Raw genomic sequence first — 72,089 nt, forward strand, 5'->3', positions numbered from 1 at the left:
AACAGCGAAAGGTAAGTATTTAATGATAGAGCTTTCTTCAGTGCCCAGAAATGTTGTTGGATAAAGATGATACTGAAACAGAAGAAGTATTTTGGAACATGTGAGAGTTGGCTCATGTTCCATCAGGAGGTATTTTTGGGATTGTTGAAAAAGTCCTCATGGAGATGAGTGGTGGACCTAAAGAGAGAGCACAGTCACTGGGTATGTCACCACAGTGAAGAACAGAATGCCATTTGAGTGTAGTAGACTTGATCTGTGTACCTGATTTACCTTTACAACATTTTACTTCCTGTTGGCAGAGTCAGAGTGCCAAAGTCAGAGCTGGAGGGATGTCCAGTCCATGTTTTACATGTAGAAAATGTAGAAAATGTGAACTACAGAAATGCAATAACAAAAAGTTATTGTGATTAGTGAAGGACTTTCTACATAAACAGCATACATGTATAGTACATACTGTAACTTACTTACTTACTTACTCTAAATGGCTGCAGACTCTGGCCACTGCTCTGTACTGGTGGTGCATAACTACAGTGCAGCAGTTGGGGAGGAGACTTATTTTGGCCATTTGTATCCACTACCTCGTTCTTTGGGTCATTACCCAGAGCTTATGACTATAGGTGAGGAGTGGAACGTAGATCGACTGGTAAATCGAGGGCTTTGCCTTGCCGTCCAGGTCCCTTTTCTCTGCAACAATCCAGTACAGCATCCACATAACTGGCACCACACCAATCCGTCTGTCCATCTCGTGCTCTATTTTAGCCTCACTCATGAACCTTGAATGCCCTGAGATCCTTGAATGGCCTTGCTTGGCGCAGCAACTTGCTCCCAACCTGGAAGGGCAATCCAGGCATGCCCCAGTGCATGCTGGGACTCACAGTCAGAGAAAGCCAACAAGACCACATTGTTGTTGGACAGAATAACTGCACATACCAGGGAGCCTAGGGCAAGTTTTTGTCACCATGGCACCATGGCTTGGTGTCGGTGTCACCACCGAGTTAATGTCCCCACTTTAGGGACAGCATTTCATCTTAGGAGCCTTACAGCTCCTTCGAGTCCCTCCAGGGGCCTGTAGAGATAGACCGTGAGAGAGAAGACACAGAAAAAAGTAAGTAATATTGGTGGGATGGAGCGTAACAGAAGGAAGAGTTGAACCCATGTAAATAAGGTGGAAATGTGACTGAAAGATGGATAATGAGAGGCACTTGGTCCCATGTTGATACTAACAACTACAACCCCAATTCCAAAAACGTTGTGACGCTGTGTAAAATGTATATAAAACGTGATTTGCAAATCTCATGAACATAGAAAACATCTCAAATGTTAAAACTAGGAAAATGTACCATTTAAGAAAGAAAATATTATTTTGAATTTCATGGCAGCAACACTTCTCAAAAAATGTGGGTTTGTCTGTTAACGTCTGGGAAGTGAGGAATGTTGCCCCTTTCTTGTCTGACGCAGGATTCTAGCTGCTCTTCTTCTTTTTTCATTTTATGATGTGCCAAATGTTTTCTGTTGGTGAAAGGTGTGGACTGCATGCAGGCCAGTTCAGCACCTGGACTCTTCTACTGCGGAGCCATGCTGCTGTGATGGATGCAGTATGTGGTTTAGCATTGTCTTGCTGAAATATGCGAGGCCTTCCCTGAAAGAGACGCTGTCTGGATGGGAGCATATGTTGTTCTAAAACCTCAATATACTTTTCAGCATTGATGGTGCCTTTCCAGATGTGTAAGCTGCCCACGCCATAGGCACTAATGCAACCCCATACCAGGCTTTTGAACTGTGTGCTGCTAACAAGCTAGATGGTCCATCTCCTCTTTAGTCCACAGGACACGGCGTCCGTGGTTTCCAAAAACAATTTCAAATTTTGATTCACCTGACCACAGAAAAGTTTTCCATTTTACCCCAGTCCATTTTAAATGAGCTTTGGCCCAGACGAGATGGATCACATATGGCTTCTTCCTCACATGATACAGCTTTAACTTGCATCTGTGGATTGCTAGATAAACTGTGTTCACAGATAACGATTTCTGGAAGTGTTCCTGAGCCCATGCAGTGATTTCCAATCCAGAATCAAGCCTGTTTTCAATGCAGGGTCGCCTGAGGGCCTGAAGATCACGAGCGTACAATATTAACCTTCTGCCTTGTCCCTTGAACACAGAGATTTCTCCAGATTCTCTGACTCTTTTGATGGTATTATGATTTAATTATATTATTATGATGAATTTTTCTTGTGTGACGCGTTTTTTCACCTCTGTCCATTGTCATGTCTCGTCGTGTCTGTTAAGTTGTTTTTGTTCACTTGTGTTTTTGTTTCGTCTCTCACTTCCTGTTTTATTTTGACAACTAAACTCTACTCTCGTTTCAGGTTGACTTCCTGCCCTTGTGTGTTTCCCGCCTTGGTGATTGTCTGCCCGGCCCTGATCGTTTCCACCTGTTCCCCATTACCTTGCGTATAAATAGTCTGCGTCTTCGATTGTCTTGTATGAGTGTCAGTGGTCCCTAGTACTCTAAACCAAGCCATAGTTTTTCCATCCCTTGTTAGTTGTAAGTATATTGTCTCTCTAAGTATCTTGTTCAATTAAAAGTTTGTTAATCTATCTCTGAGTGTCTCGCCTCGTGCATTTGGGTCCTCCCTTTTCATGAAATGGTAAAATGTCTCACTTTCAACATCTGATACGTCGTCTATGTTTGTGATTGTAAATTGGTCTGTATTGGTTTAGCGCCTTTCTAATTATTTCAACTACTCAAAGCGCTTTTACATCACATCCTCATTCACCCATTCACACAGGAGGAGACTATTCTTTCATACTCATTCACACACTGAAGTTTAGGGGGTTCAGCATCTTGCCCAAGGACACTTCGACCTGTTGACCCATAGGAGCTGGGGATCGAACCCCCGACCCACTCTACCACTGAGCCGCAGCCCGAATCATTGCATTCTGCTTTTATTTACATTTTACAAAGTGTCCCAACTTTCTTGGAATTGGGGTTGTATTTAGAAATAGTGTTATTTCTCATGTTTTCATGAAGTCAACATGTGCTGCTCCAGAGCTAGTTCCACAGACCTGTGATGTGGGCCATCAGTATTGACTGAAAGTATTCTCACAGGTCAGGGAGACCAGCCGGGAGTGTTACCAGACAAGGAGGGTGAAAAGAGAGATGAAGCAAACAGTAGCAACAGAGAGCACATATTACAGCGGGTGAGAGACAGGAGATGCAGGAACAAGTGTTTGATGACCACGGACAGCAGAGAGTTTGACAGCAGTGGATACTGGGAGGTAATGTCAGGGGCCTCAAAATCTTCTGATGGGTCAGACGTAGGGAAAAAAGGGTGCAAAAGGGAAAACATTTATTTTCCTAACAGTGACCATCAACAATGAACAATAGCACTAATTACAGAAATATACATAGTTACATTATTTGATGTGCATTACAAATAACTACCTGGCACATTTGGTTGTCAACATTCTTATCTGAGTCTTTGAAAATGTCATTCAGTTCACAGACACAATATGGACACAAACAAAATCCCACACACATTTGTTATTTGTAACAAGGTGTTATCTGAAATGTATGATTAGGGTAAAACACAGTGTAACTCTAGCACAACAATAATAATACAATTAGAACTAAAGTTGTGCCTTCCTGGGTGCTACCTTGGTTGGGGTGGGGCTCATTGACTTGTTGCTGAAAATCTTAGCAGGGCTGACAGCCTTAATAATTGCTGCGTTGCATATCCAATACCATAAAACTCTACTCTGCTGGGGTATAAACTGCTCCACCACATCCTAAAGCAAGAAAGTAGGTGCAGTGGTGATGAAAAATTCAAGGGAACTACAGCTTTGATAATAATTTCCTTTGGGTTCTTCACCATGATCAATATTTATCATACACACATAGTCATCCATTGTTAATATAAAAATAAGTAATAAGAACAAGACAATTTGTTGTGTCACAGAAACCTACATTCAAAAATGAATGCACCTTCTCATGTTATTTCACACACAATGTTCCAATGGTCTGTTTGTAGCCTGGCTTTAAACATTACCGATGCACAGCAATGTATTCTTTGGATCTTAATGCTTTATGGCTACTCCTGCATTGGTTGCTGGAGGAAGTGCAATGCAAGTGTGAGGCTCCGACTCTCCCCTGTCTCTCTCTGTTTTTATCATGTTCTATTAGCACTATATGATAAAGTGCTACCCACAGAAGTCCACACATTACTCTATGAAAATGTTTCAGTGCATCTTTATTATTTATACCACTGAAAAGCTACTTTGAAAGTAATCAAAGACAAGACGCACAAGGAGTGAGTTTAACATTTAAATTGAATTTAACAGTATGTGATTTAACCCACTCTAATGTGGCTTGTGCGTTATTTTAGTCATTTTAATGAGTTGTTGCCCATGTCTGACTTGAAAATGTGAACTTTTATCTTTTTAAATACACATATTCCTTAGCAGCCGTTCCTTAAGGTTTTAGTCTGGTTTGATTTGGTAACACCATGGCGATTCGGTGTCTTATTAAACCAAACAGCTCTAGAGCAGCTATTGTCGGACATATAATTATGTGTTTACAGTGCAGCCAAACAAACTCGCATGTTTACGCAGAAACCACTCAATATTTGGTTTGACTTGGCAGTAAGCATGGTTCCACACAACAGCAGCACATAGTAAAGTTGGTTACTTTGTTGAGGGCAAGGACTTGTGGCCTACAGCTCTTCATCTAACAGCTCGCTCTGGTTGCTCCTGACTCTTCCATTGATCCGCTGCAAAGATTAAAAATGATCTGCTGAACTATTTAAAATGCTAACACCTGGAAATGCATGGTGTTTCCTCTGACTGCTTCACAATAAAAGCCACCCCATTTATTTACCTCCCATATTTATGTAGATAAAAAGAAATAGATGAACCTTAATGTCTGTACAAATGCACGTCTTCAATAACATGTAAACAGATATTTTTATTGACAAATTGGTGTGCAGAAAATGCTGGCAGATCCAGGCCAGGAATGTCTGTATTTTATTTTCCTACCTTAACATAGGCTAGTTCATAATGTGCCTGGTTCAGAGTCAAGGATTTTATCTGATGTTGGAGTCAGTCCAGCTGCTTCAACAGGCTGGGCTTGACCTACTGTGGTGTTTGATATCTGAGCTTTCATCCAGAATAAAGATTAACCCAGGAGGGGAAAAGTGATCACAGGAATGACATATCACTCACCTGGTGCATTGCCTTACACATCCAGTCTGTGACATTAACTTTGTCTAATTGAAATGCTGCTTAATGCTGTTGTTGGATGCTCTTGCAGCAGAGCTGCACCGTGGTTTAGACTTTTTCATTATGCTAATTCCTTTTAAAGATGGTTGGAAACAGTAATGACAACTAAGCTACATTATCCAAGCAAATTAAACCCCAACATCTTTGCCAGGCTTGAATTCTCCATCAATAATGATGTGTTTCTGTCATTTCCACATGCTGTAATGATGTGTGACATCTAGCAAGTTTGCATTTATTCATTCTTTGCTGTAAACAGTGTTGTTGGTCCGGGGGACATAAAACATATATGAGAAGAACAGTTAAAAGAACTAAAGATTAATTTGAGTTGAGATGAAGGAAAAGTGTGATGTGCAAACTAAAGAGAGGACCACAAAACATGTCATTGGAATAACAGTAATGTCATAGCAGTGTCTCTGGATGGCTGATATGTGAAACATACCATTTCATATTATTACAGTGTGTTACACTGTTGTTATTATAACATTGCCCTCAATGTGAAGCCCACATCTAGCCTGACATCATCTGGAGTGCTTTCAGACACTTGTGAATCATCTTTGGTTTCATCGGGTGTTGTGTCACATGACTTCACATGAAGTGTCAAAATGCTTTGCATGCGATTGTTAGCAAAAAGTAATGTGTGTGTGTGTGTGTGTGTCTCAAGTCACAATGATCCAGAACTCAATGACTCCAGCAACGATCCTGTTAACGATTTACAACATCTCTCCAACAATGAACTACAAAATTGAATGAAACAGAATAATGACCACATCATAGCCACGCTGAGTGTCCTCCTGATGGTTTGCACAACAAAATAATGATCGTCAACCAACCAGTCTGATGTGCAAAAGAGCTCAGCTGTTATTGAGTGAAGACTTGCATGTATGCAAGTACTTGTGGGTGGACATTAAATGGATGGATACCAAAACTGATACAGTTGTTAGTGTACGCACATACTGAGAGAAAGCAATTGCATGTGTGTGTTGAAGGATATTGATGTGGGTGCATATGATATAGTTAACAAAGTGCTCGTGGCCATGGATTTTAGTTGTGCAATTCCCCTCAGAGATTTATAACACTCTCACCAGTTTTCAGCAGAAGAGATGGGATGGGAGTAAAGTCTCTTTGCTGCAGTATACTCTGCATCATCTGTCAGCAGCTCAGCTGCTCCAATAACAGCCTTCAATCTCCCATGTTCACTCTCTCTTTCTCTCTGATGTCTTTTGCGAGTTTCACTGGTAGCTTTGTTCTGTGGCAGGTTTGAAGTTTCCTTATGGAAATAGAATTGTTTCCAAAGTTCACATCTGATGCCGGCTTGTTGCTCTTTGTCTGCCCTGTTAAATAAAGCAGCAAGCTCCTTTTTAAATCCCTGATTCGCTTCGCACAGGAGCCAAAAATGAAGGTGCAGAAAGGGAAATCAGTGACAAGAATGAAAGAGTTTTATTTTCCCTCCAGGAAAATTTATGTGGAATAATAAAAAAAAAATGGATATTAGAGAGAACATGAAAAACAAAAGTCAAATGGATAATGCTGCCTGTAATATAAATGTGTTGCATTGTTGTTAAAGTGTAAATCCCTGCTCAGAATTTCTGACAATGTATTGCATCTTGTTTCAACCAGTAAAAGCTATAACAAAAAGTCACTATGGTAAGAAAACAGTCATGTTTGGAAGCTCTCTGTGTATTTTGACCTATTGTAGTTCTTTTAAAAGCTATATGGTTTGGATTCAAAGTAAAGAACAAATGGGCACCAGTGCAGCCAGCTGTTCAGTCTGAATGAACACGTGTAGCTTCAACGGAAAAGTGGGTTCAGTTCCCAATGCATGTAGGAAAGACATTTTCATCTTCTGGTGGGATTTGGAAAGCTTTATCTACCTTTTCAAACAGATATCCGTCCATATGATTGTATTCCAGTTTATTTTCACTGATGTATTCAACGTTTTTCATGTTAACAAAGACAGTGATAGGATAGTGATAGAGATCCAAAAATGGTCTATTTACACGTTGAATTGACATGTGATCTGTATCTGCATATCCCATAGTATAGAAACACAGTGTGCTTAGAATGCAGTCAGATAAGATGTGGTCTGGCTCCCATTGTGTCTTCTGGGTGTAAATGCAGTCCATACAGCTGCTGCTAGTCCTGGCTGTATTGATGCCAAATTTTCAGAGCCCCTACAAAAACTAGGAAACCTGAATACTTTTAATACTCCTCAAATGTTTTCCTTTTTTATTTCTTGCTACTAAGTCATCATTTTTCCAGCAATCTCATCATGATTGATGGTAACTGCAAGATCACTAGTGTGCATGGTTGACCTAGGTAATACACTGTCCGCCATGTCAATGAGAAGTCACATCCAAGACTAAACCAACTCAGTGCAGACAGTCAGCAGATTATATTGCTATCACCATTATCAGGAATAGGTATTGTTAGGCCTTTATCGATACTAGTACTCTTACCAACACTAGATACTAGTCGTCTTATCAGTACTGCATTCATACTCTTATCAGTTCTTTTTTATTACAAAAAATAATTCTTACATTATCAGTCAGTCACTATTTTAACTCAATAATAACTCGCTTGAAACCAATCTTAAGTCTAAATAAAATAATATTCCTCAAATCAAGTGAAGAGTGAAGTTTTTTTTAAAAAGCCACTGTGACTCATTGATCCTGTCCAATGTCATCGTGCCTCATACTGCTGCCACTGTAAGAGGTCGTTCTCTCTTTGAGGTCAATGCAGCGCCACTCTCAGTCTGACATACGCGAACATGCCGTTGGCAGATTTCTACAATACACTTCCCTAGAGAAGAAAACTCGAGCTGCAGCCGTCAGGCCACGTGAGCCAATTACAACCGTGCAGTAGATTCCCAGTGTCACATGCCTTTGCACCTGACCTGTACAGCACTGTGCCATCAGTGACCTCTCTAGTACCCCCAACCATTGCCAGTGTCAGCAGTGACTGCATGAGAAGCTTGGTGAGCCTGTTAGACAGACTGGTAAGACAGAGTACACAGGTAGCTCATTTCAGCAACCAAGCCACAGTGCCGCACTCTTCCCAGAAGGCATGCAGGGTTTGTAGGACCATTCCACATTCCACCATGCACACTCAGTGCAGATGGGAGAACAGATGTCTAAAGTGCTTATCTCCTGGTCACTGGAAGACCACTGGAAGCAGTTAAACTAGAAAACACACAACCAGTTGGGGGTGGTGTGGGTAATGTGGATGAACCCCCTCTCAAAAACCTGTGACCCAGCTCAACTCTATGAGGATGGCTGCACAAAAGTGCCTAAGGGGTCCCGAATAGTCGCTCAAGCCACTCAAAGGGGACAGGACTCTCCCCCTTCCTCTTCACCCTGTACACCTCGGACTTCAGTTACAACTCTGGGAGCTGTCACCTCCAGAAGTTCTCCGACGACACAGCCATCGTAGGGGGTGTGTCAGAGGGGGACGAACAGGAGTACCGGGAGGTCGTCTCCAACTTCGTTGACTGGTGTGAGCTAAACCATCTTCAGCTCAACACCAGCAAGACAAAGGAGATGGTGATTGACTTCCGCAGGAAGACATCCCAGACTGCACCGGTGAACATCCAGGGACTGGACATTGAGAGGGTGGAGACCCTCAAATACCTCACAACACAGATGTCCTGTACAAGAAGGGCCAAAGTCATCTCCACCTGCTGAGGAGACTGAGGTCCTTTGGAGTGTGCAGGACTCTGCTCAGGACTTTTTATGACACTGTGGTGGTGTCTGCAGTCCTCTATGCAGTGTAAATATTTATTTATCATTACAACATATATTTATTTGCTATTGCTATTTTCTACTGTTGTTTTCTTTACTCTTTTTTTTTTTTTTTTTCTATTGTTGCTGCTGTAACATGTGAATTTCCCCCTATGGGGGATCAATAAAGAAAAGTGTAAGTCTAAAATCCATGCTTGACATTGCATTTGGACATGAACGTCAGTCTGACCCAGAAATCAAGCCATTCTTGTTGATGTTCACCAATGTCAAACGCTGGAGAGGAAGTGCAGTTCCTGACAAAATAGGCAGTGTCAAACTCACCCAGGCACAAAAAGGGGAGACTAAGGCGTAGTGAGAGTTGTCCCGCCACGTGTGACGGGAGAGTAGTTTGGGGCAGGCTCTCTGCTAATGTGCCTATGCTACTTGGCAGCACTGTTGTCGTAGAGCCAACCACCTCCAAAGCCATGCCACGAGGTGCTCTTATGGGTCGCCTTGTCACACCTCTTTAGTTTCGTAGTTGAGTTGTGAACCCTTCTGACAAAGCTATCACACTGAAAAGGAATTGTAAATTGGCCGCAATGTCTCCACGTGTGGCAACTGAGGATCTAGATGCTTTCCACTGCCTACACAGAGTTGCAGGGACACACTAATCTGGCACGGTGAAACAGCAACCTGACGCCTCACCCAGCACTGGCTTGCTGCTCAGTTAGCCAAGAGCCTATCAGAGTTGGGCCTAGGTGACATCAATGTGGACTCTTGTCAGGTTAGCGAAGCCTGTAAGTCTTGGCTTACTCAGCTGCTAACTGAATATCAAGAGATCTTCTGCAAGCCTCCACCGGGCTGTGGTCAGGTTTACCATACAGGAGTTCCCCCAACCCATTATCAGAAGCTGAGGCAGGTTCTCACATTATGGAGGAGAGAGGGATTATCAGGAAGTCCTCCAGCGTGTTACCTCAGGTGATATTGTGTAAAAAAGATGGTGGGTTGCGGATTTGCACTGATTTCAGGTAGTTAAATGCCCGAACCTTAAAGGACGCCCAACCCATGCCAGACCAGTCTGACTGGCTGCTCTTGGTGGCCTCTTCAGCACAATGAACCTCACCTCTGGTTTTTTCAACATCCCGAAGCACAAAGACGACAAGAAATACACACCTTTCACAACCCCCCTTAGACTGCTTGAATACATGCACATACAATACATGCCACAGGGTCTATGCAAAAGTCCACCATCCTTTATGAGGATGATGACTGGGGTCTTTGGGGATATGAACTTCACAAAACTGCTGTGTTACCTTGATCTTCTTGTCTTTGCACCATCAGAGGATGAGGCCTTATCCAGACTCCACACGATGATTTCTGAGGTTGCTGGAAAACAACTTGAAACTGGCTCCTAAGAAATGCCATTTTCTGCTAGAGCAAGATGATTGGACAATGGGATGTGGGAATCCATTACAAATACATTTTTGAGCAGCAGGAGGACTGTTGATGTTGTTTCCCATCACTGGAGGAATGATTTCAGTATTTATTTGGACACTTGACTATTGTTTTAAGACACACAAAGTAAGATACAATAAGTGATACCTTAAAATTGTCAACCACAAAGGGCAGTGAAACACATTTTTTTATCCTGGTGGGAGAAACAGCATGTCAGCAGCTCAGCTGCAGCCTCAGCTATCATTGCTTTATCTGGATGCAATAAGATAAAGCAGATAAAAATCTGCTTCGGATCACCCTTATGTGCATGAACTCCAACCGTTATGCTCTGTCAACATGTGATTACAGAGTCGATTATTTTCCAGGTGGTGATTACTCGCCTTCAGATCAAAAGAGCTGCTTGTATTCCATTACCTCAATCAGACCTGCAGCGCTGGCACTGAAGAAACAATTTTGTCATCTCTATTCTCCAGCATAGCTGTATATCTAATTTTTCTCTTTATGATTCTACCTCCCCTCTTTATCCTCCCTCTTTCTTAATCTCTCGCCTTTTCTCTTTGATGCCATTAAAGGCAGCTCCACTGAGACATGTCTCTCTGTCAATAGAAATGCTGCCAAATCAGATGTACCCAGGGACCCTGGGCACATCTCCCTGTGATCTGGTGCATCAGATCAGGCCTATGCTGGGAAATGGCACAACAAACAGAAAATGTGATCCACCCCCCGCATACTGTAACTGTAGTTTGATCACAGAATAAAGAGATAGCAAGAATTTGAATTTTTCTTTGCCGGCTCTGACATAGATATTGGTTTGATTTTGCCTTTTAAAAGTAAAATGATTCATTTCAGGAGGAAATGTGGGCCGCAGATGACATGAGTTCACCTCAATCTAACATGCTCTTTGTTCTTCCCCTCTCGCCTTGAGCTGCAGAAACTGAAGACTGATCTTTGCCGCTTCATCAGAGACACAAACTGGGTGACACGATTCCGCCTTTTCCTGTCGACAAAAGCGACATTTTTCCCACAAATGGCATTTGATAACTGAAAGCATGGCCATCACTGTGTTAAAACATTAATGACCTTTTCCAGTTGTCACTCAACTGTTACAGACTGTGACTCATGAATTTCTGTAGCACCGTCTGAGGCAGGCGCAGCACCATGAATAACATCAAGACATTTACACAACAGAGTCAGAGATCTGAGACAAACCTGTGATTACAGCAACACACAGCACTTTGGACTGCTCCATTGACACTGACAGAGACCTTGGACATGTCGAAGCTATGCATACAATTACTGAGGAACACACAAAGGGAATAAAATCATTATGCTGAGTTTTTTCCCCTAATTATATGGTTACTAACTCATTAACAAACCTTAAATAAGGGTTAACTCTGCTATTTTTAGACCTGGTACCTATTTAAACATATCCTGGTGTCTAAATGACTGGTAGGTACTAAAAGTGTTGGAACTGGTCCAGTAGATCACCTCAGCTAGCAATGGCTGCAACGTGATCCTTTTGGGACAATGCACCTGATCAAAGTAGGTCCACTAAATGTGCTTGTTTTAGGCAGCTTCATATAGAGATAACTGCTATAAAATACCTTTATTCAGTGTCAAATGATTAATGCCGACATTCAGTCCAGCTATGATGCATACATGTGAACACAATGTAAGTAAATGATTTATACATAAGTATTGTAAATATATTGGGAAACTTTATCAGATACAGATACTACAGCTAACACGAAACTTTTCTTTTCCATCTATATATAATATATCAACAACATCTAACTTACATCTAATCAGCTGTACACCTGTAGTGGGTTCCAGCTCAGTCATGGAGAATCACTGCCACATATCTGAATATACTGCATGAGAAGCATCCGACATTCAAATCCAAGGCTCAATTTTCATGCCTCATTACAGTGTATGAAAAGTAAGAATTGAAGTAAACGTGATTATTGTGATTATTATAGTGATTCTTTTTATTTTATTTTAAATTGGGCATTTAGGAAAACTGATGACCAGAATGTGAAAGAAAAACCCTGGTTGCATAACATGCATTGATAGGCGGGGGGGTTAAAAAGGGAAAGGGAATCTATTTCCCAGTGGGCAGCAGAGATGTTTTAAATTTCAGATTTGGCTTTCAGTGTGTCAGACGTGGCGTCACAGACCATTATCGGTCATTGGATAGTAAATCTTTTCTGTGCATTAACCCCAGAACACTAATGTCGGGTGATTTTCACCCACGCGACTATGGTTCAATCAATCAATCAATCTTTATTTATATAGCGCCAATTCACAACAGCACTATCTCAAGACTCTGCAGGACCAGGACCAGGATCCACAGGAACCTGAGAGATGAGAAAGCCCAGAAAGGCTCCGGGGAAGATAGCAAGTTAGAGGCAGACATTTGGCTGACATGAGACATAATGATGGAAAGGAAGAGGAGGAGAGAGAATAGAGGAGCTCAGTGCATCATGGGAGTCCCCCGGCAGTCTGAGCCTATAGCAGCATAACTAGGGGCTGGTCTAAGGCCTGATCCAGCCCTGAACTATAAGCTTTGTCAAAAAGGAAGGTTTTTAGTCTACTCTTAAATGTAGAGAGGGTGTCTGCCCCCCGAACCCAAAATGGAAGGAGGTTCCACAGGAGAGGAGCCTGATAGCTGAAGGCTCTGCCTCCTGAACTACTGTCCCAGCTCCATTCTTTTTTTATCATTCACACAGTTGTCAGTGATGGAGGGAGACTGTGCCTTCACTGGACCAGGCTCACGTGTCCCAGGAACGGTCCCATGAACAGTGATTAAATGGGTGGAATGCTTAGGCCATTTTGGATCCTAACCAACACAGGTTTTGGTTTTGAAACAGATGATGACACCCAGACCATGGACACATTGTCACATTTATGATGCCCTGGAGTTATATGCTTTGAAAGGCTCATGTCACTCAGGTTACTCTCTTAATACTGACTGTAACAAATCTCATAGCTAACCAACGAGGTCGCACATCTTTCTCTGTGTCTCTGTGTGTCTCTGGGGGTTTGGGAGGGAGGGATGTGAGTACAGATTCAGAGGGGGAAGAAGTGGAGCTTAAATACTTTGGTGCAGAAATGAGGTGGGAATGAGGCGTGGTCGTTGCTCCTGAACCTAGTTGTTAAACTTCATTTTGCATGTTTCATTAGGTTTTTTTTTTATTTTTGTTTTCAGTTTAGTTTCAGTTAGTCCCTAGTTTAGTTTTTAATATTTAAAGAAAAGTGATGGTCCATGGTAGTTTCAGTATTCAGTTTTAGTTTTGTATTATGATCTGGGGGGTATTTGTCATCCCTTCACTACACCAACGCCTCCTTAGGCTGGTTGTGTCCACACATGTGACCAAACTGACGAAGACCTAAACAAAAGACATTTCCTGTATATTTAAGTTCAGTTAGTTTTGTGCTCACACAATAGCATTTCAGTTAGTTTTCTTTTTTGTGTCCAATGTCTAGTTTTTAATTTCAGTTGACCACAATGTTTTTTCACAGCTAGATTAAGTTTTTAGTTTTAGTTTAATTTTAGCAGTTTTAGTCAGCTATCATAGCCTTGGTCTGCACATCATTTAGAGTATATTACATCCCTCAGGAGTGTGTGTATCCAGCCCTTCAGCTGTCCGTGATCCTGTTGCCATCATTGAATTTCATGACAACTAGTTGGTCATTCACTAAATTTGTCTCACGTCTCCTCTAAAAACATTTAGTTTGCATCCTCGTTTGTTTGTCTGTTAACATTATTATATATATATATATATATATATATATATATATTATATAAAATAATTAAGGCCAAGAAACAGATAATCTTAATAATTTTGGTGCAGTTGGTCCAGATTTCAAAACATTCCACATTTTGCCTCATAACTCAGATTATCTGAAAGCACAATTTTAATTGCTGATGTTTGTTACAATCCATCCATGTACAAAGACCTAATACAGCCAGAGGGATTATGGTATAAAATCAGAGCTCCATGTCTATCACTAAGTGTATTCTGTAGGGCCGTACCAGAGTTTCAGCACTAATATCTTTTCTGATACCCTGCTTTGAGAAGTAAAAATTCATTTCTTTTATAATCCTTTTGTAGTTCACTAAAGTAGCCAATAATGTTAAAAAAAAAAAGAAAGAAAAGAAAACCAGCAGCCAGCATGTCTGTGTGGACAGTGGTAACATTATTAGCCTGGTACTCAAAGTGAATTTCCACTTTGTTACTCCTCAGTTGTCAGTGTGACATTGAGTTCATCACAGCTGATGAGTTGTTGGGAGGGAGTGTTACTTTTCTAGTTTTGCCCATAAACATCAGTTGTGAGTGGTGTTTCTGGTGGCCGTCAGGAGCAGAAGTATGTCTATTAAAGACTCAATATTTTTGTAAGCTAATTCACAACGACCTGTACAACTGCAATGTCACCCACACTTGCTCCAATATATTCATGGTTTCTAGGTAGCAAGCCAGCTTTATTGAAAGGTGATGTCCCCATTTTAATCTCACTTCAAAGCCCAGATTGGTCAAGGTTTTTTCCAACTGGCGTAAATTTAGTATAACAATGTAAAAAGTTAAGAGGATCTCACAGCCTTGGCAGAGGTATGCACTTTCAAGTGTGTTCCAAAATGTGTTGGTGTGTCCTGCTCTCTCTGCGGCTGGTCATTGTGCTTTATCACTATTGAGTTAGGGTGACTCCATTTCTTCTTTCTGCTTGAAGCCTTGATATTTCTGACCTCAAACGAACATTGAAAACATTAAAATCCCTCCAGGAGACAAAGGGACATCAGTTGAACTTAGCACAGATGGATGTGGCGGATGCTTTCTGCTTCCTATGAACCAGATAAAGAAGTTGTATTTATGTCATCGGCATTGGACTTTGACAATAGAGACATTCATAGCTGGTAATGGCACAGATTGGAAATACTGTGCACATCAGAGTAATGTTATTCTTACCTTCTTCTCTGGATGAGTGAGTTTTATGGAATGCCACCGCTGACACTGATTTCTTTCATTGTATTCTCCCTCGTGGCTGCTGTGTTTGTAATCTTCCCAGTGTTTTTATCTGAGATAGTTTAGAGCAACACTGGTTGAGGTTTGTAGTGTGGTCTAAGTGCAGCTTTTGAACATTTTGTATTGATGGTCTCTTTAAGCTTGTTCATGGGTGTTTGCGTTGGCTGAGCAGACTGTCCTTTAAGTGTGGAGGTCTTCTGCTCCAAACAGAATCATATTCAATAATATTTTGTCTCCTAACATTGTATAACTATGCTTAAAATGGGTGACAGTTGCCGCACTGTTCACTTTATATGGTTGTTAACACTTTAAAATTGAAGCTAAAAGCTCTTGACTCCAACTGTGGTTTATTTCAACCCAGTGCATTTGGCAGCAGTGCTGTTTGGACCGAGGCTACCAACAACCAATGTTGACTCCACTGATAGAGTCTAATTCTAACTGGCTGCTGTGCACGTTCATCCTTACATTGTGAATCGCTTTATCCAGTCTGTGGTGTAGCGGAGCTTATTGGAACACTGAGGAACAAGGGGGAGCTTTGAGAAACGTTCTCAGTCAATGCCTTATGAAGACATTTTATTTACACATTACTGAATCTGCACATACCAACAATTTCAGTGTCTCCAAGCATATGTTCAATTTGAAACCGCTGTCTTTGGTAACATGTCTGAGGAGCTATTTGGGATGGGATTGGGATCATATTTGTAGTGCTGATCGGTCACTGTTGTATAGTGTGGTGCTGTGAATTAGTGTCTTCACACCTGGACGATAAGAACAGCTCCTCCTTGGAGAACCTGACCTGCGGTGTCCTCTCAGCCCATCAAACTGTCTGCTGCCCAAGAGATTGGTCTTTATTGAAGCTCATCCTGACTCCACCCGCAGATACTCCTAATTCCTGCTAATGGTGTATGCTTTCTGCACTAACCTCTCTTGCAGTTTGTGTTATGCTGTACCATATGCTGTCAACATAATGTCAACATGTAGTCCTTCACACAATGTCACTTGGACTAACATTTGTGTCTGTATATGTAGGAAGTTAAGCTGGCCACTGTATTTGTGTTGTGAGACAGAGTCTAATTATACATTAGACCACTGTTAGAAGAATATAATCCAAGATTTTAAGTCATATTTGGAGTAAAGTCATAATATATTGAGAATGGCTGGTGTGCACATTTATCCTTATACTGTGAATCTCACTGGGAAAAAAAATATAAAACTGGGTAAAACATGGATATAAAAAAGAGTCCCACAACTAGTTAACTTAATGTTTTGCTCTTTCAGCTTCTGTATTGTAACTAAGTTTGTCTTCATGCCTGCTTCTTGTACTTACTTCCAATAGGTAACCATTGTAGTATAGTACAATCTGTTCAGTATCAGTAGAATCATCAGTAGTATTTACACTACAATCACACTCTATTAATTGTGCATAATTCAAATCTAATTTCTATATAATTTTTTAAATATAATGTTTATGTAATAATAATGTGAGCTTTAAAATCTTTGGACAAGCTTGAATAATACTCATCGTCCTGATGCAACCTTGCATCACATCACTTGCAACTTTGGGTTTGATACTTTTCAAATGTATATATGGTTATTTGGATTGGATGAATATATTCATGCAATCCAATGCATGGTCATGTTTTAGCATGTCCTCATAATCTATGTATACGACACAGTTGCTATTTTTACTTGCTAATGTCTCATGTTGCTGTGTTGTCCCTTTGCTATGAGCAGCATACTTGTACAGCTCCGTAGCCTGTGTGAGAGCACTGTGTGGGGTTAATACTGAAAGTACACACAAAAAGAATAATCAGATTTATGAAACCTGCCTGCGGCTGTTGCTCAGAGGTAGAGCGGGTTGTCCATCGATCGGAAGGTCGCTGGTTTGATTCCCGATCCTCTGAGTCAGCATGTCGAAGTGTCCTTGGGCAAGACATTGAACCCCAACTCGCTCCTGAAGCAGCTTCAGTGTGTGAAAGAACAGTCTCCTCCAGCTTCGATTCCTCCTGTATGAATGATGGATGAATGAGGATGTGATGTAAAAGCGATTTGAGTAGTTGAAATGACTAGAAAGCTGCTGTACAGATACAGACCATTCACCATATAAATCACAGTCCACCTGGGAATGTGTGCATGTGACTCTGCTCAGGACGACCACATTCAACCATAAATGGTCAATCCAAAGCCCCACATGAAATGAGCTGCTGATGAGGTTCTTCACAGTGAATCAGGGCAACAACCAAGAGAAGGGATTTTTCAGACACAGAAATGGAGGTGCTTGAGGTGAGTTGGAGATTAGAAAGTACATATTGTTTGGTGGGTGAGAGGACGTGATAGTTTGGTGACTGCAGAAGACAGTGTGTGTGTGTGTGTGTGTGTGTGTGTGTGTGTGTGTGTGTGTGTGTATGTGTGTGTGTGTGTGTGTATGTGTGTGTGTGTGTGTGTGCGTGTGCACACAATATTCAAAAATATTATACTATATTATATTTATTAAATACATCTAACGCTAACGGATATATGCATTTTTGCTTGTGTCTTTGTTAAAGAGTACATTATATTGTACTATATGACACTGTAAAATGTTCTCTGTTCAATAAATAAATACATAAAAAATATATATATATATCTAATGCTTTGTCCTCTTCTCTGCTCTGTGCAGGTCTTTAATGGTTTGTGACGTTATCTTGAATTCCTACAACAGACGATGATCATTTCATCATGTAGCCTAATTCATGTGGTTCAGGTAAAAAGGACTGTACAGTCAAGCTTAATATCGGAGAAAGACGAGCCAGACGTTCACCAGACATTTCATCCCAGCTTCACTGCCCTCCGCAACTGATGGTGAGCGTCGGTAGCAGACGGTCCAGCCCTCTCTACGCTCTCTGAGTGGGGCTATGATGATGAGACAGCACTGATGACAAGACTGAGCAGCATTTGATTTTGGTTTGAGTTGGCTGATACCTTTTACAATTGTAAGGTGCTTATGGATTTTCCCTGTGGCCAATATGTTTGCTCGCATGGATTACAGTTTCTGCACAGGTGTACACATTCTCCTGTCCAAATTTAGTTTAGTTACTTTAGTTCTAGTTTTTATAAATCCCAACTTTTGTGTGGGAATTGGCGTAGACCTCTTTCAGGCTTCGTTCTGTGCATGTGCTACGTCATATGCAAAGCGAAGTCCCTGGGCTGTGTCTGAAGGCTCCTCCAGCTTCCGCCTCATACGGCCATGTGACTGCAGCAATCTGTCAGCATCATTTGGGACCGCAAGTCCACTGTACTCTAGTGTAAAATATAACTATATGCTGTACAATTAGAATTCATCTCTACAGGAACCGAGGGGCATAGCCCAAACCAAGCAAAAGTGCAGACAGACAAAAAGCACATAAGTTATACGGACAGAGGTGTCCACGTTTTTTTGTTTGCCTCAAGGAAGACACATTTAAAAAAAACCACAGGATCGGCATTAAGCTGCAGTGCTCTGCATTTTATAATGAGAAAGAAAAAGTAGGCATGTGGAATTGGTTAAGTCCTCTGACATGGCAACACAGGCAGGAAAACATTCACATAACAAGGCGCTTCAAAATTGAATCCCACCTGGAGAGACTTTAATCTGCAGAATGGCTGATCTTCCTGCCGCTCCACTTGTTTTCTCTGTGCTGGTATGTCATTTAAGGGTTTAAAGCTTTTCTCTTCATATTAATCTGTTTATCCACTTGTTTCATTTTTTTGTCTTTTTGTGTCATTCTAATACCCAGGGGAGCTAGTGTGGCTTTTTTTCATAATAACATTGAAGCTTTATGTAGATGATTTCTCTCTCTCTCTCTCTCTCTCCATCCCAAACACACACACACACACACACACACACACACATGCACACTTTCATGCTTTTTCTTCTCTCCTGCTTTTTTTCCTCACTCATTCATAGTGTCTTAATCCAGCCTTCTAATTTACAATAGAGCTGTTTAAAGCTTCTAAAATGCTGAGCAGGGCTTGAAACTGTCAATTGTGGGCAACAGATGGACAGTGAGAGAGGAAGAGAGAGCAAGACCTTAAGAGAGAAGAGAGAGGGAGTCAGAGGTTGGTCTGAAAGCTTCAAAGTGCCTTTAGCGGTGTTGGATTAAGGTCACTTCGGAGCTTCATAATGACAACACATAGCACGATGTCAGTTAAAATCACGATCACTCACTGTTACACACACTTCCCTCAACAATTACTGTCATTTGGTTGGACTGGGCAGCTACTGCCAATCACACTGGATCCCAGTGGGGTGGATGGTCTGGTTTGAGGTGGGTGAAAGGGTGTAAACAGTCCAATTGTTTCCACAAGCAGCTTTCCCAAAAGACTGAAAAGAAATCCCTACTAATCCCTGAATCCCCACCAGTTTCTACTGAATGATTCAATGTCCCTCTCATTGTGTCACACTCAGGCTGTGTGTGTGTGTGTGTGTTGCTGTGTGTGTGTGTGTGTGTGTGTGTGTGTTGCTGTGTAGAGAGTGTATAAGGACATGCACATGCATGTGGCAAATGTGTGGCTCTGTGTGTGTGTAACTGTGTGCGATGCTCTGTGTGTGGCTGTGTGTGTGTGGCTGTGTGTAACTCTGTGTGTGTGATGCTCTGTGTGTGTGATGCTGTGTGTGTGTGTGTGTGTGTGTGTGGCTGTGTGTGTGTGTGTGGCTGTGTGTAGCCCTGTCTGTGTGTTTGTACTCAGTCTCAGGTCACCAGTCTTGAGCGTGTTGTTATGAAGCTTTCTGCCACGCGTGTCAAAGCATGTACAATAACAGTTAAAGAGCATGCTCAGTGGCCTTTTGACTGACAGCCTGGAGCGGTGGGCTGTGTGTTTGCGAATGTGGGGGGGGGTGGGAAGTGAAATATTGACTGTTATGACTCCCTTTTTCACCACTCTCTTGGGTGAAGGTTTGATTTTGACATTAGGACACATTAAAACATGTTTTTATTGCAGACAGGTACCACATAACTGTAGTTCAACCTACAGCTTGTACAGTTGTTGTTTTATGAGAGGTCTCTGTTTCTCTCTGCTGTACATGAAGTCACATTTCATATGAAGTAAAAAAGCTGAGGTCATCAGCCAAGAAACAAGCGATCAATCCAGGAATCAGTCCCAGCCACCATCGTAGCAAGTCTTCAGGTGCTTTCAGACAGCAAGCAGTTGGCGCCTTCATTGTTTTCAATATAAAGCAACAGGTATCAGCAAGGAGACCGACAGCAGCTGCCATTCTTGGAATGTGCACAGCTCTTTGCTGCTGCCTTCAGAGTTCAGGATGGCTCAATTTCTTCAAATCAACGCTATGGCTCACTGTGTAACCATGGTCAGCTGAGTTCTCCTGCTTGTAGAATAGGCTGATTAGTGATGGAGAATCTAGCATAGACAGCAAAGGCAAACCTAAGCCAGACACAGCTAGCATATAGAGGTAAACACTAGTAAAGACTGTGTAATAAGCTGTTGGATAGGGATTAGCTGAAAACTAACTGTAACAGTAACTAGTCAGCAAGCTTTCGCTGTACAAAAGTACAGACAACAGAAAATAGTGACTAAAATGCACAGACACTGTAGCTAGCAGTATAAAGTAACACAACAATCACAGACTATAATAGGCCGATAGCTAACGTTAAGTTTGAAACAAATAACGTAAGAGAAAACGATAACTAAGTCTGACAAATAACAATATGTAACATAAACTTTAGAATATTTGACTCACATTTTAATGGAAGAACACGCTGAAAGAAATGTTCCCTGGCCGTCACCATGGACTGAGGCAGTGCCATAGAAAGAGAGGTCATTATGTAATTTGCAAATGTCAGTCACTGCTGTGTTTAGAAGCACGCTCAGTGTTCACAAGAATAAATCCATTTCTGCTGGCATCAATTTGAGCAAAGGCACCATCAGTCGCTGTTTGCTCTTGGCAGCACAGGTTTTGGATGGTCCCCATTGGCCAGATCCTCTCGCATGGCCAATGCAGACAGCCTTGGCCTCTCCACTGCATTTCTCCGGTTCTACACTCTCGCTCAAATAAAAATGGCTGAATATTAGAGTCAGCCAGACGCTGTTGGAAACAGCTAGTCTGTAATACAAGCAGGGAACAAGTTTTGTTTTGTAGCTTAACTGCCCTTTAAATAGCCTGTATTTCTACCTTGTTGGCTCAGGTGAACCAGAACAACAGTGAATGTATTCTCAGTCCACATAGCAACACTGAGGAATTTAGTACTGAGATTTAGAGGTAATTAAACCTCTCATGAAAAAGCCTACTCTTGATTCAGGTGTATTAGCTAACTATAGACCTTTATCCAACCTTCCCTTTCTCTCAAAGATCCTGGAGAAAGTTGTAGCCAACCAGCTGTGTAATTTTCTAAAATCCAATAGTCAATTTGATGATTTTCAGTCAGGTTTTAGATGAACCACAGCACAGAGACAGCACTGGTGAAGGTTACAGACGACCTCCTTATGGCATCAGACAGAGGACTTCTCTCTGTCCTGGTCTTGTTAGAACTGAGTGCTGCTTTTGACACCATTGACCATCACATCCTGTTACAGAGACTGGAACAGTTCATTGACATAAAAGGAACCACATTAAACTGGTTTAAGTCCTATTTATTAGATCAATTTCAGTTTGTTCATGTTAACACCTTATACATGCTTCCTCTGGGTAATATTATCAGGAAACACTCCATTAATTTCAGATGATACCCAATTATACTTATCAATAAAACCAGATGAATCCAGTCAGTTGAGTAAACTCCGACTCTGCCTTAAGGACATAAAGTCCTGGATGAGCAGCAATTTTCTGCTGCAGAACTCAGACAAAATTAAAGTTATTGTGCTTGGCCCTAAACACCTTGGAGACACATTTTCTAAAAATATAGCTACTCTGGATGCCATTACTCTGGCCTCCAGCTCCACTGTGAGGAATCTGGGAGTTATCTTTGATCAGGATTTTAGCTCCCACATCAAACATCAGGCCCATCCTGTCCATGAATGATGTAGAAAAATGTGTACTGGCTTCTCTTCATTGGCTTCCAGTAAAATCTAGAATAGAGTTTAAAATCCTTCTCCTCACCTACAAGGTTCTTAATGTTCAGGCTCCATCATCTCTTAAAGAACTCATAGTACCGTACTACCCCCATCCTGATGCTTCATATCTCTTTAATGTCTGTTACTAACTTGGTATCTTCCCCCGGAGCCTTTCTGTGCTTTTCTTGTCTCTCAGGTTCCTGTGGATCCTGGTCCTGGTTCTCCTGCTGTGGATCGTCAGCCACTGACACCTTTTACTGATCTTAGTCCTGTTATTATTATTCATATATTAACTATCGTCATGTTTTCAATGTTACCATATTGCTCATCATTAGTCATATTCCTATTGTCAGCACTATAGTTGCTGTTATTATTTTGATTTTGGTTTAGTTTTTTGCTTTGTCTCTCTTACGGTTATTTGTGCCTGCCAACCTATGTACTTCTGTAATTCAAATGGGTAATCAGAATCTGAATCATCTTTTATTGGCCAAGTATGTGAACAAATACAAGGAAGTTTTTCAATTGCTCTCATGTACTAGCACATAAACAGATAAAATGGGAGACAAGACCAACAAAGCTTAACATTTAAGGTCTATGTACAATGTAAATATATAAATATATCTATAAGTATAGATGTAAAAACATCTGACAAAGAGTGTGAAGAAGACACTACTGCAATGATGCAGAGTGCAAAGATGCTGGAATAAATATGGAATGACTATATCCATATATGTATGTGTATATACATGAGGTAGTTAGGATATGGGTGCATACAGTACAGTGGTGGTGTGCTAATCAAAAAACTATTATCTTGACTGAAAAGAATGTAGTTTAGAGAGAGATACAGTGTAACAGGGAGTGTACAGTGTGCACCCAATGAAAATGTGTATGTTCTTTGCATTGAGCCAAGACTGGACCCGCCCAGCTAGTTCACCTGGTAGAGAATGTACCATTTGGGCTTAGTCCTGGCCTGAGTCCGGCCTGTGGCCCTTGCTGTCATCCCCTCTCTCTACTTCCGCTTTCCTCTATTCTGTCCTATCAAATAAAGCATGAAAAATTCCAAGGAAAAAAAAAAATTACGTTTAAATCCCTAAACCTAAATTTAAAATCGTTGCCTGCTGAGGCCGGATGGAGCTTCTTCCCTTTCATTTCCTCTTCTCATGATTCAGCCACCTGCTGCTCTGAAAGGCCTTTCCGTCTATTTGAACCAGTCTGAAAGTTGTATTGAAATGTTCTGAATGTGGTGTCACATTTGGACTTATGAGGGATCCATTAAACAACTAATTAATAAATCTCAGTTAGGCTGTCTTTGTACATGAAGTGTACAATAAAATGGGAACGTCTTTGTGTCTGTTAGGCCCTGAGATGATGCTCACAGTCATAATCGGACCTTAACTTCTTAACAATCCAGCAAACCCTCACTCTAACCCTTTTAACATGCATCTATGAGGCTTCTGCTTGATTTCATAGCCAAAGTGTGATCAAGCATGTGGCTGCCACGTCTTGATATTCAATGTCTCCTCATCAATTATTACTGGCAACTGAAGCTATCTATATATTATCGCGAGTAATTGATCCCACTTAAGGACAGATTGGGGTAATTTGGCAGCTGACACTGGAAGCCCCTTCTGCACAACCAAAGTGCCTGAACTGCCTGAGAGACTGCAAGGAATCAATAGCAGACATATGGCTGTAGTGGGAGATGGCAGCAGTGTAACCAGAGAAAGCAAGACAGATGTACACTTTGGGGAGTGACTGTCCACAGGTGAAACAAATACTGCTTAAAGCTTTTTAAGAGAAAAATATATTAAACGAATTTTCAAGAGTCTTATAACCTTGTACAGCCCTGAATATGATCATGGCCATTCATCTGACATGATTTTAATATATGGTCTTGTCTGAACTCTGTTTTGAAGACAGCCATGCCCCTGATCATAGAAGAGATTCTACAGATGACAGTAAACAAACTACACGATCTCTTCCTTGAACTCAATCTGCTCCACTTGGCAAAATGTACTGATTTGGTAAATGATAAACATCCTCTGTGAATCCTGATGAACTCTGCCTACATTTATCTTCTAAATGCCAAAAAGAAACGTAAAGGTTCTTTATGAGAGATTCTGAGCATTAACATGACGCAGGCGACCTGAGCAGAGAATGAGGTCACGCTCCTATGTGCACTGTAATCTGAGTTTCTCCATCCTTTGTTTCAGTTGTTGTCAGTGCATGTGAGTCTAAGAATCACTCAGTGAGTGAACCAGTAGTCAGAGCTGCTGAACGAGAGGGGAGGGGTGAGGTGCACATTTGGTTTGGTCTGAGATGCTGAGATATTGTGGAGACAAATATTATGTGAAAAATAAAAGTAACATTTCTTTAATCCCACTCACAAACTTCACATTGAAAGCTATTGATCACATTTCTTGCAACATAGAAATAAGTTACATTTAAGAGAGCTCCAGAGGAGGGTGAAGTAGACTGCAGGAGAAACCTTCTGAGACATTCGGAATATCTGAAAAATATCCGGCCATAATTAATGATACCAAATCTCAAGCACATACATAATGTACATGTAGACTATAATTCAAAATAAAGATAGACACCGCATTTTTGTTTCTTTTCCATTTTTCAGCAGCACAAATGATTGCTTGTAATATTTCCATACATCTTCATTGTCTGCTGTTGTCATCATGATGCTATATGTGAACAGAAAAAAAGGTCAGTGTTCAAGTTGCATCATGGGTGTGGGCGCCAGGTTTTGACAAGGAAGAAGAATGTGTGGAATAAAAAGTCTGTTTCTGCTGCATCAATTTGAACATTTTTTTTTAAACTGACAGTCGTGTTAGTGAGACAGTGTTACATGAGAGCAATGCTACAGCTGTTTTCATTTGGCCCGGCTGATTGGACCTCTCGTCCGTGTGGTCGTACCGTGGATGTGCAAGGCTTTTCACACCTTGTTAGAGGTGAAAAACGTTGACACAGAAAGTAATAAGTAGGTTTGCAGAAAAACCTCCCACATTAAGTGAGCACGTTCCTCTCGCCCTGTATCATAGCTTCCAGAGTGTTTTTCTCTCTACTTTTCTTTCACTGTGAATAATTGCTTTGGTTATTAATGTACCAGCTTCCTCTGTTTGTAGACTTCTTAAGAAATAATTAGCATTTCAACTAATTTCCAAATAATTAGAATGAATTAGTCACTCATAAAGCTATCACTCTTTACATTGCCAGTTTATTGCAACTTTTGTGGGATTCATGATTTTTTCCAAATGTTGTGCACAAGTATTAATAAGGCTAAAACCATGATAGAAGGGATGTTGAATCTGATGTTCAAGTTTCTCTGAAGCAGCTTATGTGCAGATATCTGAATATACAGTTAGGCCCAGAAATATTTGGACAGTGACACAATCTTCATGATTTGGGCTCTGCATGCCACCACATTGGATTTGAAATGAAACAACTACAACGGAATTGAAGTGCAGACTTTAAGGTTTAATTCAAGGGGTTGAACAAAAATATATGATTAAACATGTAGGAATTGTAGCTATTTTTATACAAACGTTCCTCATTCCAGGGGCTCAAAAGTAATTGGACAAATAAACATAACCGTTACTTTTCAATATTTTGTTGAGAATCCTTTGCAGGCAATGACTGCCTGAAGTCTGGAACCCATGGACATCACCAAACGCTGGGTTTCCTCCTTTGTGATGCTTTGCCAGGCCTTTACTGCAGCGGTTTTCAGTTGTTGCTTGTTTGTGGGTCTTTCTGCCTTAAGTTTTGTCTTGAGCAAGTAAAATGCATGCTCGATTGGGTTGAGATCTGGTGACTGACTCGGCCATTGCAGAATATTCCACTTCTGAGTCAATTGTGCAATTACTTTTGGTCCCTTGAAAAAGAGGCGGCTACGTATTAAAGAGCTGTAATTCCTAAACCCTTGCTCCAATTTGGATGTGAATACTCTCAAATTACAGCTGAGAGTCTGCACTTTAAGCCCATATTGATTGTATAATTGTATCCTGAATATGTTTTCGTAAACAGCTAAAATAACAAAACTATTATATTGATATATAAATATTTCTGGGCCTAACTGTAGATGTCAAACTATTTCCAGATTACAGCTTTAACAGTGTTTTCTGCCAATCTCTTTTAACTTAGCCTGGCATAACCAGACCAATTCATAATGTAAATTTGTCTGCGTTTATTTACAATTTCCAAGGGGCGTTATCAATGGGTGAAGACCAAAAGGCCTCAGCATGCAAATGGATAGACCTACAACCAGCCAGAGCAACAAAACTTAAAATGAAACTTACCAAGTCCTGTTAAGACAGGATGGATATAAAAGCTTCAGTTCCCCAGTGGAAGGGACTGTCAGACAGCAACATAAAACTGTTGTTTTACGTTGTACGTGTTTTACGTGTTGAATTGTTGTATAGTACACTTATACATTATAACTATTGCTGTGGTTATTTTTTTGTATGTTCTTATTTGTAAAACTCAATAAAATATTGTTTAAAAAAAAATAAAAAACTAGTATTTAAACAAATTTGAAAAGTTGGCATGCAATCTGACATGAAATGACAATCTGTTATTGGTGGAAAAGCACCACTAACATGTCACAATAATTAAACTATTCTGTTGAATTTGTCAGTTGATGGTTGGTCTTTGTAGTCTTCATTTGCAAAGAACAATCATAATTGTGGTGCGTGATTCACACATCTTCTTGGCACTACTTGGGGAAATTGTTGTTGCAGAACATTAATGAAGTTGCGAAGCTAAAAACGATGCTTGAAAGCGTAAATGAGTGGTGAAAACTGATGGATTTACAGAACAAAAACATCTCTTCACTTCATATTCAAGTGGCAGCGGGGCTGGGGTCTAATAATAGGCTTCTATTCACATCCGTCTACAGATGCTGGCTCCCTGTGTGTGCTGCTTCTAACCCTGAACAACCTTTGTTCAAGATGAGCTGTGTCAGCTGTTGTTACCAGATTATAATGTTTCCCTCTGCACAAACACTTCACATCTTTATTTGCATCATAATGCCAAATATCTGTGAAGTATGCTACTAATAACATTATTTCAAAATCTAGAGCATCATTATAAGTATCCTTAAAGAACATTTCCCATGATGTCATAAAGCTCATTCACCACTGGTGCACTGTATTTTGCTTTTTATCAATGTGTATTAAATGGTTTGATGATGACCATGAGGTTGCCTCTCTAGTCTTTTCAAACACTCAAAGCACATTAACATTACATTCACCCATTCATACGGTGATGGCAGGTTGCCAATCTGCCATTTGAAGGAAGCTCATTAGTTACACGCACAGTTTTCTTTCTTTCTCAAGTTTGTTGCCCAAGGACTTGTCAACATGCGGACTGGAGGGGTCAGGAATTGGCCAGCCTGGAGGACAACTCCTAAAGACTCATCATCAACATTTTTCTGTAGCACCACTAATGGATTAAAGTTTTTACTTGCCCTGAATAGTATCTCAATATCCATAAAGAGTACCGACAAAAACTTTTGCACAGACATTCATGGTTTCCAGAGGATGTATCCAACAAAATCTTGTGATCCCCTGACGACCACCATCCTACACAGATGTCCTATAACAGAAGCAGTGCTATGAAGGTGGCATCACATACCAGTCCTTGAGCTGATGTCAAATTTATGCCAAATTGAGAAGTTTAAATGACTTTGATATTAGTGAGAATACAAAAAGTGCAATGAGGTAGGTAACAGAAACAAATACAACTAACAGCTGAATTATATTCAATAGACTAAGTCAAATATAGAAAACGTTAGCTTTCTGTAGCCTAGCTTGCTACATTTCTCTGAGGGTAGCTTCAGTCCAGTGACGTTTATTTGAAAGGAGTAAGTAACTACTGCAAAAGTGTTTCATTTATTTGACTGTTCCGATGTCTTCATCAACAATTACACCCAGTTTACAAGCAGTGAGCTCAATGTCGCCAACTTACTGTTTCTACATTTGGTGACTATTCGATCCCTTTAAACACTTCATTTCAAAAGAAGAAACAAATTTCAATCAATCAATCAGTCAATCAATCTTTGTATAGTGCCAATTCATAACAGTGTTATCTCCAGACTCTTTCCATAAAGAGCAGGTCTAGACCAAACTCTTTAATTAGACAGAGACCCAACGATTCAGGAATTCAACATTAAGGATTCAAGAATCCCCACATGAGCAGCATCAGCATCAATGCCCCCCTGCATTCTGGGAGCGCACTGCTCTAGTGGGGTAGTACGGTGCCATACCGTCTTTAAGATATGATGGAGGCTTTCCCTTGAAGAGGGTCATCAGTCCCTCCTTTCAGTAAATCTGTAGTTCTACCTCCTCATGGTGGGCTGTGTTAGCTTTGGGTGCACTGGAAACTTAAGTTTGTCAGTTTTGTAGATGAGAAACTGGCAATATGTATTTTGAAAATGTTTTGAATATAGCAACGATATAGCTCAAATATAGCTCAGATGATTTGGAGATGTGAGGGCTTGTTAACTGAGCAGGACTTGTATGTAGTCAGCTATTAGGCAGGTTGCCAAGATGGCCTTTGGTGAGGGGAGAACAGAACCTTGTGGCAACCTACTGGTAGAACTAATCTAACTTGTCAGATTAGTTTGTCTGAAAGTAGAGTAAGGGTTTTTGTGTGTATTGGGCAATTATCATTGTACAGTAGCACAGCCTCTGTAGTCTCTGTGTCTCTGTGGGTCCTTGTATGTGCAGATCTTAACACACTTCAATAAGAATTCATACAGACACAGGAAAAAAACCTCCACAGATTTAGGACTGGTCTCATTGTCAGACCAACACTTTACAAAAAATATGATCGAAATCGTGAAGAATCAGAGATATCATCCCTTCGTGCTCCGCGCATTCTTCCTCCTTGTAAAACCCTGTTGCCTACATTACCCACGGTGCAACTGAACCACTAACAGATTTGGTCAGAGACTTGGGAGTGTTATGTAAGCAGTAGCTAATGTAGCTGCCATCTACCGCAGAGATGAGCAGCGGGATGAGAGTCTGCTCAGCTCACTTCTATATGTGGCAGAACACTGTCAGGATTTATATATATAATAATACACAATACTCTATGGAATCACACACACCTCCCAGCAACTGTAACATTTCAAAAGCAATGTGGCAAACTCATTTGAAATAGCAGGTTAGCAGTGCCTTGTTAACACCACAGTGATCGCAGGTATTATATTTACTATCGGGCACTGAGGGAAGGAGCTAAATCAGCAGATAGAGATAAATAGAGGAAGACAGATGGAAAGAAAACAAAGTCATCTGAACAAATAGACTCCAGAAAACGACGCAGGCCAAGAGGGGTAAAATTAAAGAGATAGGAGTGATGGATAAAGGGAGACAAAGGGGGGCGGGGGGCGTTTAGTGTCTGCTCGTGCAGTGCAGCCTCATGCTCACGACAACTCTTCTGTCTCTGTGTTACGTTGGACTTGACAAAGCATGAAACCTGAAAAGACACAAAGTGGGAAAAAGAATTAATGGAGAGGCAACAACATCCATCATTAGGTCTGTCAGTCAGTCTGTGTGTGTGTGTGTGCGTGTGAGTGTGTAAATGCTTCCATGTTATAATGTCAGAGCGTTCTCAGCGTGCAGGCATTTCTGCATGGTTCAAGCACTTGTTAGCAGTATGTTTACGGTGTGTGTGTGTGTGCGTGTGTGTGTGTGTGTTTGCATCACCATGACTACCTTCTGTTCCACCAAATGTTTTACCTGGCAGTTGCAGAATGTGTGAATATGGTTACTGATGACACACACCTGGCTCATGTCTTCCAAAGTGTACAAACTGCTATGTGTGGACTTAAAGCTCAGGTTATTGTGGGAAAGCTCTCCACATTGTACAGAAGTGCAACAGAGTACAATCTCATCTGTACACATTATGTTTACATACATGAGATCACATTCATTTGGAGAGGCTTGTGTAGCTTGCTTCATAGATTATGCCTCTTCAGCTGTACACCAGATGCCCTTGGACTTTCCCTCCAGCCCCATCACCTGACTGCCTTACCCATCTGCATGTGCTGTGCCCACTTCCCTCATTGGCTCTGCAGTTACCTTACCTTCTCCGTCCAACTCCTCACCTGCATCTCATTCCCTCATCAGTCACAGTACTTAGACTAGACACTTCTGTTGTGCCAGATTGTTTAAGTTGCCATGTCCTTCATGCCTCTGAGTGATTATGGAAATCCACCAAGCTCCGTTCACTGTCTGTTACAGAGATCTTCAAACTGAGCTTAACAACGTGGTTAAGGATGTGAGGGCTTCTTACTTTGTTAATTTCCTCAAGTTAATATAACCCTGAAGCGCTGTCTGACAAATCCTGTGTCTTTAAGGGTTGCACTAACTCTCTGTCAGGAATCTCTTCTCTCTATTCTGCTTATCCAACTCGGCCATCAATTTTGGATTGTTTGTCTTGTATCCCTGTAAGACCTCACTGATCTGGTAGGCAGTATGAAAACTTCCTCAAGCCTTGTAGATATTTTACCAACTTCCCCGCATAAAAATGGGCTTGTGTCTATTGGTCCATGTCTGGTCTCTATTATAAACAGCTCCCTGCTGTCTGGTGGTGTCCCAGCTTGTTTTAAATATACAGTTGTTCAGCCTTCTCAGAGTCTCCAGTGACATAACATGCTGCCTGGTATTTGTAATTTTGTGTGTTTTTTTCCTTAATTTATTGTTGAGTAAATGTGTCTTACCCTTAATGGAGAATCGACAGACACACAACCACCCCATTCTGTCCTGATGGATGAGGTTGAGCTGGATGAGAGTCGCACGTCATTGTGATTTGCCTTTTTGACAGCACTCCTGATGAAGCCAGATGGTATCCCAGGATGTCATTATACCGTGTTTGAGAGGCTGGTGTAAGCAATGGAGAAAATATTTCAAACAACAATTGGTTTCAAACGGGGGGAATAACTCTGTTTAGAAAAACTCTCAGGTTGTGGCGTGTGTGTGTTAAATTGCTAATAGTTGTAGCTGTAAAGTTCTATTTTAGTTTGGTTGGAAGGTGTGCAAACCAATGTATGGTCCTCCTCAACTCAGCTGCTGCAGGATGAAGTGGTTTGCTGTGCAGGAGTTAAGCAAAGGCACTAATGTCCAAGGTTTTGACTTGTGTAGATCAAGACTTACATATTACATAGTTCACTGTAGTACAAGTATATCGCTGGTTAAAAAGTTTGTATGAGCCACCAGCAGGTCAAATCTTTTATTGCTCTAATGGTGGTTTACTTTAGTCCCATCGGCCTCAGTGGTTCTTTTGTATTTAGTGCTGAGTAACAAACGTTAGCATGCTAACACGCTAAACTAAGATGGTGAATATGGTCAGCCTGATGAGCATAAGCATAAGCATAGTGTTGTTAAGAATAGCAACTGGTCGACCACTGTGCATTTCCAAAAGCCAAATGTCAGTGAGTGTGTGTGTGTGTGTGCATATGTGTGTGTGTGTGTGTGTGTGTGTGTAAGACCTCTACATTACAGTCAGGACTAGTCCTAACCAAGTCAGACCTTCACACAGAGATAGAGATCTCTAAGTCCTAGAAGTCAGTTCACCTTTTCTGATGCACACTGAGTGAATGCTTTCTTTCTTTTCCTCCCTTATTGCTGTCTCTCTATCCTCAGCATGGCCTCTTGTGCTGTGCCTTTTTCCATCTATGTAGAATTGCTAAAATCAGGCCCCTCCTGTCTATGAATGATACAGAAAAACTGGTGAATCCATTTCTCACTTCCTGGCTGGATTATTGGAATTCCCTATCAGACTGCCCCAAAAAGTCTCTCTGAAGACGCTCCAGCTGGTCCAGAACGCTGCTGCACATGTATTGACAAGAACTAGGTGGAGAGGTCATATTTCTCCAACCTTCAGATTCCCCACCTTAAATTTCAGCACAGTGGAAGTGTGTAATTCTATGATTTAGCTTCTCCTGGACTCTCATTTATTGATTTAGCCAATCCTTTCAACCTAAACAACTACTCATAAGTGCATTCAGCCATGTACCAACCATTCACCAAAGTGAACAGCTTCAAGTACTACGTTCAGAAACAATAAGAGTTTTTTCTCCTTAATTCACGAGCCAAATCTCAGTCTAAAAAGTTGAGTTTTCAGTCCATAGTGGCTGTTTAGAGTTTCTGCTGCCCTTGTGTCAGTGAGGAGATCATTGTGCCACTCAGGAGCCGAGACAGACGCTTTCATAACAGCAGCTATAGCTGTCTCATATATTATAAATATATATATCATATATATTATATTTTTCTGGTTCAAGATTTCTAAATAATTAGCCAGTAATTTACAAGAAGTTTGCTTTAAAGACATGCATTTTGGTACAAATTAGAGCAAAAGGAATATACCTGAAAGAATGTAAACCTAAGCAATATTCATTCAGTATTCGTTAATTATTGACAATTTTAGTCTCCCTAAAAGCTGAATTGTGTGCTTTCCTGTAGCTAAAGTGGACATTTTTTTGCATGTCCAGCCGAACCTTGTGCACTAAGATACTCTTTAGGTTGTGTTGGTTACTTTATCAACTGAAAGGGAAATTATGTACAAATTCACAGCATTTCTATTGGCCACATAGTTCTATTCTGTACTTTAGTTTTTAGTAAACTAAACCTATGTTCTTCTCTATATTTCGGCCTTCTGTCCACCCTAAGAAGGCGTTTAGAAACCAGTGGTCTCCAAAGGGGATACAAAACACTAGATTCATGTTTAATTGAAAATTGCTGATACGCAGTTGGACTTGTGGCTCATTGTAACTGACATTACAGACGATCACACCATACAGGTGTTCAGAGCCCAGGCCTTTATAGATAACAAGGTCATGAGTCCAGATTCCCGCAGAAATTCCCCAACCACCTAAAACATTGATCAGCCACCAACCAATCACAAAATGTCCTATTCTATTAATTCTATTAATTTTCCATCATATTGTCTGTAACTTTTATCTGATGTTGTTCTCACATGCAAACATTTTGAAAAACTAGCTTAATCTCAGTATGTAGATTCTGCTTCAAGACCTTTCACCTCACATCGTCAGGAGGTCACTGCTGCTCTTCCATATTGATTTCATAACCCTTCAAGTCAGTAAAACAGTGAATGGCCCTGGTGCTAAAGATGGGCCAGAGGCCAGGCAGGAACGTTCAAGGAGATCAGGCACACTGAATAATTTTATAACACTGATTAAAGGAACCGTCTTTTACAAGATGCATGCTGGGATGTGCTTTAGACCCCTGGGACACTGGACAAGATAAGGAGTATTGAAAATGGGTGGATGATTGAATTAGTAAGTTTAAATGATGCAAATTAAATAAGTCATTAAAGACGAGGCAGTATGCGGAGCAGCAGTCAGCACACTGAGAGGTCTGCATATGAATGGTGAAATCTGATTAAATCCATTATGGTGGCAGAGTTTATTTCACGTGAGCCAATCACAAGCAAGGTAATGGATTGCCTTTTTAGAAAAATTATTTCTTTTTTTCATCAACCTTGAAAACATAATTGAGTCCTTGAGGCGGTGAACCACAAGTCCATTTGTAGACTTTGGGTGAGTGCTGTTTACCAAATCCATCTGTGAGTGGGCGTTCTGTACTTTCAAATTTCAATAACAGTGGGACTGTTGGTAACATTTGCACTCCCTTTTTTTTTTTCCCTTTTAAAATGTGGCAACTGTATTTCTTTTCAGTGTTGCTTGTTACTATTAAATTATCCAACTAAATGAATAAGAAGAGACAAAGCCTGTCACCAGTGTGAGCCAAGCACAGAGAAACAACCTTGAAAAGGTCTGTTTTTGTCCCTCAGAGAAGAGTAAATTTTGAGGATGTTATTCCTCTTGCATGTTGTAAAACATTTATATTCATATCAGAATTTAATCAAGACCTAAAAATGTGATATTTATTGAGTGGAGTTTATCATAAACCTCAAATTGACATTCTGTCTTGAAATAAAGGTTGACTAAGTTCAACCTGGCCTCACCAGACCTTAAGCGTGCTCAGTTCACTGATGTGTATGTGTAGTTTGAATACAGTGCACCTAGGTAAAGGGCTGTTTCAGCAGTGGTTTAAACATGGTGGTGGTGGTGGTGTACGCATGGGCATGCAAATGTTCAGTTCTCAGGTCTGTCAGCGGCTCTGGCATTACAGAGGGCCTTTCTATAGGTTTTCAGACTATGTTGCCAGATTAAGGGGGACTCTTCTAATTTGTGGCACGTCATGTCCTTTCAGGTTTTCACGAATGTTACTTAAGTTTGCGGGTTTGGGAATTATACCAGGGAGCTTGTCTGTTTTCTTTAATTATCTTCTTTTTTAGAGGAGTTGAGTGTCATTAGCAAGGAGTCTGAAGCACTATCGACCATATAATCAATATGGGAGGGGCTAAGATTAGCATTAGGGGTCTTAAATTTGGCAACAGCACTATCAGATAGGAATCTAGTGAGGACATTTTTGTCATATGGCACATAGTCCAGTACCAAGTTATTAGGTAATAGAATAGTTTTGGAGGAAGACTTGTTCAGTTTCTATACCACATGCCAGAACAAGGTCAAGGGTGTGGTTAAAACAGTGAGTGGGTTCATTTGCACTCTCAGAGAAGTCAATTGAGTCCAAGAATGGGATGAAATCAGAGCTCAGACCATCATTATCATCGTCCACATTAATTTTTTAAGTCACATACTATAATTACTTTATCTGCACTAAGGACTACAGTTGAAAGAAACTCTCAGAGTCTGGACCAGGAGGGCAGTACACTGTAACTAATAAGACTGGCTTTAGTGTTTTCCAGGTTGGATGAGAGAAACTAAGAACAAGGCTTTCAAATGAATTATAGTTAAGTTTAGGTCTGGGCTTGATTAATAAACTAGAGTTGTAAATGGCTACAACTTGTCCAGAGTCTGGAGGAATGTGAGTATCAATATGACTGGGGGGTGGCTTCATTAAGGCTAACATATTCTTCATGGTGCAGCCAGGTTTCAGTATTCATAATAATAAATATGTATATTCATAATAATAAAATATGTATACTATTCAAATATAATAATGTGTTATTCTTAATTTTCTTAGCTTCTTTGTTGCAAGCTGCTGTTGTCTCTATAAATCAAAATTCTTTTGACAACTTGAAACAAGGGATCAATGAAGAAGCTGCAGCTCCTTACCTGCCTAATCAAAATTACATCTGAATGTTTCTTTAACCTCATTAACATTGTACTGAAGTTACGTTATGGGCACGAGTCACAATCCTCTGTGTCACTGTCTGAATAATGATGGAGCTGCTAGTAGCAGAGAGAAATGAGTATGGATTTATATGAGCTAATAAACACAGGCAGGACAATAGTATTGATTTATGGCTGACTTAATGACACAATGGAACAGGGCCTACAGGCTTGTGGAGGATTTGGCAGTGACCTGTGTGTGTGTGTGTGTGTGTGTGTGTGTGTGTGTGTATGTTGCTGTGTTACAATAATTTGTTGTGTCTTGGTGCTGTCAGACAGGTCCTCTGCCAGTAATACACTGAGCTGAAGACACCTGATTAATGAGAACTGAGACTGATAGACTACCAGTGCTGCTAAGAAAAAGGAAGAGGTGGAGAAAGACAGGTCACTTCAATCCTCAGAGTGTGTGTGTGTGTGTGTGTGTGTGTACATGTGTATATGCTGTGTCTGTATCTAAGATTCTTTTTGTGCCTCTGCTATTGTGGACCTGCAGGCTCTCAAAGGCATCAATAGACCCAGTCGAAAGACCTAACCTGCCAATAGAAAGCCTAAACCGGTATGGCTCAGTAAATCGTTACATAAAACTGTTTATATGCATATCTGTGTGTGTATTTGTGTGTGCATTGTACGCTGTGTGTATGTGTCCTTTTTTCACTCCAAACTAAAAACTAGAGCAACTCTGCAGATGGCAGCAGAGGGGTAGCATGTTCTTTCAAATCCTGCTTCCTCTCACAAAAGCAACTTTTAATAGCCTCAGAATATCATCACATCTTCAGAAACTTCCCGGGTATTTGTCCTCACCCGCCTCAACTGCAGAGCGGTAACTGCACGTGATTGGAGGAGGGAGTCTGCGTTGCGTTCCAGCGGCGCTGCAGAGGTAGTCAATGCTTTAAAACCCACCAGGAGCGCAGCAGCACGTCCTAGAAGTGGCTTGGCGCGCCACTCCGCTAAAGATACATGTCTGGTCTATTTTCAACGCTGGCCGCAGCCCAACCGTGTCAACCAGTGCAGAGCACATGAGGTGGGCAGGAGGTCAGACAAACAAACAGCAAACAGAATCCAGTTTTCATATTAAAAGCCCTCATGCAGCCTTTCAATCATATATTCCACCACCACATCAATACTATGTCATAAATGTGGCACCAGGCCAGACATTGACTGGTCAGAGGGTTTTTAACACCATGGGCGACCAGAGGTTCGTCTTGGATGAACACGTTCACTTCACTGTCGAGTACAGCACAACAAAGCAGTAAATACATACAAGAAACACATGAAAACGTATGTTTGGACATGTTAGAAGCCCAAAAATCACAGGAAAATGACCAAATCAACTAAATCTGAGCAAGTAAACTAATCAGAAATCTGAAATGCTCACAGTGGGGTTTACGATCACGCTGAGGACGGACGGCAGCCGGAACGTGACGCAGACGCCCCCAGTGGGGTTTTGGGGGGCTGTGTTACTGGATTCAGATGTGTCAAACTATTTGGAAGGTGTCTTAGCCCATGTTGTTGTTAGCATTACTTGGAAACAACCTAGTCAGCATCTATGCAGTCATATGGGGCGGCCGTGGCTCAGAGGTAGAGTGGGTCGTCCCTCAATCGGAAGGTCGGTGATTCGATCCCAGCAATGAGTCAGCATGTAACCCCAACTTGCTCCTGAAGCATGGCTTCAGTGTGTGAATGTGTGTGAAAGAATAGTCTCTTCCAACTTAGTTCCTCCTGAATGAATGATGGGTGAATGAGGATGTGATGCGAAAGGTGCTATACAAATACAGATTAGCATTTAGCATGTATAAAATGAACTTCTGCAGACTGAGCAGGTGCTGTCATTCACTCCAAATAGGCCAAACCTGGATCACCGTCCTTCAAGAATTTAGGTGGTTTACCTCACGTGCCTCCTCTAAATGTTTCACATGATCCTTCTCGGATGATGCCAACATTCAGATGCATTTTAAACACTCGTCAGCACTGTCACAGTGTCACTTTCACCCACAGTCCAAACATATGGAGGTCAGGTTAAGTGGTGACTCTAAATGGTGGTGTGAATGTGTGTGTGAACAGGTGTCCATCTCAGGGTGTCAACCCAGGGTTCTCCCCGCCTGTCGCAGGGTCAGCTGGGATTGCCATTGCTGGGATTTTCATTTTGGGTGAGTTATCATCAGCTTTTATTTGTGGGATTTCTTTACTTTATGCCTGGCCAAACATAAACCTACCCTAAATCTCACTCTGACCACAGACCCAAATGTTAATCCATGTGATCAAAAATTAGCTGTCTAAAATGTCCTCATGCTGATGGTCTAAACCTCAAACTCGTTTTCAAAAGAAGAATGACATCACACACATTCAGACACACTCATTGCCTCTATTCTGTCTCTCTCTCTCTCTGTCTCTCTCTCTCTCTCAATCTCTGCTATCTAAAGCCCGGAATTCATTTGCATCTCTGTCCAGAGAGGAGAGGGATTTGTAGCAGCCAGTCAGGAGCAGCGTTCCACATTGGTCTCTGGCTGGTCACACAACAGAGAGAAGCCGTGGGAGTCATAGATTCTCCTCAGCAGCTCATCCAGCACCACTGACCTCTCCTTTCTCAACTCCCCCCATTTACCTCATTCCAATTTTCAGCCTCTCCAACAGACTAACACACGGGCTGTGAGCTGAATGAGCAGACAGGAGGGATGCAGGCGAGGGGAGGGCGGATTAAACTTCTGAGTGGGAGGACGACACAAAAAGAGAGGCAAAAGGGGGGCGGCAGAAGAATGAGACAGGATCAGTATTTACTGGCATTCAGTGACTTGGCTAACAAGTCCTACAAAGCCAAGTGAGCCAGCAGTGCTGACCGACTTTAGCTAGTGCTAATTAAGCAGAATACTTAATAACGTGAGCACATTTTCAAGTCAGCACATTTTCTGGGTATGAAAAGCAAACAAAGTCTGAAACCTGAAAAGTAAAATAAGATAATTCATTCCTTAGCTTTTTGCTACAGCTAGTATACATGTACTATAACACTGAATAATATGTGTAGCAAACTGTAAATCTGTCATTTAACATGAATTACCTCACCAGGAAGCCTTAGCTCAGCTAATTAGCTTTTATATCAGCCAATGAGGCATCGTTGGCCTAGATGTTTTATATTCATCTGGCTTCAGTCACTTCTCCAAACACACAGGGCTTCACTCTGAGAGGGATTTGATTTGTATTATTGAAATGGGACGTGGCTTAGCAATGATGGACTCACAGAGCACAAGGGACACTTGACTTTTACCTGTGAAGGTAAACAGTAGCAACAGTGCAGCCGCAGAAAAGTGAGTCTGCATTGACCGTTTGGTTATTCTGCCAGCAGACCTCAGACATGCTTTCTGACCTCTGACCCATGATGACGCTCTGACTATGAGACTGCAGGTTGTAGCAGCTAGTAGACAGTGGGAGGCGTTAGCTGATTTGATGGATGGTTACATTTTAAACTTTTGAACTGTTCTACTATCACCTCAGCATGGGGCTCATGCTGGCCAGCACTGGCTGAAAGCCCTGCTCACTGCCAATGACTGCTAGAGAGCTGGCAGTGAGCAGAGCGCCGCGTGCAACCAATAACACTGAATCAGTGTGGGTACCAGTTCAGCACGACTCGATGTGAGGCCTGGAGATCAGCAGAGAAAAGTGAAGGATGAGAGAAGAGCAATAGAAAAAGAGGAGGAGGAGTTGGTGTGAAGGGACTCAATAATTACAGCATGGGATATATACTAGTAAATATAGATATAATGTGACTATAAAGCATTTCCATGTCCTGTGACTACTTACTCACTTATCACACTTGTGGCCTGTAAGATCAAATCAAGCTTTAATGTGAAGTAAAACAACATCCATAGCATAAACAGCATGAATAGTAGTAGGAAAAGGCACAATAATAACATGAAGAGTAAATAAATAAAGAAATATTATGCAATATGTGCTTATTTAAAACAGAATGAAGATCGTAGTGGGCAGAGAAGATCTGAAATGTGCAGGCTGCCAGCACATGTAAGGCTTTAAGAAAAACGGGCCGATTGCTCGGCCTCTGGCTTTGCTGTTTGCAGCTTTATCAAGAAGTGCTCATCAAATAAGCATTTTCTTAACCATTTATACCAAGCCTTTTCTAATACCTAGTCATTGCTAACAGCCAACTATTTGGGACCAGGCTATTTCTGGGAACAAAAACATTCATTCTGAAAGTTGCATCACTGATGCTTGAATGTTTGAGTTTCCTTCAGTGTAACATCTCTGGTCTCTCGTTCTTCATCTGTTCTGTAGTGAGTGTTGGAGAGTGAGCAGTACTCAGCACAGTGGCGTTTTTTATTTTTGAGACCAGAAGAAGCCTTGCCTCTCCAATAAAATACTCTGTGAAAGAAAAAATATTAATTTTCCCAGTGTCTGTTTAGTTTTTGTCATTTCACTGCTGTCAAAACACTCCGTCATCCTATATTTCTGCTTCAGCTGAGCGTGAAGAGCAAAAGAGCGCCTTGCCAGAGTGCATGGTGTATCTTAGTGTGTAGTTTTTGCCCTCTGCTTTGTCTGACAGTCAGTGATATGCTGTTGTGTCGAGGAGGCCAGCTTTGACTGGCCTCTTGAAAAAAAAAAACATGAGGGTATCAGCCAGTCAGATTGAAGCTGGGCTCATTATTGAATGGCCAATTCATCATTTTAAAAAAATGTCAAAGGAGGCTGGAGTGAACCTGGCGTCTAACCAATCACACTACCTGCACTCCGACCACCTAATGTTATGTTTCAGATTCTGTAGCAAGCTAGCAAGTCAAACAAATGGATGAAGACAAGGACCTCAAGTTTCTTGTTAGGAAACGATTTTACCAAGCTACCTTTTGAGGTGCAGTTTAAGATTAAACAAGATGGTGGGCTTGACCTGAGAGCTAAGGGGAAAGCTCTTTATATTTGCGAGGCAAACTGCACTCAGACTGAATGGAAGCGAAACAGGAAGCATTAAGTTAACCATCCCTTTTGCTGGCCATGTCTGTTGTTCGACCGATCAACTGCCTGCACCACAGGATTTGTTGACCTTTCAAACCTATCACAGACCATAGAGAGGCACTCTAGAGAGAGACCCAACAATTCAGGAATTCAAAAGTAAGGATTCAGGAATCCCCACATGAGCAAACATCAGGTATTATATAAAGCAAACTCAAACCTTTTGGCTGAGTGACGATTAATGAGGCTCTGGATCAAGCAGGGGCCATAAGCGTATCAAGACACAACCAGCAGGTGTAGAAAAATCACGCCATTCTGAATGATTCTTGCTGTTCTGTATCTTGGAGGCCAAGAGCAGGCATTCTGGGGCCATAATGAATCGGCCAGTAGCTCAGGAGGCAACAAGGGGAACTTTGTGGAGCTGGTGCAGGCTTTTGCTGAGTTTGATACAACACTCTCGGAGCATCTGGCATCAGCGATTACATGTCAAAGACAATTCAAAATGACATTAACATAACTTGATTCATTCTTGTTGTCTGTGAAAGGGAACACTAAAGATAGCTTAATGTTTCAATATACTCAGAATTGCTATATAATTGCCATCATGATGGCATAATCTTCATGGCCAGCTTGGTAAATGGTCTGTATCTGTAGAGCACCTTTCTGGTCATTTCGACTACTCAAAGCACTTGTACATCACATCCTCATTCACCCATTCACACATCATTCATTCAGGAGGAATCTAAGTTGGAGGAGACTATTCTTTCACACACATTCACACACTGAAGCTGCTTCAGGAGCAAGTTGGGGTTCAGGGTCTTGCCCAAGGACGCTTCAGCATGCTAACTCAGAGGAGCTGGGGATTGAACCAGCAACCTTCCCATTGATGGACGACCCACTCTACCTCTGACCCAGAGCCCTGGCAAAGAGTATAGTTAAAATGATCAATGTCTGAAAACAGTAACATAAAAATGTGGCCTAAAACTGGATTAACACAGGATTAAAACAGCATAAGAACACACATTAAGACAGAGCTACAGGCAGGTAGACGCTGATGCATGCGCAATGACGATTCATCATGCACTGTCACAGCCCAGCATGCCATTCAGCAGCATAAAATTGAACAGGGTTACCTTGGAAATACACTACACAGTGTGTACTTTTGGTGGTAGTAAGGTATTACTGATATGTCCTGCAGATCTAAAGAACTTGCACTAGACACTGAACTTCTTTGGTTCCTGAGCAATAAACCGCCAAGTGTTGAGCCGATGAATAGTTGGCGAGAAAACAGACGGACATCTGGATAGAGATTTTTGTTAGATTATCACTTGTGGCCACACAGCTGCTGTTTAGCAAAAGCCACAAAGGCTTGCTTTAAAAAGAATGTGGATTTTAATTTACATTAATCTCTTTTTATTCGTTAGGGACAATGCAATTCAACAAAATTCCAATACACAGCTTGGCACTGATGGGATGCACATAGCTATTGCTGATTTTCAACTCTTGTTCCTAGTTGGGCTTTTGCATAAGAAGCGTATAAATGAGAAGACAGAGATATGAGAGAATACAGGACATGAGGCTCGATCAGTGATTTGAGTATGAAAAAGATTGGGATCATATACTGTGCACCGATGCTTTCTCATGACCGTTATCGTCATTACACGGTATAATTCAAATAAATAATCATGATTCACATTCATGGTGATAACAGACACATACACTGAGTGTATTAGAGATGGTGACTCTTGGATGGTGACTGGTTTGGTCTCTCCAGCTTAACATAAAAGATACTGATGTTTTTTAAATCACATTTTTTATTGAAACCCCACTGATAACAATACGGACAACTGACCCCATGATGGGGTTGGCTGTCACAATGTGTAAGAGTGTCTTTGAAGGTTAAGCTTACAGTACGTTATAAGAATGGAAAGGATTTCAACCCACAGACCTTAAGCTTCCCTCTAATATAAGAATGACTATTATAAGATGTTTTTAAAATGATGTCATTTCCAATGATTTCTTTCCACTATTTCCACCATTAGAGCAGCGTCCATAGCATCAGTCTGCTTTACAGAAATAACTGGCAGCATTCTCCCTTCATTTGTTACCCATCCTTATACAGTATAATGATACTAAGTTATATTTAAAATGAACTGATACAACCATGGGTCTGTGTATTTTCAGATCAGTTGGCTTAGTTTTAGTGTCAGTTTAAAACTTTGTCTTGTTTACTTTCACTTTCACTTCTACAATGAATCGGTGTAAGGGTGGGGTTGAGTCAGTATGGGAGCTGAGGTGAAGGTTTTCCTTAAGCTCTATAAAAGCCTGCCCAGCCTTGGGGGAACTGGTAGAAGTGACAGCAGCAGAGGTGAGTCTGATAAGAAGAGTAGCAACCTGGGTATAGTCTGATGAAACGTCGGTAAAAAGGCCAGGAATTGTTGAAGTTAGTCGGGATGTTGGCTTCTGCCACTGCCTGAATCTTCTGTGGAGCCTTCTTCACCTGCTTGCTTTAAATGATGTACCCCAGGAACTCACATTTCTCTGCTTTGACAAACAACTTCTTCTCCCACAGTTCTCTGAAACATTTGTCAGACATTTTTACCAGTGTTCTGTTCCCATGGGAAAGCCAGCTTTCCCACTTTTGGTTTCCACACCATAGTTTGAAGCATAGGGCCACTAACCAAGCTGACATGTTTGAGAAGATGGGATATATTTCTGAAGGTATATCGGGACTCTATACATGACATTTTCATTTTCACATTTTCACATTTCACAGAAGAAGCAGATGCCGTATATCCAGCACGTACTTTTATCAAGTGTTGGGTTTTATAACCATTTGAGGTCAATATTGGAGGTAATTTTTGTAATTTCGGTGAAGTGACCCTTCAGAACTTTAACTAAAAGGACACAGTGATGATTTTTTATCTGAACACCAGCCACCACACTAATAACTTGCTCAATAAAAGCTGTGGAGCAGTGCAGAGGCAATCCTTTACAATGTATAGCAGAGGGAGATTTCTTCTATACGAGAGGAAAGAAAAGTGCATATAGTAAACTTTGACCTGTGTGTGCTCTGGTGTGAAACTATGCTCTACACCCACCCTGTCCACCACACACGAAGGGAAAACTGAAAAACTGGATAATAACGTAAACAAGCTCATCACACATCAAGTATGCTATGGACTGTGTTTGTCTTTCATGTATCACAGACATGAAGATTTGGGAATTTTAGCCTCCTGGGTGCGCAAATCAAAATGTATTTCTTTCAGCTCTATGGAGCGTTTTAGCCTCTTTTACCTCATTGTTATGGATTTACAGCCTGCAACTTCACAGTGCTGTTCTCAGTGCAGACTGATGCAACAGGCAGCTATTTTAAGTAAGCTCTGCCCAGCTCCAAATGGCCAGATATTTTTCTCAGCAGTTCATGGAGGCTAGTGTGGTAACCAGACAAATCTACAGTTAATATTTATTTTGCTCTGGGATATGTGTCTCGTTTCCCCCCTGTTCAGACAGATTTCCAGTCAACCTGGCCCAGGCTGAGCCAATCACAACTGTTAACTGTCTAATGAAGCATGGGTTTCATACAGTACAGCATGCTGGTGAGGCGTTTTCACAAACAAGTAAGATGGCTGCTTATGTGAAATGTTCGGTTGTGTTGTGTTCAGTACTCTGGGACACCAATAAATGTTGGTGTTTGCACCATTTCTGGAGCAATTTGGCTATCAGACATAATTAATCATTATTAATTATTTTGATTAGTGGGATTTAGTTTAAAGTCCACCTCAATTGGGGCACCACCTCGATAAACGAGGAAAAAGAGCCAATTTAACTGATTCAGTCTCATAAAATCAACTATCAACTATATTTACATGACATCCTCATTCACCCATTCACACATCATTCATACAGGAGGAGACTATTCTTTCATACTCAGTGGTTTTCTCCAGTGGGCCAACAGAATGGCCACTCCAAGTCTGTATTACTGCTATACATATGCTTCTCACAAATAATATCTGAAAGGACAACATGACATAAAATACCAAAATTGAATCATGTAACTACTGATTAAAAGTATCAAGTAGCTATTTAGCTATAATAGCTTCCTCTGTTAGATTGATTGATTTGAAATGAATTGATTTTGTAATCTCAATCTAATACCTTGTTGCAATTTTGCTGATTGAAATTCTGGCCCTCACTTTCCTCCTCTTTGAAAACAGTACCTTCTGCATTAGCTACTGAGCATTGGCACTGGAGCCAAATGATGACTTGAATCGTCCAATGTCAACGTAGTCCTAAGACATTAAACGGGATTTTCTCTGTAGCTGCACCTTTTACTGGTTTGAGATTTTTACATATGAGATTTTACCCAGACACCAGCAGTTTTGTAAACTTCATCTAAAAATTCATTTCTAGCTTATTTTACCAAATGGAAGGCTCTGACTGCATCAGCAGTTTTCCTACTTTTGTCTGAGTCTGAACTAACTCACATCCACACATTTGGTGAAGCTCAGTTTTTCACAAGAGACAACAATTGTTTGCAAAAGAAAATACTATTGTAGTAAAGGGAGCCATGGAGACGTTGGGGAGAAACGTATTTCCATTATTACCTGAGACTGTTTTACTGTGTAAGGCCTGGAAAAGATGATTTGTAAGCAATGAATTCTCATTTGTACCCCCACCCACACCCAAGTCTCCCTCCTTCTACGCAATGGCCTAAATCACATCGGGACTCCCTTGGCTGTATTGTCAGGATGTATTTCTGGTTATACAGCAATTGAATACAAGATGTAAAACTTGACTAATACAAGCCTGCTGTTCTTCTAAGTACTGTACTGTACAGGACTAAAATCATAATTGCTCATTTTGTCTTGGTCCAGATGTGAATATTTGTATCCAGCACTTGTGTCAAGTTTTGGAGGTGTACACATGACTGCCTTTTCCATTTACTAATAAAGCCATGTTATATGTGTTACTAAGGAATATCAAATTTGAAAAAGAGGGCACCTTGTCCCGCACCCAACTGGTTAGTCACAAGCTAGTCCCACACTAAAATATGCTCTGCTTCATAGTCTATTTTATTCTAAATGGGACGAAAACGTACTAAATGAACGTCATGACGTCTTGAAAGAGACAAAAGATACGAAACGAGTAACTGAGGTTTACGGCTCTTCTGCATTGGCTTCACTTTTCAGACCCAAAAGCTACATTAATTTCTTTTATAAAAGTTCATGGTTAAAGCCCATCAGTCTATACGCTGAACCTTTACCAGTTATAACTTGACCACTAGAAACAGGCTTTAGGTATTCTGAATGCTGGCAACCATGGCGTCTAAAGCTTCACAGACACATGCTAGCCTTTTCATCAGAGCCTCCTGAGGCATCCTAGATGCAGATTTGACCAGATCTATGCCAACAATGACACCCCACAGGATAAAAAAACTAATTGTTTTATTTGATGATGATTTTCATTCAAGCCAAGCTAATAAAAATGATTTTCCTTCATGTTAGACTACCATTCAGGGACACTCCTAACAGAGTATTAAAATATAAAAAGCCCTCACTACAAGATATGTACTTTGACTGAGGCACAACTCTAAACTTTCAAAAAAGTCATTCAAGTGTGCTATTGGTACTTTTCTCTCCACTTAACTTAAATATATGTATAAAATGCAGTTAGACTCCAGCCTTTCAGTGTGGAGTTTGCATCTTCTCCCCCGTGCTTGCATGGGTTCTCTCCAGGTTCTCCGGTTTCCTCCCACAATCCAAACACATGCAGTTTAACTGGTGACTGAATTGCCTGTAGGTGTGAGTCTGAGTGTCTGTTTGTCTCTGTGTGGCGACCAGTCCAGGGTGTAACCCGCCTTTCGCCAGCTCCAACCCCCCGGCAACCCTTAAGGATAAGCGGTGTAGAGAATGGATCAATAAAGTGAAAAATCCTGGAAAAAGGTAGAAAGCAATTATCGATGTTTTCTGATTTTGCTGGCCAACCTGCAAATGTCTTATAAAACAAGAACCACATAGAAGTGTTTTTTGTATGCTTTATTCTATTTAATATATCGATTACTTATTTACATTACTGGTGACCATTTCCCAAAGCATATGATGAGGAAGAAAGGCCTTTTGCACAGGGGCAGAAGGACATTCAGCTCCTTTATCTATTAGGGAACACTTGGATAGGTATTCATTGTAAAATTGGGCACATGAAAAGATGAAGTAAGGGAGAAAGTAAGAGGATACAGTAGCACTGCTGCCAACATATGCTGGTTATATCAGGGGTTAACCCTTCTCTCCACCAGTTATTCACCAAGCAGATCGACCTGGAGGCTCCATGGGAGCTTTCTTGCAAACCAGAGTAAAATTGCAATTTCGCTGAGGTTCACACGCTGGAAATGTTGGATGCTTAGCCACTAGACACTGAAAAAGCTGAAAGGAAAGATTTAACGTGTGTAATATATTATTCTACTGCCTAAGGCAGATGAACATGAATATCAGCAAACATGATCTGTGCCTTTAGGCAAATATTAGCAGCTAGGAAAAAATCCTCAAGGCTGGTATCGACAGTGGAACTGTGAGATGCAGGGTGTCAAAAGTTTAAAGTTTCCTGCAAAACTTGGTGAGTATGGTGGAGAGAATGGTTTTTAAAAAATCTTTACTCCTAAAGCAAGAATGTGTATTTCATGACTTGTAAAATTAAAATAACAACCATTAAAGGGATATTTCACATGAGTGAAGAGTGGTTGCAGGAGGCACTTATCCATAGTTATTGTATTACAGTACAGAAGCTGAGCAATGTGGACGTGACAGCAGTAAAACACATTTTCGCAGCCAAAAAAACATTTAGAATATTTTGCATTATATCTATCTATGCTCTCGAACCGAACCGCCAACCTTCCAATTGATGGACGACCCACTCCACCTCTGAGCCAGTGGCTTTAGTTTCCTCTTGGACAGCAAAGGTGTGAAAATATTAGAACCTCTAAGAAGTTGTTAGGGTGTCCGTATGCCTCCAGGATGCCTTCCTAGAGGTATCTGGGCACATACAACCGTAGCAGACACAGGACACCCAGGAATAATTATATATCCCGTTTGGCACCGTTAACCGCTACAGCAAAGTCTGCCCATGTTCACCTGGAAAAGGTTACCTACTAACTCAAAAACTGTAAAACCTCAGAATGTGAACTCTCCTCAAAGACTTGAAATAAAGATAATGGCAAAAACCTTCAAGAGGCAGAGCCATACAGGTAACAGTTTATCTTTTAAAAATGTAGCTGTGAAGCATTTTTCTCTGTGTCCGTTTGTGTGTGTGTGTGTGTGTGTGTGTGTGTGTGTGTGTGTGTGTGAAACCCTGTTCCACAGTAAATCTGTTATCATCACAGATGGTTCCTGATGAGCAATAGGCAATCCAGATTTTCCAACACCAGCCAAAATAAGTCAAGGGGACTGACACACACTGGACAGAGGTTGACGACACACACACATGCAAGTACATACACACACACACACACATTTGCTTTCATTAGTATTGTTGAGAGCACACTGCCTTTTATGTGGATAAATGAAGTTGGGGTGGAGAGCAGGTAAACTGCTGTTGTTTCTGTAAAGGGTTTTACTATCATATCATACCATATCATACCAGACCTATCCATAGCCACTGACATTACTGTGGTAGTGCAAGCTGGGCAGTAACAGACACGTGCTTTTGGCAGCAGTAGCCCACTCACTTTACAGCATCAGCAGGATTCAAACCTTTCGAGGACAGCTGCCTAAATGCTCATCCTGGCACTTGTCTCCTACCTGGACTTTACCTTGGACACAGCATGGTCAGACACTCCTGCCCTCCTGTCACTTGTCCAAGCAGGCACAGTGGAGGAATGAACTCTCCTCTGAGGTAAGAACAGCAGATACACTGCCCACCTTCGCACAGGCTGAAGACCGTCTTTTAACACTACACTATGACACCCTGTACTGACACAGTAAAATAAAAAACACTTAACATTTGCACAGCAGCACTAAACATGCATTTAGTTTCTGTTAGATGGAGACTGAATGCAGATATTGTAAGTCACATTGGATAAAAACTGAGATGTAAAAAGTTCCCTTTGACTACTGTGAATGGTAAATGGTCTATATTTGTATAGCGCCTTTCTAGTTATTTCAACTACTCAAATTTAGTTTGGAGGAGACTATTCTTTCATACTCATTCACACATAAAAGTTGGGGTTCAGTGTCTTGCCCAAGGACACTTCGACATGTTGACCCATAGGAGCTGGGGACGAACCCACGACCTTCTGATTGAGGGACGACCCACTCTACCACTGAGCCACAGCCGCCCGCACTGTGCTGCTCTAAATTTTGGGTTTTCAGTGAACTTTGTAAAGCACTGTGAGACAACTCTGTTGTGATATTGGGCTATACAAATAAATTGAATTGAATTGAAAAATTGAATCTCATCCATACCTGGCACCTAGCCACAGAGTAGCTTCTTAACCACCTTGAGACCCCTACCAGGGATATGGGTGAGGCTTCCCCCGAGTCTTCAGACTCTGCCTCCTCCACAGAGGACGTGTTGATCGGGTTCAGGTTCCTGAAAGTGCTCCTTCCTTTGCCTGACGATATTCCCAGTCCGGGTGAGCAGTTCTCCTCTCCGGCTTAACACAGCCTGAGCCAAGCCCTGCTTTCGCGTCCGGATCCAGCAAACGGTTTGCCAGAACTTGCTTAAGGCCACCGGAGAGTCCTTCTCCTTAGCCTCCCCAAACTCCTCCCTACCCAGGTTTTCATCTCAGCAACCACTGAAACTGCAAACCCTCTGACCCCCCACTACCTATCTGCTGCTTCAGGAGACCCCCAAGCCAGCCAGGCCTGAAAAGACTCCTTCTTCAGCTTGACAGTCTTGCTCACCGCTGGTGTCCACCAACGGGTTCTTCGGTTGAAGAGAGAGTCCAGCTCCTCTCCAGGAGTTTGGTTCCAGAGCTGACACTGTGCGTAGAGGCAAGCACAATTATATCTAGCTGATACCGCTCAGCCTCCCACGCCAGCTCCAGCTCTTTCCCCGCCAGAGAGGCGCACGGCTAGCTATGGACCCGACCCCTGTAACGGTGGTGAGCCCACAGAGCAGCAGCTCCACGTTATTCCTTATTGGATTGGCCCGGCCACCAGACACTCACTGGTGACCCCCCCTCCCAGATGTGGCTCCAGGTGGGGGCCCCAGTTTCCCTAACCCAAGTGAGGGAAACTGAACTCCACTTCATACAGGGGTTGTTACTGCACTCATAAATGGTAATTAATTAAATCAGTTATATACACAGTACATTTATATACAGTCCATTAAGTCATTGATAAGGGGTTTTGTAACAATCCATATGAACATTATGTCCCACTTCAGACTTAATGACAGACAGACAAAAGTAGTTCAAAAAATCTTTTAGGACATTGGGAAAAGGTTCAGGGCAGTGATTGGCAGTGATTTGATGTCAGTCCAAAATCACAATGCTTAAAGTGTTACCAGCTCTGTTTTTACTCCCATGAATTCACAGACCAACTGTATCTGAGTGGTTTGATGTTTTATACCCTCTGACCATTGTCTCTGTCTGTACACATACAGGACTAGCTCCACCCATGAATGAGGTTGGATGGCGTGAATGGGCTGTGATTGACAGGTGGCAGCTTCTCATAGTACCATACAGACGGTCAACTTTGTACAATTTATTCTGGGGCTGTATTGGCTGTATTTTTGCAGCAATTATTTGACATTGCAAATATAGTTGTTGTCACTTTTGTTGTTAATTTACATTTCTTGACCACTAGGCTGATAGAAATAATATGAGTGCTTGTTAGAAATTCTTTCTAAGTGTCTTTCATCTGATTTGAGAGACGATAGCTACAGCACATTTCTCAGCTTATCTCACTCATACATGTAGTGATGAAGTGACAGGCAGACAGGTGAGTAGGTAGATGCAGGCAAAGTGATTGATAGGTGCTATGACAATGCCCAGCTAATCAGTGTGTGATTGACAGGATCAGTTGGTGTTGTATTCTTCTGCAGGATGGATGGATGGGTGGATGATGATGGATGGATGGAGGGCAGACAGTCACACTGACAGGCTGACCTAGTTTGCCAGGAGAAAGATGGAGGAGAAAAGTAAAATGGAGCGAGAAGGAGAGGAGGCAGACAGAGGGAAATAGACAGATCACAGGTTCACCCCTGCTCTGTTGTCCATCTGTATGAAAGATCATTTGCTGTTGTCGTCTCTGCTGACGTTTCCATCGTGTCAGGAGGCTACAGCTGTCAGCAGCTGGGAAACCTGCAGCTCCTCATACTGCACCAACTCTGCTGTCTAACACAATCATGCTGTGTCACATGAATTCCTGCCTCAGCCATGAAGTTAATGAGGACTTGTGGAGGTCCCCCAATGCATCTCGCAACAGCAATCAACAGCTTTGTTTCCCAACAAACTTGTGTCTCTTATCTCAAACTAAATAAAACTGTTCGTATCGTTGCACGAACAGAAAGCTGAAAGCCGAACCTAGCGTGATGGCCCCTCTTGCTTTGTTTCCAGGGCTGCAGACCAATTGGGAGCAATCAGCAGCATGGGACACACCTGGGCCCAGTGTGTCACATGCATATAAGGCGGAGCAGCAGCCACACCTGGAGCAGATCTCACACTGCCACACTCATTTGCTTTGGGGCTTTTGATTTCTTTGTTTTTGCCAGCACAACACCCATACAGCACATTTCCACTCATCCACTCCCTACACTCTTGATCCCATCCATTGTTCATTGTGTGCATAATTTCTTGTGAATAAATTACTTTGCTGTTTAGTTTGCCCATGCGTCTCGTGGGAGAGAAAATGGTTCGAACCTAACCTGAAAACCATGGCTTCGAGCTCAGGTTGGGTAGCAAAGCTCTGCTACAGATCTTGGTAGAGAATTCATAATGTCCATTTAAAAGAGAACTTGTCAGATTTAGCATTGTTGTCCTGTAACATAATTGACCTCACAATAGACAGTTAAAAAGAACAATCAAAATTGATGAAGCAGAGCAGAGGTATTATTGTTGTTACTCCAGTTTTTAGCCTGCAGCATACATTCATTCCCAGATATTCAACCTTGTAGTCTTCAGCCCCAACCATGTCTGACTCAAGTGACATCTCTTAAGGACATTTCTAAGACACTAAAGGCATTATACAGCCTTATTCACACTCTCCAAGACCCATCACCCACCCCCACCTTTACACCACCTATACATTATTCACATTGCTGTAATTCATTCATAAATTCTTGTGATGTAAGAAATGTCAGACAGCATGCAAGAAATTATGCCTCCTAATGTATTGAGGCTGTTTGGAAAAACAGTCTATATAAAGTATAGTGAATTTAAAGGTAATTGAATATAAATCGTGATCTATTTGCTGAAATGTATTATTGTAGACCATTTTTGAATGTATGCTGTAGTGTTAGAGATTTTAGGTTTCAGTTTCAAGCTGCCATGATTGTGATCCCAGTGCCATTACACTGTATAGCAAGAATGAGAACTGCCGACCTGTTTTCTTTGCAAACGTGTGGGTTTGTGATGCTGTTTGGGATGATACACTGTGTTTCAAGGCTCTAACATTATGAACTGGAATCCACTGTAGCTCCGAGCCTTTAAGGTTATTGTTATGCAGGTTAGGGTTAGCAGGAAGCTAAACTGCTAGCAACATCAAACATTCATTGCCACTCATCTCGTGCCTTCATAATAAATCTAACAAACCACTGCAACCAGGGACGTGCAGTCAGGGGAGGCAGGTGAGGCAGAGAAATAAAATAATAAAATAAAATAAAATAGTTATTGATATTTTTCCTCTGGCCTATGCTTTAATGCATTTTTGGTGTGGTTCCCACAAGTTTTGATCATTTTTATAGTCAAAATCGCTGAAATCCTGTATTTCCTGTTCACATACAGTGTGTGGCAGCCAGTACCTCTGCCTCACAGAGGGGGCGGTAGTGAGCCTGGAGGGCAATAATTTAATAGCGAGTTACTCTTGCTAAAATTAAAACAATAATGTTTTTTTCACTAGCTGGAAAAGGAGGATTTGATTTCAAAGCTAAGGAAATTTTCAAAACTGGACTTTCTCTGAGCTGCTATAAATTTAAAATTCTTCGACTGAATTGTGAATTTATGCTATTTTATTAGAATATATGTTTGTAAATCTGACTTTGAAAGTCAGTCTCTCCCCAACCACAAACCTCACTGCACGTCACTGACTGCAACACATTTAGATACTACAAGATCATGAAATTAGCAGCTTCGTAGCAGGTTTTCTCATCGTCCAGTACGGGCTTGTGTTTTTATTGCTTTTACTGTTACTTTAAAACTAATTTCTATAGGTTAGCCTTTTTATAAACCCTATCTCTTCACCTTTTGTTTTACTTAGTCATGTGCTTTAACCTTTGTCTGTTATGCTTTTGCACGTGTATGTGTGTCTGTCTGTTTGTGTGTATGTATGTATGCAAAAAACATTTGTATACTTGTATGTCTGTATTTATGCCATACATGTGAAGCTCTTTGTAACTGCTTGTGCTAAACATATAATGCATTATTAAAGTATTCATTATGATATTCTGAAAGATTGTTTTGCCAAATGTTTCAAAAATACTGCCTACTGCAGTTTTTACATGTACAAAAGTGAACAAGCACTTGTATTCTACTGTACTGTATGTGGTCCTTCATGTTGATTTTGGCCAACAGATTTGGGTTCAGGCCAGAACCAGGCCACGCAATATGCGTCACTGATTAAATTAAACACAGAGATAGAACTAGATAAGGGACGAATATTAATTAATCCTCAATACTGTCTATTTGTCATGATAGAAATAGTTAATTAAAGATGGAAAGAGCTCATTTGCTCTATATGTGGCCTATTTCCCCCTTTGTCTCCGTCTGCTCTCCTTTCCTCCCTCCTGTCTGTTCTGTGTGACATTTAAGAGTCAGGAGGAAAGAGCTGCTAATGAATCTGTGGGGATTAGCCAGTTAAATGACAGTGGGTGGATTTGAGGTTCACAGAGCCACCACCAAAATGACTTCACCTGAGTATACAAACAGATCGGTGTTTCCCAAACTCTTCCCAGACATTGCCCTAAAGCCCCATCAGCTTCACCAACACCCCAGTCATGTTCCAAATATGTTCATTTTAATCAATTATAGTTCTGTAACACTATTTTAAGACTTGATTATATGAAAAGGATTTTGTAAAATCATTTTGTATGAATTTGAGCTGTGAATGCTGAGGCTTGTTTGATCAGGTTTGAGTTCTTATCTTATCTTTATCCATTACTTTCATTACTGTTTCAACTGCTTATTCATGACTGTTGCATTCTGGATGAGCTGCATAGGTCAGATAGCAAATGCAGGCAGACCAGCCAAGAGTGAGTTGCAGTAGTCTAGGCACAGGAGCAGAATCTAGATCAGAACCTGCATCGCTTTGTGGGTGAGGAACGGACGTATCCTCCTGATGATGTGGAGAATGAATCTGCAGGAGCAGTTAGTCGTCGTGATGTGGGCAGAGAAGGACAGCTGGTCAGCCAGGTTCCTTCGGTCTAAGCTGCAGACACTACAGAGTTATTTGTGCTGATGGAGAGCTCCTGGATGGGAGATGTCTTCCCTGGAAGGAGGAGCGGCTCGGTCTTGTCGATGCTGAGCTTCTGGTGGTATGCAGACATACCTTGACAGATGTCAGCCAGACACACAGAGATTCCTGCTACCACCTGGGTTTCAGAACGGGGAAAAGACAAAATTATTTGATGGTCATCTGCATAGGTGTGGTGGAAAAAGCCATGTGAGTGAACAACAGAGCCAAGTGGCTTGGTGTAAAGAGAAAAGAAGAGGGGACCCACAACAGAATCCTGATGGACCCCAGTAGTGAGACTGGGTCAGACACATTTTCTCTCCAAGTGACCCTGTAAGTGTGGTCCTTCAGGTAGTATGTGAACAGGGAGATAACAGGAAATGAGGGGTAGAGAGACAGGAAATGACAAAAAAAGAGCCTAACCCCTGGCCCCTATCAGGGCTTCACAAGCAGCCAATTTGTCAGACAGGTTTTAAATTTCTTTTAAAACAGTTTAGCCAAATGATCTACAGCATTTTATGTGGTGTGACACCATGTTCTCATTCCCAGCAATGAGACCAGGAGAACTGTGTACACAGAAAAAATGTGTGCTCCAATAAGTACAACTCCAAGTACATTATGTAACAAGGAAGTGGGTGTAAAACTGTGATAGAAGTTTGGATAATCATTTTACTATTTGCATTTGTTTTCTAATCTAAATAAGTTTGACCAACCTGGAGATTTTTTGAAAACGTATCTGATCATCTGAATGCTTGTCTTTGTTCCTCTGTCTGTCTTCTTAGCAGAATGTCACTGTAGAACTCACAGCAGCAAACATTTACTAATTATTATGTTGTCTTACAGGAAGTAGAGGGCTGCGACAGGAGTGGGACCCAAAATAAATGTCGCGCCAGCAAGTGGTTTAAACTCCGCAACAAGCAGTCAACTGATAAACTGCGAGGATGCAACCAGTGACCTCCACTTCTGTCACGTTGCTTGTCCTGCCATGGTCCATCAGACTCACTGAAGACTGGCAAGCAGCAACCCTTGCTCTCAGGAGTAACCAACTGCTTTGGATGATGGGCCCCAATGCAACGTGGTCAAATGTACGTAATATGAATCATGTAAATATTTTTTTGTAGCCTCATTTTAAAGTGAACTTATCGGCCTATTTATATTTGTGAAAAAGCTGAAGCCTTCTAACGAACCGTCTAATAAAACAACCAAGACGATGCTTGTGAGCCAACGACTCTCAGGCAGCACAGGCCCAGACAGCGTTCTTCAATCGTGGAAGTTCAACAGAGAGTGCTTCCTTGTGCTCTCAAAATTGGCATGTTTTCTCCTGAGTATTTCAGCATCCAGTGCACTGTCAGAGAGGGCATTTAGTGTCTGTGGGTGTGCTTTTGAAGAAAGACATACAGGGCTGGGACGGCAGCCAGTCAGCAATATTCTCTTCCTCCACGGGAATCTTAAGTGGGCCATGTGCTTCGTTCGGTTACTTTGTTAAGTAAATGTATCTTATGTGATTTATTAGTATTACTGAGGCCATTCATGGGTCTAGTTTTGCTGTTAGCCGCCTATGATCAACAACATAGACGTCATATTAATATTACATTAATAGGACGTTTGAAACTAGTTTGGTTTTTAGAGAAAATGCCTTGAGACATCTGGCATACAGATAACATTTTTAAAGCTGCTGTTCATTTTATTTCTAACACTGATATTTGCAAATGTGGTGATTTGGTAGGTTTTAGCCTATTAAAAGCTGAGAGACTTTCATCAGCCGAATAAAAGTATGCCAAAGATGCATATACATCTTATTAGGCTTCATTAGGCTATCACAGTGTTTAACTAGTTTTGCTTTTTGTCAGGTATGTGAGTAATTGAGCATTTGAATATGAAGTTATGTTGTTATTTGTCTGCTGGTCATTCTTTATTTTAGCTTGACATGAACAAATTTGTTTAATTAAATGCAATTTGTGGGATGTACCCCCTCCCTATATTATCACAGGAATGTTATAGGAATACTACAGGCAGCAGTGTGTCTCTATTATCCTGTTGCTCTTCATGTTGGCGTTGCACGTTGCAACTTGTTGTTCGGTGACATTAGCGTGATGCCCTTCTCAGTTTACTCTGCAAACCGAGAAGAGGCTGTTTGCCTGCTTCAGCACCACAGACAGCACCGTGAGGGGTCCCGTGACATCATAGACTGTATAAAAGAAGAGGACATTATTACCACGATGTCACTCACTGGTTTGTGGGCTGCCATTTTGAGGCCTCCAGATCAGCTTTACGGGTGTCGACATCTTGGTTTTACCAGAAGTGACATGAATGCCACGAAGACCACTGTTTAATAGGTTAGTCACAACGGTTCTGTCACAAAACCCTCACAGCTACACTAATACAGAAGGTATCATTTAAAAAAGAAAAAGAAAACACAGGAAATTCTGTTGACGCACCTTTTTAGAATTGACTTAACAAGACGAAGAAGAAGATTTCATTTGACAAATCTTCCCAACAAGCAGATGAAGCAGATTTTCTCCAGGTTGTTGACAAAAAATATTTTTCACTGTCAGCAGCAGAAACTTTCAGAGCAAACTGCTGATGGTCATCTGATAGAAATGCTAATTCCATGTTCCGAGGGGCTCATTCAAAACCTCTGACAGAGTGTGTATCAATCAAAGCTCTTCATGTGACAGTGATGTGCTCTCTGAGAACTTTTTGTTGAGTTGTTTCTCACTAAAAGTTGTAGCCAGCAAAGTGAGGCTCTCATAACTCCAGTAAGACACTGAGTGTGAAATCTATCGGCTGACTGGGTGGGCATTATGCTCAGCTTTGACTCCAAATCTTGAATGAAGAAATCACTTTATTGAACAACCTCTGAAGTTTGCCATGAAAGGCTCAGGTTCATTAGTCATGCTCTCAGTGGGAACCAGGCATCTTACTTAAGCTGTGATCAGTAACTAATAGAAAAACTGGCACCACCAACTCTTGGAACATTTGAGAGTTAGACAGCAAAGGACATTACATTCAATTATCTATGATGTCAGAAAACAGAAAAGAGCTTTCAAAATGGATCTCGGTTTTTGCAAAATCGCTGCACAAATCCTCCAGTTTGTTGTGTTAATTCTATGATGCATGAAGGATCACTAAACTGGCAACCGCACACAGTTTGTTTAAAACCTTATGAAGCTTGCAGGGAGGCACTGAAACACAGTGGGCTCAAGTTTCAACCATGACGTTGTGATTTAAAAACTGGAACGTGAAGTGTCGACATTAACAGCACGACGTCAGCAGACCCTGAGCCTGTATTATCTCACTGATAACTTGACATTCACAATTTTACATTCAGAACATGTGATCAGGTTATAGAATACGACAGGACATATTTCTAACGGCGTGAGGCGTTTTCTTTACCATCAACCACCTATAACATTTCAATATTGCTTATTCATTCATGGCTCAGTGACAAAGAAACAGCAACATAACTGTCGGTGGTCATTCTGCCTCCAAATGACGTCACACTGAGTAAAACCTTGCCGCTGCACTAATCACACAATTCTTGAAAACACAAACGTAATGAATCAGTGGATCTTCGGCAGCATCAGACCACTCAGCATTTCTCTGTAGATTCACAAGTCAGACTAGAAGATCACCTCCTGACGTGCTGTCACGGCTGTAGGCAGCTGGAGGAAGTGGAAGGAATGAAGAGTGCTGAGGAAGAAAGACTTCTGTCAGTGTGCAGAATTTTCCTGAAGAAACACCTAAAAAAAAGGTGAAAACTCACCTCGTCCATCCCTCCTTCCTTCCATTTCTCTCATTCTGCCCACCCACCACAGTCTGGCAACACATCTTTCACATTTCCTTCTCTACCTCTTATCTGTGACCTCATTCACCTCCATCTACCCACGCACACAGACACACAAACGCAACAAGTGGGCGTGGATAAAGGTGGATTGTTAGGCTCTCCATTGTTGTGGCCACGGTGGTGAGATGAGGCACAACTTTTCTAATCAATACAGTGATAAGACAGAGAGCAGCGACATTTATTTCACTTTCACATGGACGTTGACTGGTCGAGCTAAAACTTACCGGATGGCTCATACTATCTTGACAATGAATAACAATGGAATAATAACTTTCCTGAAGTGAGGGCTTAGACAAAGAGCCAAAACAGAAAATAATAAAAATCATGCAGAGAATAATAAATCGGTGAAAATAATATGTGACTGGAATTTTAAAGTGAAGCTGCTTCAAAAAGGAACTTTTTCAGTTGATGTGTATTGGAAAGTAAAGTGGTTGCTTTGTGGGTTGTGAATTGGACTTCATTCCACAGTGTACAGTGTTTGTAAGCTATGTCAGGGGTATCAGCCTCACTGATTACTCTTGACTCTCTCGCTGACCACCATCGTTCCACAGCAACAGTAACCGCTGGAGAACAACCTTAAGCTTTCGCCCTATGGGGGCTTATTGGTTAAAAAATATAGACTGCAGTGCAGTTCTATTAAATGTTTTATAAGACCAAGCCAAGTGATGTTCTATATCTTTCTCACAAGAAAAGATGGAACATTCAAAACAAAGATTGTGTGTGCCCTGCCGGTCAGCTTCATGCCTGATGGTTCCTACTGATGACATAAATGTTAAAAAAACAGTTTCATTTTTAAATGAGACTAAAAGCCTTTTTCACACAGGACCTTTGGTCTTTTGTAATTATCATTCATGATCTCAATACCATACAAATCTGCCATGTCTGTCATTTGTAAAGTAAGTGAAGTATAGTTCAAGTGGAACTGGCGACAACAGACAAACAAGGAGGGAGCTGCACCCAGCCCCACTGCCAGATGGGAAAACTCTCTAGTTGACTGTAGTGTCATTGAAATGAGAACAAAGGAGTCTTGAAGAATAGGCACTGGAAACAAGCTAAATCTGGTGCAAAGGATTTTATTGTGCACAAAGGTAAATACAATAAACCTGATCAGGTCCAGGAACCCAAGTGCCTGACTGCTGTCTGAACTCTTCCTTTTATCCCCCTGAAGCCCTGAATCTCTTCCTGTGTTCCAGGAAGTTCTGTCTTTCTAAATGTGCTTACTCAGGAGCTTTTTAGTCAATCCCCGCCCATTTTTAAAAACAGTCTCATATTTCAACAGACAATAACTTTGTCATCATGTTCTAGAAACTTCTAAGATGTAATGCCTCCACCCACTCATCATAATTTTTACTACTGTAAGGTTAACTGAGTAAACACAGTTAATGATCTCACAGAGATGGATAAGACAGTTATCCTGTTTTCAGTGCCTTCAGTGGCAATTTGGCAATTTCTGTATCACTCAAATTTGGCCTGCTGGTTAAAAACATGCATTTCTGTGGTGTGACAATTTAGAAACACATCAGTTATTGCTGCACACAGGCTTTAGGAGTCTACAGCCTAAGATGTTTTGTAATTGTGAGTAGTTCTTATCATGCTGATGTTTGTTCAAGTGTTCGTTTTTCACACCTTTCTGACACCAGAGTTGGGGATGTCTACTTCCAGGTACACCCACAACACCCAGTTTTAGGCCAGGTGTGTGGAGGTGAGAATGTGTGCAGGATTTCAGAATTGCAAATGAGCGCATCGCTTTCACAGTTTCATGCTTTCACAGACAGACTGTGTGAAAGCAGGCGCCCTGTTTGTTTTGATCTTTTCATGGGATTTATTGACAAGAAGATAAATATTGACTACCAAACCAATGCAGGGATAATAAAACTGGTGTCATGTGTTGTTCTGTAATCGTTCTGGTTGAAAACCAGACTTGCCATTGTGAATTCACAGGTCACAATTATTGCTCACAAATGCATAATGAGCATTTCAGCTGCTGTGAAAGCTGTGTGGGACAAATATAAGAGGGTCTGAATAACATCATGCTGACTGTCTGACTCCTCTTCATCTCACTTTGTGCTGCCTTAGGAAAATCTCCATCTCTTTCAGTTTGACTCCGTGCATGCAATCAGCCAAATAGAATTTGCATTCGTTCAGAGAGCAGGGTGAAAGGACATAAACAACATGTACCTGTCTGATGTGGGATGTCCTGCTGGTTATTATGTAGTTGCAACCAGTGTTGCTGTTTTTCACACTGTTAAATTTTTCCACTGATGAAATCTGTATCTACATCTTTATAGATTAATTTAAAAACCAAAAAAAAATATTCCTCAAAGGGAATTCATCCTCATGGTCAGCTGGAGTAGCAGCAGTCCCTTTTCCAACTTTCATTGGCATCGCCTCAAAAAAGATCTTTACCGGTTTATCTTTGGTAAAACTAAGTAATGTTTGTGTACAATAATTTGATTTACATCACTGTCACTCACATGACACAATTAGCTGATACATTTTCGGAAGGAATTCATTTTTAACAGAATGAATTTATTGCTTTCAGACACACTGTGCACACACAGTCTATCTGTATTGTTGGGCTTCACCAGAAAATGGTCAGGACTACACGTTTCTTTGTCTTTTCAACAAAGGACTCCATCTCTGAACACAGTTTCCCAGAGTCCTTAAGTTTTCACACGTAGGTGCTCCTGAACCCAGCTTTACAGCCACCATTGGTCAATGTGTGGCACATGACCCCACAACCTCAGGTCAATAAAACCAGAGTGCTCTCTCTCCTAAATATTCAGCTCTGGACCCAAGAGGGTCTAAACTCTCTGACTTCGGCTCTACACCCCAGAGGCCCAGCTGGGCCAAGCTCAGCTCTCCCCCAACTCTCCTCTGGACCTCTGAGGGCCCAGCTCTGTTCCACGTTGGGCTCTGCTGGAGACCAGTTCAGTGCTGCACCCAGCCTCAGTGTGGCCTGTACCAGAGCAGAACACCTTTTTTTCATGGCATGAACCAAGTTTCTCAGCACCAGTTTCTCTCCATGAACTAGTAGAAGCAAACTGCACAGAATACATGTTCAACCAGTCTTCATCTCAAATGACAAGGCCAGATTTTTTCTCCCATTTTAATTTAACCTTATTTGTTGAGTGTTTCTGAACAGATTGGATACTTGAATATAATGGAGAAATACGTCTTTTTGGACACTGACTTCATATTAGTTATGTTCCAAAATCTTTTCATGAAGACATAAGCCTAGGGATGCTAACCACTGGTACTGTAACAAATAGCACCACATCATCAGCATATAGACAAATCTTCTGCTTAAAACCTCTCACCATTATTCCTTTTATCACCTGCTCAACATTTCTGAGAAAGGTGTCTGTTAATCTTCATTCTGGCATTTGGTGAGAAGTATAAAGTTTTAATGCATCTAATAGAATTGTCTGTAAAGCCAAATCCCAAGTCTCAAAAACAGATGTTCGCAATGAGTCGAACGTCTTTTCCACATCTAAACTGATTACTGCGGTTCTTATATGCCCCTTCATGACATTAATAATGTCTAACTACTAATATTATCCTGTGTCTATCAGGTCAAAAGCCTGTTTATTATTAGATGTTCCAATTTTGCCAATATTGACACATACAACGTGTAATCTATATATTCATATACTATAGAATATAATACAGGTTTGCCTAAAAGCACTACACTCTTTTCTGTCTTTCCCCTCTTTAGGAATAAATCAAATTATCGCCTCCATCCATGTTCTTGGTGGTTCACCTTCGTTAAGTGTGTAATTAAAGCAATCAAAAAGTATAGGAAATATTTAATCCTTAAAGACCCCTTATCACTTGGCTAAGAAGCCTTCCGTTCCCAGAGCTTAATTAGAATTTAGCAAAGAAATCACTTTCTCCATTTCCTCCTTTGTAATCTCTGCAGTTAGGGCTTTATTGTATTCTTCACCTGTGCAGGGTAGGTCTAATGATTCTATGAATGCATTTTCGGGTCTCTAATTGCATATATGGTACTCTCTGCCTGTTGCTTCCTTAACCTCCATGCTAGAAGGTTCAGGGCCCTTGAGCCATTCTCATAATACCTCTGTTCAACAGATTTTTATTTTCGGTGTGTTCTCTCTCTTAAACTTAGGGTTTTTTTGTATATCAGACAGGTTTTTACATTTATCCTTTTTTATGTGATGTGAAGGCTATGAGCTTTCCACTGATCACTGATTTTGCAGCGTCTCACAGGACTCGAGGCCAGACTTCTCCATTACTGTTACCATCGATACATAACCTCTAAATACCTTCTGCGTGCTATGCAAATACAGACCATATAACATTTACCTTTTACCTTGCCTGCTCTATCATTCAAGATACTAGTATTAAGAGCCAAAGCATATTTTTTTTCCTTGTCTAGGTGAAGTGTTAAATATACAGCTGAGTGATCAGAAATATTTCTGACCCCACTACTACATTCCTTGAGTCTGTGCTTGTCTGAGTTATAAGCAAAAAAAGTAGTCAATTCTTGAGTGAACACCTTGACTTGCTGAGTAGTATGTGTATTGTTTTTCTGTTGGGTGGAAAGCCCTCGATACATCTATCGTTTCCAGCTGCATCAGCAGTGTATTAGATGAGTCAAGTTTAGGTTGTATTCCAGTCTCCACCACATATCAAAATTAGAGGCTTTAAAAGCAATCAACTTTCCCTAATACAAGAATTGTCCTGGCCTAGTGGTACATACACTTATTTCTGATCAGCATGCTCTTTTACCAAAATATAATGATCCTCCCTCTCACAAAATTCAGAAATTACTTAGAAATTCACTCTTTTAGAAATTTGATTGACTCCCAGATTCCTCACAGTGGAGCTGGAGGCCAGATTAATGCCGTCCAGAGTAGCTATATTGTTAGAAAATGTATCTCTAAGGTGTTTAGGGCCAAGCACAATAACTTTTTTTTGTGTGAGTTTTGTCTGAGTTGAGCAGCAGAAAATTGCTGCTCATCCAGGACTTTATGTCTTTAAGGCAGACTTGAAGTTTAGTCAACTGACTGGATTCATCTGGCTTTATTGATAAGTATAATTGGGTATCATCTGCATAACAGTGGAAATGAATGGAGTATTTCCTGATAATATTACCCAGAGGAAGCATATATAAGGTAAATAATATCGGTCCAAGCACTGAACCTTGTGGAACTCCATGTCTAACTTTAGTGTGGACAGAGGACTCATTGTTAACATGAACAAACTGAAATCAATCTGATAAATAGGACTTAAACCAGCTTAATGTGGTTCCTTTTATGCCAATGAACTGTTCCATTCTCTGTAAGAAGATGTGATGGTCAATGGTTTCAAAAGCAGCACTCAGATCTAACAAGACCAGGACAGAGAGAAGTCCTCTGTCTGATGCCATGAGGAGGTCGTAAGGAGGAGTAAGCTGTTCAGCTGAGGTGACAACTGTGACTATGAGTGCATTAGAACCATAGACTGTGAGGAGAGAGAGACAGAGACAGACAAGGGACTGGGCTACAGCTGCCTATTACTAAAAGCCTATCCCCATATAATGACGACATAGGCCTCTCACACAAAGTAGCCTATGTTCGCAAGTGCATACAAATAATAGGGTAAAGAGCAAGCCAAGAAATGTACAAAAAGCTTCAGCGTCATATTTCCATGACTTCTGATTTCCATGAATTCTGGGGAGTCTTAGCCTCCACAGCCTCTTAACTTTAACAAAATAACACACCGACTGTAGGTATTTATAGCTTCCGGTCAGAAAGAATGACCAGATATCAACAAGCATGTAAAAATGCCTCACATTAATCTTTATTGCTGAGACAATTGGCGGTATGCTGTTTAGTGTGTTCAGGAAGGATGAGTGACAGGGTGCGGTAATAAAGACAGCAGACAGGATGTTGACTGCAGGATGGGGGCTGGTCGTGGTTCAAGGTGACTGAGGGACAGAGGCACATCCACGTGCTTTGGACTAATAAAAACGTTTCATGATTACACAAAGCTACCCACAGGTTAACATACTATAATCACTTTAAATGTAACTCGAACATTGTCTGACATGTAACTAGCAGATGGTCGTCATCACCATCACAGCTGCTTTTCATAAAGTCAGCCTTTAAAACCACCAATAGTCACTTTTAGACTTTGGTTTTTGTGTGGATTGAACAAATCAAACACAAGTGGGTGAGCTTTAGAGGAGCTGCACTTCTGGTCTGGTCACTTACGTGATGGAAAATACTGGAGGGCTGTCTTTCCAAAGAACGGCCCGTCACATGAGGCCTGTGGAAACAATTGAATGAAAATAGACCTGATGATTGTTACTAATCTTTGGACAAAGCAAGTCATCTGAAGGCGTCACTTCGGAAATAGCAGTGACAATTTTTCACAAGTTTTTTTTCACATTTTATGGACCAAACAATAAATTGACAAAGTAATTGTTAAAAAAAAAATTATTATTTGCAGCCTGAATCAATAGTAATTCCTACTATAACTAACACAATTTCCATCCATACTTTCCAATTATTGTCATCAAACCTGCCATGGATTATAATCTGATGATGATGATTATAATAATAATAATATTAACAAAATCAACTTAGTCTACAAATAATAAAAGTTTATAACTTGTTTTAAAGCTACTTATAGAAGACAGTTTAGAAGATAAAAGAAAAAAAATTAAACCTGTAAATCAAATTAATAGAACAAACTGAGATAACAAAGTTTAAAGTGAGCACGATCAAAAGCGATTACATTAAAAACAAGTTGATTAAATAGAAATTTCAATGCTGGTTACGAATTAGCAAGATACTCTAAGATGTTCCTCAAACTGCGGGCAGATTGTGAAGAGGGACTAAACTTTGGAATCAGTCCCGTGTAGTCACCTGAAGACTTCAAAATATTCAGGCCATTTCTTGATTTCTTTATGCCAAAAGCAACGGGTAAACATCCAATATATCTGGCTGCAGCTATACATTGTTGAGTGGATCCTTTATTGTGTTGATGCCTTGTGTTGTTTGTCTTAACTTTTATATTGAAAAGCGTATAAATAGAAATAATAAAGTGCTGGGAAATTTAAGGGCTGTGTTCCCCTGCAGCCACGGTGCTGTCACTGTGGTAACTGACTGTGGTCACACATGCTAATTTCCTCCTTCCTGTGTCCTTTGTTATATGGAGCCCCATGCTGTGGTACTGTTTGCAGGGCTGTAATACAAGAAAGACTGCGATAGACAGTGCAGTGTAGTTTGTCGTGCGGTTGTTTCTGTTGGATTTTAGGCAGAAGCTGTTTCTCGATTCCATGTTGCATACTGCTGTGATGGCTGTAATTTAATCCTCCGTGGGCAATTGTGCTTGATCAAAGTACACCAACTAAAAGAGCTTGTTTGATCCACTGACAGGCTCAGAGTGTTATTCTAAGTGTGTGACAGCATCATGGAAAGGATCCCTACAGAGAGAGACCTGGAAGATCCTTTTGGTTTAACCACAAACAGCACACACACCAGACTACATTCACTAAAACAGGGATTTTGTAAATAAATATTGTATTGGATCCAAGCTAACTTTTTAAGACACCAAAGTCACTCAATAACACAAACAAACTAAGTGACAGAGGGGTCGAGGCAGCAGTAGACCAGCAACTCCTGTGTTCTACACAGTAAAATCACTGCTTTTCTTTATGGAGTCTGGTGGTTTTGAAGAGAATCAGCGAATCAGACTCATTTCATATACATTTCCTGGTCCCGGTGTAAAGAAGTGTGTCAACGTTTAATGACGGCTTTTCACTTTGGATTATTTGCATAAAAAATGTAAGGTTTCAATATTCTTTTTGGAAGAGCAATTTACAAGAGCACTACAATTCAGATGTTCCCTACTGCTTTTTCTCTTCTGTGTGACTGTTCTATTAACTCCATTGTCTGTTCAGCTTCATTAAGACTAAAAATAGGGGCGCAGTCAGCATTCCTGTTGCTAAATTGCCGTCTCTCCCTTGTCTGCCTCGTCAAACAGCGACAGTGAGGATGGGAGGGCTGCAGCGAAAGGGTAAAAGAAGGTAGGAGGGAATGGCAGCTAGGGAGAGGGACGACTGGAGGGCGCCACAGAGGGGGGAGATAAGGGGAAAGGTCTGCTGATTGCAGGGGGAAGGAAAAGAGGGCTGCAGGAAAAGAGAAAGGAAGGCAGGGGGTTAATAGTGAGGTCTGAATAGGGGATTAACCCCCCCTGCAGACCCACGCACACACACAGTCCGGATTAAGGCTGCTCACCTGAAGGGGCCACGTTAGACAAACCCTTAATGGCACACACCAGCCACAGTCCTGGCGCACAGGTTCTCATGCCTCCTCTTTAGTGCTCAGGGAGCTATTCACTTTATATTACACGTCATAAATCCAATCTCCTGTGTCACGCCTGTCTGACTGAGAGGATTTTCTTAAGATGGACAAGGAAGACAAAGAGGGAGGATTCTCTTCAGTTCCACTGTGAAAATTCCTCATCAACTTGTGAATAATACCAGTTGGCAGTCACGGACCTGGTGGCAGACAGCCCCATGTTTGGTGACAAGCATGATTGGATTTTCATCCTTTGTTCTGTTTTTCCTGTTTTTTTGTTTGAGAAATGCCCCATGGGCAGCGTGCAGTGCCAACACCACATCTTTGGCTTCTCTTGGAAAAATGTGTCTGAGGTAGTCTGTCCTTGGCAAGACGAACGGCCCACAGATTGATGGCTCAAGCCCAAATATTGGTCATTCCAATGCCAGAAATAATAAATACCAGCTAATTAAATTAGCGGTCGGAATGTAAGCAACTGTAATAATATCATTTTCATCGATTTCCTGGTGATGCAATAAAAAAATCAGCGTGGACAGAACTGCTTCTGGACATTTGTATTACTGTCGTGTGACTAGAACTATAGAGAACAGTCATTTTGACTCTCAACATAAACCAGACGTAGAATATTCTAAGACAAATGTTAGCGTAGATTTCAGTGTTTAATTAATACCTGCATTTCTGATAATCAAAGTTACATTGCAGGTACGTCCAGTGGTTAGCTAATGGCTACTCAAATCAAAGGACACAAGCTAAGAAGTTAAATATGCAGTCAATATAAACCCTCCTGTAATTAGGCCCCACTGGAACGGAACTAACTTTAACACGACTGTAGAAAGTTGGTTGTTCTTTTAATTAGGCCTATAAGGTGAACACATATAGAGAGGAAATCCTTCACCAATCCTACTGTGTTGAATCTCAGGTGTAAACACTGCAGTGAGTGCTTTTAATGAACATGAACAACTCAGCCACAAACAGCCACAATACACAACGTGTGTGTGTGTGTGTGTGTGTGTGTGTGTGTGTGTGTGTGTGTGTGTGAGCACAGATGGAAGATGCACTTAGACAACATAATAAACTGCACATGTAGAATCAGTCAACACAGTAAAAAACGGAATGTGTGTTTGTGAAGGAAATGATGAGAGTTTATATCAAATACATCAGAGCTCTAATGTTCCGGTGGTATTGGAGCTGATCATTTGATTCAATGAACATACATCAAGAGCCTTTTCCAGTTTCTACCAGATGCAGCACAGATTTATGTTGAACGTCAGACACCATCATTCTTTACGTGTCATTCATTTTGTTAATTGGTTTTTTTTTAGTTTTAAAGGTATGTATTTTTACATTTTGTATTTCTTATTTTCTTTTCTGCTTTTGGTCGGGTCCTTCTAATTCTCCCCGTACTGTTGTTTGGCTGCTAACCTCACTGATCCTTTCAGAAAGAACCAAAATGTTCTTTGACAGAACAACAAATACAGTTCCTGTGTTCATGCTAACACTAAGCAAACACTACGTTTTGAGTGATGTCGCCCTCCTCCTGCACTTACTGTAAGTGTTGGCTGCAGGTAAAACCTTGTCTCAGCACAGGATCCACTCAAATATACTGGTACTTTAAAAAAAAGTACCTTGTTTTGCTTATTTGTTTGTATTCATGGTGGTGCTCACTTTAACTTTCTATGCTGCTACTGTAACACCTACTGTTCCCCCCCCGGGATCAATAAAGTATTTCTATCTATCCATATCGTCAATAGAATGTGACTGGCCCAGTCACATGTTACATAGGTGTTGGCTGTTCGTGAAGAATCTGGTTCGATGGAAGAATGAAAGAGTTTGCTGAACACTAAGAAGACCAACAGGATAATCTAGCAGCAATGTGCTTTAGTTCTATATGTTTGTCACTGTAAACCAACTGGCCCTGCCGCTAACAGCCCTACTCTATGGACAAAAACAGTAGTGTGTGATCTGAGAGGAATTTAATGGCAGGGGGATGGCGGCGTCCATCTGTGCAGTCAGAGGGGGGTCTCTAATCTCTGTCTCTGACCCCCCCCCCCCACACCACGGCATGGACAGAGGAAATACTGTAAAATGGGAAGAAGAGAGGCGGCTATTATACTCCAGCAGAAAGCCTGTTTTGATGGCTCAGAGTTTTTACCCGGGCTTGAGGATCAGGGTGGGGGTGCTTCTGGACGTCTGATTGGTGGACAGAGAACAGAAGGGTCCAGACAGAGCTGCGTGTGATCTGAACATGGAGCTCATCTGAAATCTGCTCAGTTCTTTTTTTTATTGTTCTTTTTTAACTTACACTAAAGTGAGTCCCTACATCTGTGAATGACATATTCCCGTTCTCATAGTCTTAGTCATCATAGTAATGTCTGCTGGGAGGATCATTTGCATTTTACTGAACATGAGGATGCAACAAAAATAGCGATCAGTTCCACTTCCATCATAAAGTAGCATGTAAATACCATTTCATATAAAAAGTCCAGTCAGCTGTTTTAATGGCCGACTCCGCTCTGTTCAAGTGTCCCGTGAAGCCGTGGCAGTGTGACAGTGAGTCAGCAAGCACAAATGCAAGACCCTGAAAGTGAGGCGACTAAATGGAATTCAGCCATTATTCATTTTCTGATATAGAGGTGATTTGCAATCAGACCCACCCTTTTCTTCTTATCCCTTTATCTTGATGAATTGGAGCCATAAAGCAGAGGGATAAAAGCAAACTGAAATCACACTGCTGGGGGAGAATCACAGGGTCATAAAGTCAGCAAACAGAATGTCCCTCACAACAATATCTAAGGAACGTTTGCTAATGTTAACTAACAGTGACCACAATAAGTCACTGGTCTCTGAGCACCAAGTGCGGCTGAGTGTAGCTACTCTGAGCCCTCCGCCATTGTTTTCTATAGTTTTACAGTAACTCTACAACCCTTTGATGAACTCGTAGTTATTACAGAAGCATGTGTTTGCCCTTTGGTAGCACAGCAGTGTCAGAGCCTCATTAAAGCCTGGTCAGGTGCAGGGTCACAAAGCCAGGTCATGTTGAGCCGTTCAGACCGACGGCGAGCATGGGTTTATCACGGGTCGCTGCACCGCGAGTGAAATGGGTATTAACTGGATGGAATAATGCGTGACGTTTTACCAGCCTCCAACCAGAGACCTCTGTGTGTCGGGTAAACTTTGGTTATTTTTGTTGCCATACGAACAACGGGAAGGAAATGCAAAGTGAGAATTGTAAAGAAACCATTTCCCTTAAGAAAAGCAGTTAAAAGGGTAAAACACTAAATAAATCATCTGTTGAATCAAACATGTGTGTAAACACTCCTGTATTTAAACTGCTCTCTCTCAGGAGATACAGAGATGCACAAAGGACTTTTTTTTTTTTTTACCTCTTCCTCTTCCTTGGCTTTCGGCAGCCCAGCTCCCCTGGTCTCTTGTGTGTGTGTGTGTGTGTGTGTGTGTGTGTGTGTGTGTGTGCTCTGTCTGTTTGTTGGGAATCTCACAGGACATCAGAAGGTTCCAAGATGCTCCATTCGGTGATTAGCTGTGCTCAGCAAGCTCCACAGAGAGCTACTCAGACACACTCAGTCCCACTCCCACTGGCACACACACACACACACACACAGTTTGTCAGGCTGACAGAGACAGGCAGACAGACAGGCTCACTTCTCACTGGCTAAGCTGATGAACTGACAAGTGTGTGTGGGGGGGGGGGTGCACTTAATCAGTCTATATAATGCCTGTTTTTATCTTGGTCTCTGTGTATGCACAGGACGTGAACAGCAGGGGTCTGCTCGCACGTTTAGAGGCTGAGGCATCAGTCACTGAGGACATGATGAGAGTCTGAACAGTCTAAAGTCCACCACAAGTCTTTCTGGTACCCTGAGCAGCCCTCCCTCCCTCCCTCCCCCACTCCACATAAAAACATACAGTAACATGCTTTCACAGCTTGGTGAATCCCTCCCTTGTTGCAGTCATCATCAAAAACCTTGCTGCTCTATTTTCTGTACTTTCAGCAGATGAGCAACATCAAAGGAATTCAAACTGCCTGTTTTTTGACATAAAATCAGTCTTTATGTTGACAACTTCTCTTCGCGAGGTCTTCGCAAATCCCCGCAAGAGGATATTAAACTCACCAAGACACGTTCAGCTATTCCGTGAATTACACCAAATCACCAAGTGCACACGTGTCACCCAGCACGCCCCTCCATCCACAGGAAGCGGTGGATATTTAAAACACTAGCACCAATCTGTCAGGCGCGTACAGGCTCAGCTGCTGCTTGTTATTCACAAGGACACAAGCTGTTTCTGTTGCTTTTCTTTTCAACAAATATTACATGGCTTGGCATGAAAACATTCATGGTCTCCAGATGATGCATTTTTAAGTTATCCCCAGACTTTTCATTCAGCACCACCAGCAGGTGAAGCAGGTCACCCTCGTGCACAGACCCTTGTGGGTCTCAGATGATGTATTCCAGGGACTTTTTCTAATCCAAAGTTGTTGTCCACTGTTGTTGATCACTTAAACAAATATATCGACCTTGATCCACTTGTTGCTTTCGGCCGTGGGCAGGATACATATCATTTCTAATTGTGCTTGAAATGAATGACCTGTTTTCAGTGATATTCTTTACTGCCTTCATTCTGACCTAAATATGAAGGGCATCCAATCATCCACTGACCATAAAGCTTTTTCAGTGGGAGGAAAACAATTCTTACACAACAGTTCAACCTTCTATGTAGCCACAAATCCGTGTTTGCCTGCTTGTGCATTCGTCTTTCCTTGGATGCGTCGTTTTACTGTATCTGTGTGATGCACCGCAAAGCTGCCTGTCAAATTTAAGGCTAAACTTTGAAGACGTACGGATTTAAGATTGAAGGCAAGAAAATTTGGCTGCCAATGCAGTAAGTACATTTTTTCTAAAAAAGTGTCTTTAAATAAGTCATGATGTCCAACTATCAGAAATGACTTCTATGAGTATTTCCAGAGATATTATGTCCCCCAGGTAATGAATCTCCTTGCTTCTTCTCTAGCTTGACCTCTTTGGTTCCGTGTGAAATGTTTCTCCAACTAGATAGACTGCCATGGAATTTGGGTGAATGTCAATGATTTTGGTGAACATCTGACTTTTCCTTTAGCACCTCACGGAGGTCAACATTTACTGTGTGAGTTAGGACAAACTTTGGTGCACACATTCATGGCACTTTAGTGATCCTCTGACCTTTGCTCCTGTACCACCAGCTGGCGAAAGTCCTCGCTTATGTGATGTAATATCTACTGTATGGATTGGGACAAAATTTGGAACATGGTCCCCAGAAGAAGAGTCTCATTGAATCTGGTGAACCTCTGATTTTTCATCTAACATCATCATCAGGTCACAAATTCAATTTGTCCATTGGTTAACCAAAAACCTGCCGCATGCACGGGGGGTATGCTTGTGAATGATGAGTATTGTTTTCTGTTCTTTTATGAAATGGCTTCTTATTGGTTTCTGTACCTGAGAGACTCCATGAAACCATCTTTGTGCTGGAGTTGAGCTCCCAGAAGAACAATTGTTGGCTCACAGCAGCCAGTTCACCCAATTGTTCCTACAGAGGAGAATGTGCTCATAAACGTACCTGATTAAATAAGGTGAGTGAATGAATAAAAGTAAGTATTG

This window comes from Pempheris klunzingeri, chromosome 15 (assembly GCF_042242105.1).
Source record: "Pempheris klunzingeri isolate RE-2024b chromosome 15, fPemKlu1.hap1, whole genome shotgun sequence".
NCBI lineage: Eukaryota > Metazoa > Chordata > Actinopteri > Acropomatiformes > Pempheridae > Pempheris > Pempheris klunzingeri.